Source organism: Malus sylvestris, chromosome 9 (genome assembly GCF_916048215.2).
Source record: "Malus sylvestris chromosome 9, drMalSylv7.2, whole genome shotgun sequence".
Taxonomy (NCBI): Eukaryota; Viridiplantae; Streptophyta; class Magnoliopsida; order Rosales; family Rosaceae; genus Malus; species Malus sylvestris.
Genome location: NC_062268.1, coordinates 27670872 through 27729975, shown reverse-complemented (window position 1 = coordinate 27729975; position 59104 = coordinate 27670872). Strand labels below are relative to the sequence as shown.

General features: G+C 37.3%; 3 protein-coding genes and 2 pseudogenes across 3 annotated transcripts; 2 read left to right on the top strand and 3 right to left on the bottom strand.

Moving 5' to 3' along the window:
- The first annotated feature begins 18848 nt into the window (after window positions 1–18848).
- On the top strand, window positions 18849–23079 carry LOC126583954 (chaperone protein dnaJ C76, chloroplastic-like; annotated as a pseudogene).
- Window positions 23080–23987: 908 nt separating this feature from the next.
- Window positions 23988–25098, bottom strand: LOC126583953 (uncharacterized). Its single transcript, XM_050248509.1, has one exon. The coding sequence runs from the start codon at window positions 24938–24940 to the stop codon at window positions 24170–24172; it is 771 nt and encodes a 256-aa protein (XP_050104466.1). The 5' UTR covers window positions 24941–25098; the 3' UTR covers window positions 23988–24169.
- Window positions 25099–27618: 2520 nt separating this feature from the next.
- Window positions 27619–36722, bottom strand: LOC126583092 (uncharacterized; annotated as a pseudogene).
- Window positions 36723–42382: 5660 nt separating this feature from the next.
- LOC126633695 (probable WRKY transcription factor 69) lies at window positions 42383–45513 on the top strand. The gene is made up of 3 exons (XM_050304268.1): window positions 42383–42637; window positions 42787–42930; window positions 44633–45513. The coding sequence occupies exons 1-3, from the start codon at window positions 42570–42572 to the stop codon at window positions 45171–45173; spliced, it is 753 nt and encodes a 250-aa protein (XP_050160225.1). The 5' UTR covers window positions 42383–42569; the 3' UTR covers window positions 45174–45513.
- A 5710-nt stretch (window positions 45514–51223) lies between these two features.
- Window positions 51224–56027, bottom strand: LOC126583789 (ras-related protein Rab11D). The gene is made up of 2 exons (XM_050248310.1): window positions 55657–56027; window positions 51224–51901 (listed from the first exon to the last, which is right to left on the bottom strand). Exons 1-2 carry the CDS (start codon window positions 55875–55877, stop codon window positions 51466–51468), a joined length of 657 nt encoding a protein of 218 aa, XP_050104267.1. The 5' UTR covers window positions 55878–56027; the 3' UTR covers window positions 51224–51465.
- Window positions 56028–59104: the final 3077 nt, after the last annotated feature.

Genomic DNA, 59104 nt, shown 5'->3' with positions numbered 1-59104 from the left:
AGAATGGAGGGCAGGGCACTTGTAAATTCACACCCACTGAGTTTAAAAAAAATTAATTAGGGTGTCAACAATTAAGTCCCAGGATTCTCCTTACAAAAGCAGTGATATTTGACCACACATGGCATATGCCAATCTCATCAACCATGAATTCCAAATCTGCCACCTCACAGACTGATAAATTATTTAATGGGTTCCTATATTTTTTTATTCGGTAATAGCAACAGCTGGCCATTTTGTGTGGCTAGGGGTGAACTCGATAAGTGTATATCAATTAAATAATGGTTTTACTATTGTTAGTAGGCAGGAGGAGTTGCCGCTCGACTTAAATATGTCTACAAATATTTGAAGTTTGTATTTCAAATAGGGAACATGTATGGCTTCATAGATATCAGTTGACTTGTTTAATTGCATCAAGCTATCAACTCAAAGACGAAAATATTTGGAGGGCACAGAGGTTACATTGAAGCCATTTCAGGAGGTATGTACTATTGTTCTCTTCTTACCAGATAATTAATTGAGGTGTTAAATGTAAATGCTTTTGTTTACTGCTGTTAATTGAACACACTTGTGTTCTATTTACATGAAAGGTAATTTCGAAGGTACTGTAGGTCAGCATCAATAACTCAGTTGCATCAATGTTGATTGACGAAGGCATCGAAACTGAACCACCAGCATTCAACCTGATGGAACACGACCACATACATCATTTCCCGATTCCAAATAATGTCTAAGGTATCATGGATGAACGTCCACGTATGACCTGTAGAGCACAGGCACCTAGGGTCATAAATAGGCCACATTGGGCACCCAATGATACGAAGGAGGTGATGAAATTTAATGAGAAAGGAAAGCCGGTAGAGCCTCCTCACACTGTTGCTAGATTTTCTAGGTTTTTAGGAATGCTATCTTAGGAAGCATCATATTTTCCGATTAACGTAGTTGATTGGAGGCATTTCTACAGGGGTTCAAACATGGATCGTGCTTGGCAGAGGATTAAGGTAAATCAACATAAGGATATTGCTTATATGGTTGGTTGGTTTTGCTGTATAGATAGATAGTTATGTCACTGTCAATTAGATTTAACCCTGGAATAAATAAAACCCACAAAATGCCATCACATGGCCTTTTGTTTGCTTACTCAACACGCATGTTGAAGCCATAAGTATGCCATCAATACATTACATTAACTGTTGTTATACATGCATAAGTATGTCATCAATACACAAGTTTAACTGTTGTTAGCCATAAGTATGCCATCAATACACAATATGCCTTCATTCCAAAACTAATTGACCTTAACAACTGTTATCCATACACCAGTTAATATTCTTCATTGGTTATGTCAAATATTCTGCAGGTGGTCAGTTAGAAAGTAGAACTAGAACAAATTATGCTTGAATGTGATATATTTGAAATAAGACGCACCAATTACGTCGTAATAGGCACCATATACGGTTACAATAGGGTCCACTGCACATAATGCAGCACTAAAAGGCAGCATCCTTGTAGATTGGTGATGTGTAATGAGCCTTCTTTTAACTATGTCATGTAAGGCTAAAATGTACGATTATAAAAAAAAATTTGAAACCTACTGCAGGGGTATTACAAAGTAAATGTTTTGTTTCATATTTCATATATTAAGTAATGGTGCATAATTAACAACATATATATCTAAATGGGCAGGGGACTCTTGACTGGACAGATGAAATCACATTAGAATTGGAGCCAAAAATTCGGCGGGTTTGTGAGATAAAGATGAATGATAGATGGAAGGATTACAAGGCAAACCTCAAGAAGGCATACTATACTTCATGCCTGCACTCACCATCAGCGGAGATGTTCCATTGTCAAGATGGTCGGGTCAACCAAGGGCAATGGAAATTGTTAGTACAACTATGGGACACCGGAGATGCTCAGGTACCACACATAGTGATCAAATGTTCTTGCTTGTTTATACACCATATATGCTTGATTTAGTTGCGAAATTATGTGAATGATAAATGTATGGATTGTATGTATTGGAAATTACGATGAATTTTGTTTTCACATAGCCCCACTAATGCATGATACAATTGATATATGTAGAAGCATGCTATGACATCTAGAAAGAACAGGAAGGCACTACAAATATATCACACGACTGGAACCAAGTCTTTTGCGCAAATCAGACACGAATATGTAAGGATTTTCCTTCAGTTTTGTGTTATGGTAACTTAAGTACAGTTTAGTGCACATGGAATGAAGGTGTTGGATGAAAACAATCTCATGAAATTTTTGGTCTATTGGTTGTTTGACATTTTATGTTAACAGGAACAAGTGAATGGAAGCAAACTGGACTGCATTACATTCTTTACACTAACACATACTTGGAAAAATGGGGAACCAATGGATGCTCGGTCAGCTGCAATAATTGTAAGTATGCCATCAATTAGCAGCTGATACAATTTTGATATTCGATGTAGGTGATATATATGTTTCCGGTTTGTAAGTATGCCATCAAAAATTGTTAGTATGCCATGGTGTCCTATAGGAGGCGATATATATAAAAGGTTTGTGGAATGTGAACAATCAGGTGGTTTGTAATATTTGATACACAAACTCAGTGAGACAAAGAACATAAGGCAGCAACCGCTTGCATTAGTGAATACAGTGAAGTAATGAAAGAGATAAGGGTGCATATGAGTTTATTGGTATAGTGTTTGTTTGAACAACAGAACAATCACTAATAGAACTAGTATTGTTGAGAAACATGGTTGGAATATATTTGATTTAGAAGGCTATGAAATCGATATAGAGTTCATATGTATATGTGATTAATCTTCCCAACTACTTGCAGGATGAATTCAATACAAAGTTGAAATTGTACGCAGATAGGAATGAGATCATAACTGAACAGGTTTGCCATAATGTGTACGCTGATGTATTGGGGCCTGAGAGATACAATCGTGTAAGAGGATTTGGGACAGGAGTGGTCTGACGTGCCAGACATTAGAACTGATAAAAGAGGGATTTGTAGAGAAGTTGAAGCAATTACAGCAATATATGAGGAACAAGTAAAAGCTGCTAATATTGAAATTGAGATACTTAAGATGGAGGCAAGTGAGAGAGAGGAAAGGCAAAGGATTGAGCAGGCAAATGTGGTTGCACAATTGAGGAAAGAGCAAACTGATTCAATGGTGGTACATAACAGACGGATGCAGTTGGAAGTTGAGAACATGAAGCGTGAACTGAGGGCTGCAATGATGCTCGCGCCGATGAGGGCTGCTGATGCAGGCATTGTGGAACCAAAACGAGTTGATGTGAGTCAAGCTTGTGTGACTAGAACTGAACAAGGGACTAGTTTGGAGATCCAAGCAAGTGGAGAAGTTGAAGATGACGGTTTTGTTGTGCTGCATAATAACAGTACAGCGGATGAGATGGTCTATCGTCCATGCATGGTGAATGTCACTGGGTTCAGTAAGTGATAAGCTAATTGTGATCATTCCTGTGATTTTTTCTTGATGTAAATAGTACAAATGCCGTAGGGAAGGCATAGATCCAATTGGGTGGATTTTGTTAGTTCAGTTGCTATTGGTGGATGTGCATATGTACTGTTGGTTTTATAAAATGTAATCTCCTCACCCTTGGGTAGTTGGATGTGTTGGATAACAAACTTGAATGTAATATGCTTCCTTGAAAAGGGACAAACCTTGTTATTGATTCCGTATGGGATATAAAGTGTGGTTGGTTGGTTGTCAATGTGATGCCTTTTGCAAATTTAATATAGTTGTGAAGTTTATATTAAGAATATGAGTTTTAATGTAGTACAGAGCTATGATTTAACAGCCATGTAATACAATTCGAACATAAAGGTCATTTGGAATGCTATAGATTCACACCATTGTTGGTGCCTATACTTTAAAAGCCACTCATCCTAATAGAGACACATAGGATTGGTGGGTGTATGAATATGAAAGCCACCAATGTTAATCTCAAATCTAGCCACCAATAAGAGAGACAATGACATATTTTGAATTTTACAATTAATTATAAAATATAAAAATGGTGTACTATTCACATACCCACCAATGCAATATTGGTGGCCATTGTTACAATGGAGTCCTCTACATAGGCCACACTTCTAGTTTAGTGGGTGATTGGTGGCCATAGAGGTTTGCCACCAATGTGAGTGGCAACACTTGACAATAGCCACCAAATGAAAGGGTGGCTTATAGCCATAATTCTAGTAGTGAAACATCAGATAGGCCAATCAATTTAAATATCATATTTCAATTTTGTATTATGTTTCTCAATATCATATTTTAATCATCGTTATTGGTACTAAATGTGATAATGAAGCTTTATAATCAGTGCAATGTACGATCTAATATCATGTTGATTTTGTCATCTGAGTTTCTTAGAAAGCTTGCAGCTCGGTTACTTTTCTGGCTAGGATTTTGACTTTTTATTTGTATTTTTTAGGAAATTGCAGAAACCTTGCATTGAGATTTGGTTCTTTCAGCAGTAAGACCTCAGGATTAAAGACCGAATTATTGTAAGTTTGTTTTCTTTTTCTTTTGTTTTTGCACAGAACAAGCTTCACTCTCAACCTGGTTAGGCTTCAATCTACCAATTAATTTAATGTCATGTCTTCTAATTTGTATTAGTTTAGGCTTTCAAAATTAATGTTTGATTTCTACCATTTCTTATATTGTTCTATTGTTTTAGGCTCCATGTGATGCGTTTAAGTGTTATACATGTGAGGTAGAATGAAGAAGTGAATTAGGCTCTCTTGAGAATCCAGTGGATAAATCCATGGGTGTTGTCACATCCCGGCCCAGGCCCCTACCACATCTCGGGCTCGACTCTACCGTAACACGATATTGTACGTTTTAGGCCCCAACCACATCCTCACGGTTTTGTTTCGAGGAACTCACACGAGAATTTCCTAGTGGATCACCCATCATGGGATTGCTCTCACACGAACTCGCTTAACTTCAGAGTTCTGATGGAACCCGAAGCCAGTGTGCTCCCAAAATGCCTCGTGCTAGGTAGATATAGGAATATACTTATAAGGCTTACATGATCCACTCCCTTAGGCAATGTGGGATGTTACAATCCACCCTCCCTTAAGGGCTCGACGTTCTCGTTGGCACACATCCGACCAGGGATTGGCTCTGATACCAAATTGTCACATCTCAGCCCAGGCCCCAACCACATCCCGGGCGCCTTCACGGTTTTGTTTCTGGGAACTCACACGAGAACTTCCCAGCGGATCACCCATCATAGGATTGCTCTCGCACAAACTCGCTTAGCTTTGGAGTTCTGATGGAACCCAAAGCCAGTGAGCTCCCAAAAGGCCTCGTGCTAGGTAGAAATGGGAAAATACATATAAGGCTTACAGGATCCACTCCCCTGGGCAATGTAGGATGTTACAGGTGTTAACTTGGTTTTTAGATTGTTTGTTCAGTAATAACATAGATCTCAATATTCACACCTCCAAAATATTTAACATCATCTACTAACTAAATATTAGATTGCACTGATCTAAATAAGAGCCTATTAAATCACTGAAAAAAAAGTTCTCTCCAACTGGTATAAACCAGATTCCTTTCCACAAAAAAATATAAATGACTAGTTGATCATACTTTATTCTTATTTTCTTTATAGTATAAATATGTTGGTGTATAAAATAATTGCATGTAATTTCATTTTATTTCTTTGCCTAGGCTGCTTTCTTGACAATCAAGAGTATTGGAGGGAAACTTTTGGTGCTCCAGTGAACAATTTCGGTCATATTTTCTCAAGGTAAATGAAACAACATTCCCTAATATTTTTTGCATGTAAATAACCCAATGTTTCGTAATCCTTTGTATATAAGTTCTACTATCGATTGAAAATCAATGGAAAGTCTAGATCTTTTTTTTTTTTATGTAGATAGCTAAGAGTTCTACAATTTTTTGTATGTGGACTGTATCAATTAAATCTTTTGTATGAAAAAATCTTCCCAATGATTTCAATGTAAATAATGTTAATCTTCTATGATTCAATTTTTTAGATTTTTCAAACATAATCTCTTACAATTTTTAATCTCGCAGCATCGCGCAAGCAGAAATATCTAGTTGTTCACCTCTTTGATAACTCATGTAATTTTTGTTAACAGATGGTCCTTTTTCAGTGGCCCCTTTTAAAAGAATAATAGAAGTCCACATCTAACAAACGGATGCAAGACAAATGAAAAGCCCAAGCACACATCCATGGCATGATTTGAGGAAAAACTCACGCCTGACATCACATTTAACACGTGATACCGAGCAGTAGTAGACCGAGACCTAGCTCAGCCACCACCTTTAAACATCTACTGACCACTACCCCCATGACATATGATAGAAGAATCTAGTAGGTCCAGGTGTTAGAAGAAAGAAGAGCAAGAAACTATTGGAAAATGAAGTATTTAGAAGAAAAGGAATGTAAATATTTTGTAATTACTAAGTCTTTGTTTAGGAAAGGTTTTATGTCCTTTATTTTTGTTTCCTTTTGTAACAAGGATTGTATGTACCTTTTTATTCAGAATTATGGAATACAGAAAATTATCCCGTATAATTCTATTTGGCACCATAGCCAACTGTAACCCTAATCCCTAATCCCACCACCGTGCTGCTTGTGTCGTGAGGAAGAAAGGTGCTTTGTTTTTTTTTCTACTGCATCCTTGCCGCAGAAAAGTAAGTGCAGTACAGGGGGTCGTGTATTGCTACGGCGTGTGTGTGTGTTTTTGTGGTTTCACGTGATCAATGGCAGGAGAAAAGGGCGTCAGGGCTGAAGTTGGAGGGTGGGGCATATGGCTCTACCCACAGCTCAGCTGTTAATCCGGTTGTTATCCAAAGTGATGTTTCGGCTATACCAAGTACTGTAAAGTTGAATGGGACAAACTATCATCTGTGGTCCAAGGTATTGAAGATGCATATCGCTGGACGTGGTAAGAAAGGGTTCGTGACAGGAAGCGTCAAGGAGCCCAAGGAGAATAGTGCTGAGTATGAAGCTTGGGAGACGGGGAACGCTATTGTGAAATGGTGGCTGATTAACTCCATGAATCCTACCATCATGGGTTTTTTCATTCATCTTCGTACAGCTAAAGAAGTATGGGACGAGGTTGCTCGAACGTATTATGATGGGTCTGATATTTCTCAAATTTATGAGTTGAAGGTGAAGTCATTCCGACTTCGCCAGGAAGGGAGACTTATTAGGCTATACTATGCCGATCTCAAAGCAGTTTGGCAAGAGTTGGATCAAAGGAGACCAATCAAGATGGCGTGTGCTGTTGACTTGAAGACACTCCGAGAAGAAATTTAACTAGATCGTGTGTATGCCTTCCTAGCAGGGCTTGATGATATTTTCGACAAAGTTCGTAGTGATATTTTGAGAACTCAACCTTTACCATATGTGGAGGAGGTGTTCTCCGTTGTTAGGCGAGAAGCACAACGCCATGCAACTATGATGGGAGTAGTGATGTGGGGAACCAAGGAGGAGCTCCACATGTAGCTATGGTATCACGGCCACCTTCGGGTAGCCGGTTTTTTAGTCCATCTCCAACGACCAATTCTCGACCATTCACTCGGGAAAATAAAGATGATCTGAAGTGCACTTTTTGTGGTCAAACTCGTCATACAGAGGATACATGTTTTCATAAACATGGAGTACCCGAATGGTTCCCCGAATTGAAGAAGAAATTATGTGCCAATGAACGAGCCACTAATGGAGCTAGTGAAAGCCGAGCATCCATTGCCACTACCACCAAGGATGTCGTGCCCTCCTCAAGTGATCCAAGTCAAAGCTTGTTAACTAGGACCACTCATAGTGAAACCTCGACCACTCCAGGTATTATGGGGCGTGTTCTTTTAGCCTCTGATATGGAACATCATACAGGTTGGATTCTAGACTCGGGTGCAACTAATCATATGACTTTTGATAAGAATTTATTTTCTAGTATGACAACAAGTCCACAGAAATATATAGCAACTGCTAATAGGACAACAACACCGGTTTTGAGGGCTGGCACAGTGCACCTCACGCCGACCCTTCCTCTTCATCACTGCTTGCTTGTTCCTTCATTATCTCATAATTTGTTATCTATTCCTCAAGTTACTGAGCAATTAGATTATGTTGTACTTATGTATCCAATGTTTTGTTTACTTCAGATATTCAGACCAAGGAGATAATTGGGCGTGGCACTAAGAGAGAGGGGTTATATTATGTGGATGACATCGTTCCTGGCAGAGCCAATGCGGTTCGAGCATCCCGTACTAATAATTTACAAGAAGTGTGGTTATTGCATCGTCGGTTAAGACATGCTTCCTTTGGTTATTTAAGGCGTATGTTGCCTAGTTTATTTCGTGAAATAAAAGAATCAGACTTGCATTGTGAAGTATGTATTCTCGCAAAAAGTCATCGCGCTTCGTTTCCTCCTAGGTTGAATAAAAGATTGTTTCCTTTTGATCTTGTGCATTCAGATGTTTGGGGTCTCTCTCATGTTAGTACTACGTCTGGCGTTAAATGTTTTATTACTTTTGTTAATGATTGCACTCATATGACGTGGATTTATGTGATAAAAATTAAAAGTGATGTGAGTATGGTGTTTCGGTCTTTTTCTCAAATGGTAGCAACACAAAATTCTTCGGTTATTAAAGTTCTCCGTTCTGATAATGGAGGAGAGTATATTGGTTCCAATTTGTCTGGCTTTCTTTGGGATCAAGGAATTCTACATAAGACTACGTGTCCTCATACCCCACAACAAAATGGGGTTGCTGAGAGAAAGAACCGTCATGTTCTGAAGACTGCCCGTGCTTTGCTCATTGGTGCATTTATACCTAAACGGTTCTAGCCTGAAGCTGTCACCTATGCATTGTATGTTATTAATCGTATGCCCTCCCAAGTTTTGGACTTTAGAACACCTCTTCAAGTATTGACCGATTTTGTACCCATCGTATCAAGTCATCATCTTCCTCCTCGTGTATTTGGGTGTGTAGCTTATGTTCATATCCACAAGATTCATCGGAGTAAGTTAGATCCGTGTGCTCATCGGTGTGTTTTTCTAGGATTTGTTCCTCAACAAAAAGGGTATAAGTGTTACCATCCTGAAACTCGCCATATGTATGTGACTATGGATGTTACTTTTTCTGAATCCGAGGTCTTCTATGCTTCAGTTCCACCACTTTCCGATCACCAGGGGGAGACTACTAGTGGTGATCTCAGGTGGTTGGAAATAAGTGGTTTAGAGGGAGCATTTAGTGATAAACATAGTAACGGAGTCTCTCAGCCAAGTGCCGAGAGTGTGGATGGTTCTCGGCCATAGGCCGAGTGTGATGTGGGAAAGGGTGCTGCCGAGTGTGATGAAAGGGTTTCCCAAGAAATTACCGAGTATGATGCAGGGACTCAACAGGACAATACCGATCTAGGTATGCCGCTCCAACAACAAGTAGTTGCCGAACCCACAACCCCATTTCTCTCAAGCTCGATAGTGCCACCCCATATGTCTTATCTGAATAATATTCCTAAGGTAAGTACTACTAATGCTCATGTAACTAATCAAGATAACATTATGAGTACATATCAGTTGCCGCCAAGGAAAAATCGTGGTGTTCCTCCTTACAGGTTTTCTCCTGAAGGGAAAGTGAACTACCCAATAGCTAACTATGTGTCATGCTCGAACCTTGCACCGGAACGTCAAGCCTGGGTGAACAATGTGGAAGCAATCCAAGTACCAACCCGAGTTGAGGAGGCATTGAAGGATCCTAAATGGGCCACTGCAATGGATGAGGAAATGATGGCACTACATAAAAATGGTACATGGGAGATAATGGAGCTACCCAAAGGAAAGAAGCCAGTTGGGTGTAGATGGGTTTTTACAGTTAAATACAAGGAGGATGGATTGGTAGACATATATAAAGCAAGGTTAGTAGCAAAGGGTTATACTCAAACTTATGGTATTGATTATCAGGAGACTTTTTCCCTAGTAGCAAAAATTAAAACAGTTTGATGTGAAAAATGCCTTTCTTCATGGGTACTTGGAAGAAGAGGTATATATGGATTTTCCTCCAAGGTACAATGCCAGAGTGAAGACCGAAATGTGTGGATTGCGAAAGTCATTCTATGGACTTAAGCAATCACCTCGTGCATGGTTTGGTAGATTTACTTAGGTTATGAGGAGGATTGGGTATTATCAAAGCCATTCGGATCATACATTATTTGTGAAACGGGAAAGTGGTAAAGTGACTGCTTTAATCATTTATGTTGATGACATGATAATAACTGGTGATGATTCGGAAGAGATGGTGAAGCTTGAACAGAACCTAGCTGCAGAATTTGAGATGAAGAGTTTGGGAGACTTAAAGTATTTTCTTGGCGTAGAAATCGCTCGATCATCTAGAGGTATTTTCTTGTCTCAACGTAAATATGTTCTTGATTTATTAAAGGAAACAGGCATGCTGGGGTGTAAACCTGTGGACACTCCTATTGTAGAGAAACATTATTTAGTTATTTATCCAGATCAGGAATCGGTTGATAAAGGTAGATATCAAAGATTGGTGGGGAGATTGATTTATCTATCTCACACTCGTCCAGATATTGTGTATGCGGTAAGTGTGGTCAGTCAATTTATGCACTCACCAAGTATGGATCATATGGGGGCAGTAATGAGAATCTTGGCATACTTGAAGTCTACTCCGGGTAAAGGAATTTTGTATGAATGTCATGGACATATGAGGATCGAGGGATTTATAGACGCTGATTGGGCAGGTGATGTGACTAATAGAAGATCTACATCTGGGTATTTTACATTCGTTGGAGGTAATTTGGTTACGTGGTGAAGTAAGAAGCAAAATGTGGTATCAAGATCTTCCGCTAAAGCCGAATATAGGGGAATGGCACATGGTGTGTGCGAGATGTTGTGGTTACGAACATTACTTTGGAGTCTTGGTTTCAAACAGAAGGAGGCCATGAAGTTGTATTGTGATAATAAGTCCGCTAGAGAGATAGCCGAGAATCCGGTACAACATGACAGGACTAAGCATGTTGAAGTTGATAGACATTTTATTAAAGAAAAGCTGGAGAAGAAGATTGTGTCAATACCATTTGTGAATTCAGATGAACAGCTTGCAGATGTTCTTACCCACGCCGTATGTAGTAGAAGGTTTGGTGATTCGCTTATCAAGTTGGACATGAGTGATATTTATGCTCCAACTTGAGGGAGAGTATTGGAAAACGAAGTATTTAGAAGAAAAGGAATGTAAATATTTTGTAATTACTAAGTCTTTATTTAGGAAAGGTTTTATGTCCTTTATTTTTGTTTCCTTTTGTAACAAGGATTGTATGTACCTTTTTATTCAGAATTATGGAATACAGAAAATTATCCCATATAATTCTATTATATGAAGTGCGAGTAAAGGTAGATGATGATGTTGCAACCTAATGGAAGGGCATTCGTCAGCATACTTGTTGGCCTTTATATAATAGGAGAAAGGAAACTTGAAGGGGGATAGCTCATCAAATAATCTGGAAATAGAGGAGAGCTACTGCAAACCTCGAAACACCCCGATGGAAATATCAATCAAGTGAAGCCTATACCACACTTTCCCTAGCTGGATCTCTCTTATGTGTACTAAGCTCAAGATTTTCTCTTCCATTTCAAATAATATTTGTAACCTCATGCAAAAAACACCTTTGTTAACCTTACTAGATTTTAGCGTTAACAGACTGGCATTGTCTGTGAGAACTACTGTTAAAACGTCGCATTCTCATTACTCCACTAAGCCGAGCACTCGGGTTAGTGTAGTAAAAAAATTGTCCCTGCATAGTTATGATAAACAAAAGCTTAAAAGGGATGGTGTTCCCCTTCAGGCCACAGAAAGTTAGTACTAGGAGAAAAAAAGAAAGAGAGGTCCCGGTTAGGAAGCCTAGAGAAGAAAATGGAGGTCTTCCTTGTTGGAGTAGAAGAGATGTAAGGACTGGGAAACTTGCTATATGGTCACAACACTACGTTGTAAGAAAAACACGATAACCTCCTGGAACAAGTTTCTAGAGACCAAGAAGAGGGTGGAAGAATGAGCTCTAAGGCTAGAACATGTGGTGAATTGCTTGTTCAGTGAAAATCGATGTCCTCTTACATCGATCCAAGCCACTATCAAGCATCTTCCAGGTTTGGAAACAGGAAGAGTAGAAGTTAAGGGGGAAATTGGTCACAAATATCAAAGGCTTGACAGAATAGCACTAGAGGTGTTGGAAACAGGAAAACAACTTGAACTAAAAAAGATACATAAATAAATATTTATTTCAAAGAATAATGAGCTTAGTTTTAAAACAAAATGTACCTAACTTGAAAGAAAAGCCTTTTTTTTTTCAATTAAACCACCTCGATTCCTTCTCCACAGCTTTCTCCAAGGTTAGTCCCGATTCCCAATCGTCCATCAATTGGTTAGTGGAATAGTTGCTCTAGCTTTTATGCCTTTCTTTTCCTCCTTTTTCTTTCGACTCTCTTTCTTTCTTTTCTCTGCAACAGATCCCCTTTTCTTTACAGCAAAAACCCATCATCTTCTCAATCTATTTAAGGCGTCGTGAATTATCATTTTCTTCTTCAATTTTTTTCTTAATATTAGTGGGTTTATCGATTGATGTTGTGTGCAGGAGAACAAGTTTGAGGTTTGGGTTGTGGGTGGTAGATCGTACGGATGTGAGGCGAGATTTGCAGCGAGATTGGGAGTTGCATTGTCTGCCGTCTAGATCGCCTTGAGCGCCTAAGTGGCTGCCTAAATCCTCCCCGCCTTACCTGAACGACTTAGCCTAAATGGGGTCGGAGCTCTACCACCAAGCACCTAAGCATTTTTAAAATATTGCTTATCCGAATATATTATCTTAGAAGTCCGATCATGGACTTACCAACTCCGAGTGGAGCTGGCTAGACAGAGAAGTAGTGCCAACATCACCCTCTTCCAGGGCAATATGCGAAGTTTAAACAACTCCGCTAAAAGACCATGCTTGTTCCGCAAGACACGCTATCAGGTCCAGACATTGGCACAATTAGATCCTCATAAGTCTTGGAGTTCCTACAATCTAGGAATTGGCATGCACAACAAGTAATAGAACTCCTAAGAGGGTGCAATATCTACTTCTAGATCAATTTCATTACTAATTCTGAGAAATGCTAAAGGGACTCTCTCAAAAGTGGGAAAAATTATATGTAGTACTAGGTCAACCATGATACTTCCCTTGAAATTTTGTCATCTGTTATTATTTTTGTACAATTGGAATTTAATATCATTTTTACTCTTTAAATAAATTTAAAAAATGAAAGCGTGAGGCACCATCTATGCAATTTTCGCAAGCACCCCATCAGGCAACCCAATCAATGCTGAAAAAATACAGTCATAGTTAGCAACCATCTGAAACCTGTGATACCATGGATTACTCAGAATCTGTATCCAGTTAATGGACTTGATTTATTTTATTTTTATTGTTTCTATCTATTAAGCTAAGGCTTTCCACAAAATGAAGGGTGGTGGAAACCGAATTTCATTTGAAGGTTAGACAATTAGGGTGTAGGGTTTGCTGAGCTTTGCCGTGGAAGGAGAGGCAGAAAAAAAAGGATGGTGCGGTGGTGGATGAAGCCGATGATGAAGTGTTGGGCAGATGGTCATAGGTGAGGCTTTCAGTGAAGGTTAGGATGGGGATGAGGAGAGGTTTATGGAGGGGGCAAGTTAGAGTTGTAAACTACAGCCAGGGAAGATGAACCTTCCACCCAATTTCAGAATTTGGCCTCTTTTTGTTGTGAAGTACCCCATTTTCACTAATTTATTATAATTAATTAAAAACGCTCCCTTTATTTTAAATAGAAATTGAGGTTGAATTCCAGCTGTATAATAATTGTAACTGTAGAAATGCAACAACAGTTGCACACCGAAAAGAATGCAGAATAATAGAAAGTGAGATATTGGTGGAAGTGATAATTTCATTCCTTCAACTGTGGTTTAAATACACAATTGCGTACCAGCTATACAAAGAGTCCTAAAGGGATTATAGATCTCCCAATTTTATACAGATAATTGAAACAAAATTGGGTTACAACCTAAGACTAGGTTGCTTAAGACTCTATTCTAACACCCCCCCCCCACAATCCGTAAATTGTACATCAAATAATGAACAAGTTTAGACTAAAGCAAGGAATGGCGCGCCTTGAGCTACCCTTTGGTCAACAAGTCAGCTGTTTCATCAACGAAGAGGAGGAATTGGACCTTATGGCTGCCTAAATCCACCCGTTCTCGTACAAAGTGATAGTCCAGTTCGATGTGACATGTTTGAGCATGAAAAAGGGATTTGTTGCCATGTAAGTAGCACTAAGGTTGTCACAAAAAAGATAAGCTGGAAATTGAGTTCTAACCCTAAGCTCATAAAACAAATAAGTTAACCAGGATGTTTAGCCAGAGGCATGAGACAAAGCTCGGTACTCGGATTCAGTGCTCGACCTAGAAATGGTGGGCTACTTCTTTGAGCACCAAGAAACTAAATTAGTGCCATAATAAATCAAGTAGCCTATGGTGGAACAGCCTGTGTCAACGTGCCCAGCCTAATATGAGTCTGAATAGACGAAGATGCGAAAAGAAGTGGGTTGTGGACGGAGATGTAAGCCTTGATCAATAATGCCTTTAATGTAGTGTAATATACGTTTGACAGTCAACATGTGAGACGAGCAAGGGCTGCTCATGTACTATGCAACGTTGTTCACGGCAAAGAAGATATTAATGCATGTCAACGTCAAATATTGTGAACAACCAACAAGCATGTGATACTCAATTGGAAATGACAAGAGAGCACCGTTATGAGCATATAGCACGACTTTGGCAGCCAACGGGGTAGAACTTGGCTTGCATTCCAACATGTTTGCTCGTTTTAACAAATCATGGGCATATTTAACTTGAGAAAGATGCATGCGTATAACATTAGTTTTGTACCTGAAGCCCCAAAAAGTGATTAAATCATTTAAGTCGAACTTCTTGCCCAAAGCTGTAATAAAGTACAGTAAGATGGAAGGATTACTACCTGTCAAAAAAATATTGTTGAGATATAATAACAACCACATACAATAGGGACCTTGGTGAAAAATGAATAGTGAACCGTCTGCTTTGCTTTGTAGAAACCCGTAGTGCAGGAGATATGAACTAAAGCGGTGAAACCATGCTTGGGGGGCCTATTTAAGACCATATGGTGCCTTTGTGAGACAACAAACATGATTTCGCCATTATGGATCAGTGAAACGAAGGGGCTAAGACATATACACACCTCTTCCTTCAAGTGACTATGTAAGAATGTATTTTTCACAACAAGTTGGCGAACAGACCAACCATTAAAAACATCAAGGCTAAGAATGGTGCGTATAGTGGCAGGTTTGACAAAGAGGCTGAAATCCATTTGCAACCAATTTTGTTTTGGTATGGTTATGGAGGAACACGAACCCAAATTTGATTTTTGAGAAGAACATTAATCTTTTCGATCATGGCAACCTGTTATTCGGGGTTTCGATTAGCCAATGTAAAACAAGTCAATTCGTCAGCAGAAATGGAAACTGAAAGAGCATGAGGAAGAGGATACCGAATAGATCCATCATTTAAAGACATTGGTTTGCGAGTTCCGTCCGCTTGGGATGAGAAGGGACGGAGGGGGTTGCTGGCCGTGAAAAGTTAGCAAGTGGTTGCGGTAATAAAGTAGTGTTGTGCTGCAAAGGAGAATCTTGAGGATCAGCGTTGTATTGTAAATGATGAGTAGCAAGTGGAGGTACTATTATGGGGTTCAGCAGTAGTAAGCCTGACGCATGTCTAGCAGGCTGAGGAGAGACCACGAGTTTAGTAAGGACATGAGCTGGTTGCGGGCATGTAGACTGTGCAATGGGATGGATGTCTAGTTATACAAATTGGGCTGGTTTCTAGCCGTAAGGGGTGGCATATGGAAATTCAGCTTCGTTAAACACCACGTGTCGAGAAATATAAACATGACCGATGCTAGGATCAATATCCTTTGTGAGAAACACTATAACCCACAAAAACACACTCAAGAGAATGGTTCATTAGTTTATTAGTAACATAATTCCCACGATACGAAAAACACATACATCCAAAGGTACGTAATTGAGAATAATTAGGTGACCGACCAAATAAAATAGTGTAGGGAGTAGATCACTAAAGTGTAGATGCAGGAAGAAGAATAATAAGGTGGACGGAAGTAAATGTAGCTTCCACCCATAAAGTGAAGGGGCATGAGCTGTGGCAAGCAAGGTAAGAGTCATATCGGCGATATGATGATGCTTGCACTCATCAAGTCCATTATGTTGAGGTGTGTGGGGACATGAAAGACAATGTTGGATCCCTGACTAACGGCAAAATTCAGAGAATTAGTGGTTTATATACTCAGTGCCTCCATCACTTTGAAAACATTTAATGGATACGTTAAACAAATTTTTAGCCATGGCAACAAATGTTTGAAAATGTATAAAAATTTAAAATTTATTTTTCATAGGATGAATCCATGAATAACAAGAATAATCATATGTGAAAAGTACATAATAACGAAAACCTGAAATGGAACCAATAGTTGACATCCAAACAATGGAATGCATTATAAAAAATGGAATAGTAACCTTGCATTATTTAATTGAAAAGGAAGTTGTTCTAGTGGATGTAATATTAAGAGAATCATCATTACCAATTGAACCGAATTGTTGCCATGATAGGGTTGTGGGTGTTTGAATGCACTAGGATCGCATGTCATATGATGAGTTGCGCTAGTGTAGGGGAACCAAGTATTAAGATCTTGATACTATACCACCTGAACCCGCAAACTGTGGAAATGAATTTGGCCTTCCATAGCGATGTGGGCAATTGGCAACACTATGTTGTCGTGTTGAGCATGTGGGGCACCAGGGACCTGGGCCAAGTAGTCCTGAAGTGGGGTAGCGAAGTTGGGTGGGCTTGGCCAAAGAGAAGGGGTAAGAGGCCCATTCCAATGATGATGAGGTGGAAAGTTATGAGCAGCCCAATTATGTGAGAAAAAGTCATGAGCTCAGTTGTTGTTGTTATGACCAGAGGGGCGCCAATTTCCCCCATGATTATTAGAACCTCCATTGTAGCGATTGGAGTAAGGACCATTCCAATTGCCATTATGATTTCCGAAGGAAACTTGAGAATTGCCATGTGGGATTTGAGTGGTAATAAGAGCAGTTTGGGATGCTGCATGAGTAGTGAGTGAGTGTGGGTTTTGAAGATCAAAAGCATCAATCTTAAAGTGCAATTCCTCAAAGAAGAAACATGTTAATAATGGTAGTAGTAAGCACCATATATTCTGGGCCAAGGTCCCGGAGCACAACAGTGATGAAGTCTTCATGATCAACAGAACAACCGATATTGGCAAGCTTGTCAACAAGGGATTTAGCATGTTGAAGATAATCAGCAACAAGGAGAGAACCTTCTGACAAATCGAGTAGTTGATACTGTAGAGTGGCAGAATTTGTTACAAAACAGTGAGCAAGGCGACGTTGGAAGCAGTCCCATATGGCTTGAGTAGAGTCATGGCCGACAGTGAGAGCGAGAACGAACTTTGTCAACGGTATAGGTAATATAACTAACAACTAATTGATCTTGTTGATACCACTGTATGAAGTCGGGTTTGGGAATTATGGATAAAGTGATGATGGCAGTAGTAACAATTGAAGTGCTATCGGAGACAGTGGTGGCTGGAAGAGGAGTTGCGGTGATGGTGATGGTACCGCCGATGGTGGGTTTAAGTCGTCAACAAATTTTCCATAAATCATGGCCAATGAGAAATGGCTTAATCTGAAGAAGCCATGTGAGGTAGTTTGAGTCTGTGAGTTTCAGGAACTGTGCCACATTAGGTCTAGGAAGCGAAGATGGTGAAGACATATCAAAAAGCAGGATCAAAGTAGGGTGTTAAGCGTAGGAGAATGATCATACCATGTAGAAATGCAATAGCAGTTGCACACCGAAGAGAAAGCAGAATACTAGAAAGTGAGATATTTGTGGAAGTGATAATTTCATTCCTTCAATTATGGTTTAAATACATAATTGTGCACCAGCTATACAAAGAGTCCTAAAGGATTATAGATCTCCCAATACAAATAATGCAACACAGATAATTGAAACAAAAATCGTGTAACAACCTAAGACTAAGTTGCTTAGGCCATCTCTAATTGACTCAGCCAAAGAGCCATAGGGCTAAAAATAGCTCGGAATGACACGAAAACTATCTCCAACCGAGGGGTAGGCCAAAAGGCTTGTGGGCCCCACCAAGCCAAAACACCTAAATCAGGCTAGCGGGCTGGCCGTCTAGCCCAACCCATTTGCCCTACAACAGCTACTTGGTGTGGAATTTGATTTTTTTTTGGACGAATTTTTCCCCCTATAAATACCTAAGTCATTCCTACATAATTTCTCACTTACTTTTTACCATTCCATACTATCCGAAAAATTATTGAGATTATATAAAGATAAGAAATCTAGAGGCTTATTCATTTAGTAACAAGTGACACTCAAAATATGTCCGAAAACCTTATTTTAATGTGGTAGTTTAATTTAATTAAAATAATAAATTATTGAATGAGTTATGTTTGACCTATGATCCTTTGGCCCCTTCGGTTGGAGATGGTTTGTTGTCAAATGGCTATGTTTGGCCTATGACACTTTGGCCTCTTCGGTTGGACATGGTATAAAATAGTTTAGCACTGTTCTTTAAAATATAATTTCTTGCAGGGTTATAACTTATAAGGCTAAACATGGGTCTTTGACCTTCCTTCAGTTAGAGATGCCTTAGGACTAGTAGTAACAATTGGCAAAATTTAAATGGAAGTATTATAGATGGCGTGATACTGTTGTACTATATTATTCAATTTAGCCCTACGCAAAAGCTGGTGTTGCAATTCGCATGGTCGTCAATGGCTCAATTACTGTCCCCCTCCCCTGTGTTCACTGAAGCTCTCAAGTTCCAAAACCCATTACCAAATGGGTGCTCTAGAACTCCATGGCGCATGTTAGCCAAGCCCAGCAGTAGCCTGACTTCGATAGGTGGTTATGGCGGCGGCGGCAGGAGGCGAAGAGGCTTGGGCAGGCTCGGAGTGGCAACCGACGGCTCACCTTCAACAGACGCCGTCGCTGATGACTACTACTCCGTCTTGGGATTGGTATGGCTAATATTATTGCTTTTTTGTTAATTTCATCTGCGTTTTGTTTAAATTTGCAAAATTTTATGCTTCCGGGTAAATTACAGCCTAGTTATAATCGAAGACTCGAAGTAAAGGGTGGTCACCTACTGTTGGATCTTTAATCCAACGGCAGATGGTCATTTTACTTTTGTTGTTGTACCTTCTCCTCCGCCAGCACAAATTAAAAAGGCGTATTATAATTGTATGAAAGCTTGCCATCCGGACTTGAGTGGTGATAATCCAGACACCACCAATTTCTGCATCTTCATCAATGAGGTCTATGAGGTGCTCAGTGACCCGGTGCAACGCATGGTTTACGATGAAATTCACGGCTATGCTTTGACACCAATCAATCCCTTCCTGGACGACTCTGCATCAAGGGATCATGCATTTGTCGATGAGTTTAGCTGCATAGGCTGCAAAAACTGTGCCAGTGTTGCTCCTCCGGATGTCTTTGGTATCGAGGAAGACTTTGGAAGAGCCCGAGTGTACAGTCAGTTTGGGAACGTAGATTTAGTTCAACGGGCAATTGATAGTTGGTAGGTCCTCCTTCATCGGTTTTTCAATATGATAACATTTTGAGATGAAAACTGACTAGTCCTACTTCTACTTTTGTCTATTGTATTGTGTCATTTTGAGCTGTGAGTAGTTTCGAGCTTGCGAGGCACGTGTTCAACTAAGACAGATATGTGCATAACGAGGACACACCTAAGTGACATTCACCTCTCTCAGACCCTGCGTAAAGCGGAAGCCTTGTGCACTGGGTACGACCTTTACTTGTTACAAGGGTCTTCCTTAAGCTCTTGAGAGAGTTCTGGTTTTTTGACAATCAATCAAATCATTTTTCTACAAATTTCAAATCTTTCTGCAGCATCAGTTCGTAAGCTTTTGTTCATACTTATACTGCTTTCACAAATCCAAAGTTTGAAATTTTCATGTCACTGGATACTTGTCGATTGTACTATCAGACGTCTGGAAATTACTGGATGTCTCTTGCTTATTAGTTGATAGATTCTACTTTGTTTCAGCCCTGTTGATTGCATCCATTGGACTTCTGCTGCCCAACTATCATTGCTCGAAGATGAGATGCGCAGAGTAGAAAGAGTAAATGTATGGAAAGCAATCATTATAATGTTAAGATTGTCCAAGATTTATACTGTTATTCACCTTCTTTATCATATATCACCATTTTGAAATCCTTAGTTGTGAATAGTTTTATTATTCGTTTGTCACTTCAGTGGCTAAAAGTGTGCTGTGGATGGTCAGGTTGCACTGATGCTTGCAGGCATGGGCTAATCAGTTGATGTTTTCAGAATGGTATGTTACTTGTTCTTTGTAATATACATTGTTCTGCATGAATTTAGCAACTTTCAGTTGATTTCTTGATGATGTGAAGCCATTTTCGAATTATTTGTTTCACTTTTCTTTGCTTTTGTGCGATGAACTACAATGTGTTGGTATATTATCCGAATTCTGCTAAAGCGAAGTAGAACAAAGAAGTTTATTCTTTGTAGCTCTTGAAACATTTATAATCAAGTAGCAAATCAAAAGAAGAATGTATAAAGATTTATTATACCGGTTCTTATACCCATCTGCTTAGATGATCTTTCGGATGTAATTACTTCTAGCCTATCTTCATTGTCCCACAACTAGCTTAGCAATTTTCGTTAATCTGGCAGGCAAGTTCTCGGTGGCAAAAGAGGCAATCACAAGTCTTGGTAGGAACTCTCATTTTCTTCAACTAATCTTATGTTTTGTGATTTCTTTAGCTGCATACTACTTCTTTTATTTCTTTTCTAAATTTTTTCCTTTTCATAACCTACATTGTGGACACATGAAGTCATGAAATAGTAAATTCAAATTTCAACTAGAAAAGCAAAAATAAAAAATGTCAACATGAATAAATTTGTTGCTTCTGGGTTCTGCCCGAGACAAGTAAATATGGAGTTTGTTTGAATGTGAAAATCTAGTCATGTGTTTCATTTTTTGTGAGGTTACATAATTGTAATAAACTTATCCTCCTGAAGACTAAAATACGCCATTTTCATATTAAAATTATGTTCAATTTTCCCTGTAGATATTAAGAGAGGTTATCAATATGCCATGTTGGGTACAACAGATATGGAAATCATAACTAATGAAGTCATTATGACCTAAGCAACACTAAGTAATAATAATGCTGCTCCCAGAATACAAATATGAGAAGTTAAAAGTACAACATCGTCTGCAACAACGTGCAGACTATGTTGGGAGAAAAGGAAAGGGACTATAAAGTAAAATTGGTAATATTGGGTGTATCGGTCGTATGAACTATGAACCAAGGACGAATCCTTCGATACTGTGATCTAAAGAGCTGTCTTCATGAAATTCCAACTTCTTCTGCTAAAGAAGAAAACAAAAAACCTTGAGTTGCCAATTTTTATGGTGCTGTTCCCTCTTGGCAGAAAAAAATTGGATGGCTGCTTACAAGGTTTAAAAGTACTAAGTGCATTTATACTTTTCGGTATGACGTTTCACAAACCTGGGTTTTATTGCAGGAACAAGCTAAAATTAGGATGATGAAGAAGAGGGATACGGATAAAACTGAAGCATACTGGGACAACATTTGGGCTAAGCCCAAAGAGTACCATAATTCAGGTAATTGCAAACCCGTAGAAAGAATGATAGCTGATGTCTGAAATATCAATGTACAGAACGCAATAGAACTTACTCAACGTGAATGCCTTCCATCCTTTCTTAATGTCTCACCATTTTACCCTCAAGTATTTCCTGAGAATTAAATACAATCTGTAATAAAACCTTGTCTCTAAAGAGTCTTTGATTTATATTCTTTCTTGAGGTCTAGTGTCGTCTCTTCCTTTCCTTTGTCCAATGAGTTAAAATCAACTTGTTTGGATTGCCAACTGATAACAAAAGTATTACTTTCTTATGCGGCTGTGCTATGTCATATACTTGCATAGCTATGCAGAAAGCTTGCCCGTTGTCCTCAGTAAGGTTCCATGTTTGTTGTCCTTTATCTTACCATTCCGACTTGCTTGCTTCCACGAGCAAAAGTTCTAATCTCCCTTGGGTAATAGATTTGCATCTTCTGCGTTAGTGGTTCTTGCTGAGCTCATATAGGCTTTTCAGTATAAAATTGTTATCCTCATCTCATCAAAATATTGATATTACGTTGTCGTAATGATTGGGGGGCACTTTATCGTTAAAGCTCCATGAAAGATGTTTTCTACCTAAACTTGTTTAATGCTTCATATGTTATAGATGAATCAAAGTCTGAAGTTATTTTTCCAGAGGAGGAAGTAAAAGAAAGAGCAAGGAGAGCAGCAGCAGCTGCTCGAAGATGGAGGGAGTACTCAAGGAGGGGTGCTGATAAGCCTCCGAGCTATAAACTTCCGGAGGCCATCTCCAACAACGAAAACTGACCATATTCATCTGCAGAGGACGAACACCATTGAAAATATTAGCATCAAATGTAAGTATTAGCAAATTTATAGCTAATAGCTCGTGTAAATTTGTAATCTTGTAAAATTTAAGGAGACCTAAAATGTCTGCGTAATCAGTATAGCAGCTATCAGATTACCGTAAGATTGATCTATAAGTTAAATAAAGGAAAAACAGAGAGAAGATACACATACATAGAAGCATGCTGCATATATGCAAGTGAGGTTTTTGTTGCATCAAAGCGTCGAGGTTGACGTTATTTCTTCTTTCCCCAGGACTCCATCCAGAATCCGAACACGAAACAGCAAACTTTGTAAGCGCATGCGCTACCGGATTGAGCAAGATGTCTAATTTATTTCCTTTAAATTGTTGATTCCAAACGCAGTATATATAAAGAACTGATTTACACACTTTCTTTTCTCTTTTTACAGACTTAGTTTTATTTTTGTCTACGATTCTTCTAAAATTTGTGCAATCCCAAAGGCTAAAGATCAATAGTGATGTGTTAGCTTTTTCCGCATGTCCTTGTATCATTGGTATGGGACGCTATCTTGACGGTGTATATGTGTCATAGAAGTTGATTTTGTGTTTGAGAGGTTAAAAATGGTGTGAGAATCAACTTTCTTTTGATAATTTATTTTTGTAAAGTGAATATATCTTCTGCCTTTTAAGCACAATACTTGACCTTTTACATTCTAACGAAGTGACAACATTTTATGTTTATTCTCTTTATTATCATCTAAAGATTATTTCTAGAGAAATTGATTCAATTTCAAAACCGTTTAGCCATTCACATGTGTCGAACAAATCAAGGGTTATGGTAAAAAGCAACATCCTTATGATGAAGTCAATTTGTTTCAATCATACGGATGACTAAAGTAACGGCTTCCAAATCAAATTCATTTTTTTAGAGATGGTTTTAGAAGATGAAAAGAGAATGAATAGTTACGATTGTAATTTTTATGCGATAATATAATGTCGTGTTGTCATATAAGCATTGTCCATCTTGTAATGCAATATTGAGGTCGAGGGTACCTTAGTTTACCGAATTCATAACCCAAAATATTCATCCAAAATGGTTAAGAAAAAAAAATGATGTGGACATATTCCCTACTTTTGTCTCTTCGTTCCAAAAGAATCTCTCCAAATCCATCGGTGGTTGATGGGATATCATTATCAACTTATCACAGCCTATGAGAGGCAATATCCCCTTCATATAATTTACAACAAAATATCAAAGAACCAACAAATTTCACCTTGAAAAATTAGAAAAAGAATAAAAAAATCAGACCCAAGAAAAAATTAGCACAAAGAGGGGTACATAACTTACATTTACTAACTATAGAAGGGAAAACTTACATTTGTGAATATCATATGATCTAGTGAATGGTATTTTTTCGGCGCGACAACGGCGAAATATAGCCTAACTAATTAACAAGAAAATTAAGAAAAATAGAAGTTAATTAACAAGAAAACTAAGAAAAATAGTAGCTAGTGTTGTTATCTTACAGATGATGCAACTGAATGAGCCCAGAACCTGAGATGATGCTTCATGTCCTTACCTAAATTAGTAGCAGCAGGTATTCTCCACTTCATCAACATTTGGTTCTCTTTCTTTCTTTGATCCAAAACATCCCAAGCCTCGGACAGATAAGGCCGCCTTGAAACCACCCCATGATCCTCCTCCTCCTCCTCCTCCTTCTGATAATCTCTAATATCTTCTTCTTCACAACTCGCTAGTCTTTGCAAGCCGGGAATTATGGAAACCAGTCTTGAAGAGTCCTTGTCTTCCTCAGTGAAGACAAACCCCAAATCCATAAAACCTTTGAGCTCCTCAAACTCTAGCTCTGATAAGCTCTTACTTGGCCCTAGTACTCTTTTCCTTCTTTTTCTTTCACTACTCCTCCTCCTGCTGCTGCTGCTGCTGCCACTGCTGCTACTACTTCCCTGGCTGCTTTTTGTCGGATGAGCTGGCAGTTCATCGTTTTTGGAGAAGTTTGTGACTTGTTCACCGGAAAAAATTGTTTGCAGTTTCGGTGTGCCACTCGGAGAAAAGCTGGGCGTGTTTAAAAACTGGTCACTTAGAGACCTTAGGTTTAGGATTGGTAACTCTAGGGTTTCTTCTTGGGCTGATTCGTCCACTTGGAGAGTTGGGTTATTTGTTGCTTGTTGGGGTTGTGAAGGTGATTTCTGGCTCAAAATTTCATGCCCAAACCAGTATGAATCAAAGAGGTTGAGAAGTGCTTCTTCTTCTTTTTCTTCGGCAGCCATTTTGTTTTGGATTAGTTAGTGGATGTGGATGAAAAACAAGTAAGGTTTTGACAAGATGTGAGCTAGCTAGATAGGTCGAGACGGTTTCACGATTGAAGATAAGAATACCCATATATGTTTTTCATACATTGGCAACTTGGAATTTGTTATCTACAAGTTGCTCGATTCCTATTATTTATACTATAACGTGACAACTGGATGGCGAGATGGTGAGCTCCCAGTTTTGGCTTTTGCAGACGCCGAGTTTGATATTAATTTAGTGTGAGTTAGCTAAATCTCTCACCACTTAGTACAAATATATGAGAGATTATATTCACAAACCTCAATTACTTTTTCTACATTTTATTATTTTTTTAATATTTTTTGATATTCTACAATCCATTAATACTTAATAGAAAAATATTAAAAAATTAAAAGAGTGTTGAGTGAAGTAATTTGTGGTGTGTGAATATAATCTCTCCAAAAACATATTGTTGCATTTAAAAAAAAAAATTATAGTGTGACGTGTCATTAGCAATACTGTGGAGTAAAAAATAATCTGGAAAATTATGGAGCTGGCACGTGAAATTTTACTCACAAATGATGAGAATGCCTTTTTTAAATTGGTGAGTTCCACATTTGTTCCACGCGTAGTTTAACCCCCTTGAACAACTAAGTTGTTGACTATGACTTCTCCAAGCTTTGCCGCACATAGCAAAGAGAAAAGTCGAAGGTATTAAAGATATGATTAATAACCAAATCTTATCTTTAAAGCTTTCGTTATTGAAAACCAACTCAATCAAAGAAGGAATCACAATCAAATCCAATCAAGTATACTGTATATAATCCCAATATAACATATTCGTGATTATTATTTTCTCCGTCCAACAAATGACAGTCCTTGGCCAACTTGATGTTGACATGTGGCATGGAATATGTTGGAACCAAATTCACGTAGAGCTGTAAGCATGTGGAGGAAGTTCTCGAACTCGACTACCTGCAACACAATAAACAACCGTTAGCAGAATTTCTAATCTCCCTTGGGTGCCTATTAGATTTGCATCTTCTGTGCTAGTGGTTCTTGCTGAATCCTGCCTCAGCTCATATAATCTTTTCAGCATAAAATTATTATCCTCTCTAACTTCAACTATCTCATCAAAATATTGATATTACGTGGTTGTAATGATTGGGGGGCACTTTATCGTTAAAGCTTCCATAAAAGATGGTTTCTACTTAAAACATTTTTTTAATGCTTTAATGTCATCATATGTTATAGATGAATCAAAGTCTGAAGTTATGTTTTCAGAGGAGGAAGCGAAAGAAAGAGCAAGGAGAGCAGAAGCAGCAGCTCGAAGATGGAGGGAGTACTCAAGGACGGGTGCTGATAAGCCTCCGAGCTATAAACTTCCGGAAGGCATCTCCAACAACGAAAACTGACCATATTAATCTGTAGAGAACGAACACCATTGAAAATATTAGCATCAAATGTAAGTATTGACAAATTTATAGCTTATAGCTCCTGTAAATTTATAATCGTGTAAAATTGGAGATCGAAAAGTCTGCGTAATCAGTATAGTAGCTATCAGATTACCATAAGATGGATCTATAAGTTCAATCAAGGAAAAACAGAGAGAAGATATACGTATACAGAAGCATGCTGCATGTATGCAAGTGAGGTTTTTGTTGCATCAAAGCGTCGCGGTTGATGTTATTTCTTGTTTCTCCAAGACTCCATCCAGAATCCGAACACGAAATAGCAAACTTTGTAAGCGCAAGCGCTGCCGGATTGAGCAAGATTCCTAATTTGATCGATTATTATTTTACTGTTTTCCTTTAAATTGTTGATTACAAACGCGGTTTATATATATGAAGAAATGATTTATGCACACTTTCTTTTCTCTTTTTAAAGACTTAGTTTTGTTGTTTCTTTTTTTTTTTTTTTTTTTTTTTTGGTCTATGATTCTTCTAAAATTTGTGCAATCCCAAAGGCTAAAGATAAATCGTGACGTGTTAGCTTTTTTCACGTGTCCTTGTATAATTGGTACGGGACGCTACCTTGACAGTGTATTTGTGTCATAGAAGTTGATTTCATATTTAAGAAGCTAAAAATGGTGTGAGAATCAACTTTCTTTGATAATTCATGTTTGTAAAGTGAAAATATATCTTCTGTTTTTTAAGCACAATACTTTATTTTTTACTTTCTTATGAAATGACAATATTTTACAGTACAAATGTCATAATTAAGATTGTTTATTCTTTTTATTGTTATCTAAAGATCACTCTAGAAAAATTGATTCAATTTAAAAACTGTTTAGCCATCCACTTATGTCGAACAAATCATACGGATTAATCGAGCTAAAGTAACGGCTTCCAAATTGAATTTGTTTAGCAACATCCATATGATGAAGTCAGTTTGTTTCAATCATGTGGATGACTAAAGTAACGCATTCCAAATCGAATTATTTTTTTTAGAGATGGTTTTAGAAATGAAAAGAAAATGAATAATTACGATTATAATTTTAGTGCGATAAAATAATGTCGTGTCGTCATGTAAGTGTTGATCTTGTAATGCAATGTTGAGGTCGGGTACCTCGGTTTACCGAATTCATAACTTAAAAAATTCATCCAAAATGGTTAAGAAAAAAATGATGTGGACATATTCGCTACTTTTGTCTCTTCGTTCCAAAAGAATCTCCAAATGCATCAATGGTTGATGGGATAGCATTATCCCCTTCATATCATTTACAACAAAATATCAAAGAACCAACAAATTTCACCTTGAAAATTCGAAAATGAATAAAAATCAAACCTAAGAAAAAATTAGCAAAAAGAGGGGTACATAACTTACATTTACAAGAAAATTAAGAATAAAATCTACACCTGTGAATATCACAAAATATGATCTAGTGAATGGTAATTCTTCCGCGTGACAACAATGAAATATAGCCTAGCAAATTAACAAGAAAATTAAGAAAAATAGAAGTTAATTAACAATAAAATTAGGAAAAATAGAAGTTAGTGTTGTTATCTTACAGATGATGCAACTGAATGAGCCCAGAACCTGAGATGATGCTTCATGTCCTTACCTAAATTAGTAGCAGCAGGTATTCTCCACTTCATCAACATTTGGTTCTCTTTCTTTCTTTGATCCAAGATATCCCAAGCTTTGGACAGACAAGGCCGCCTTTAGGGTTGGTAATTCTAGGGTTTCTTCTTGGGCTGATTCGTCCACTTGGAGAGTTTGGTTATTTGTTGCTTGTTGGGGTTGAGAAGTGCTTCTTCTTCTTCTTCTTCTTCTTCTGCTGCCATTTTGTTTTGCATTAGTTGGTGGATGTGGATGAAAAACAAGCGGAGTAATTGAGAAGATGTGAGCTAGCTAGATAGGTCAAGACGGTTTGACAATTGTAGATAAGAACGAGCAAAAACGCCTGCCCGATGCCGCGGGTTTACAACAATGATTAGCAACTAAAATTGGTCCACGAATTAATCAAAAAAGAAAGACCAAGTGAAAATCTGAACACTATTAGCAAATACATGGCGGTTCCATAAATATTATCTTGGATGGGCAACGTGCAAAACTTGCCGACATATTTTGAAGAACATATACCCTAAAAGATTAGAACATACTACTATACTTCATAATTAACCAAATTTAAATAAATACCCTACGCGACAGGGCTTTTCGTTGGTGTGAACATTTAGATGAGCTTTTTTTTGGGTTTCGATTCGAATTGGAGTAAAGAGCAAGTGGTGCAGACTGCAGAGGAAGGAAGCGGTGGAGAAGAGAAATCTGGCAACAGGGCTTTTCGTCTTTTTATTGTAGCAGCATGAAATATAGGAAGGAAAAGATCAGGTGGAGAGGGGTATTTTCGTCTTTCCACTGTGCTTAGGAACAGTGAAGCTGATGAACTGGGTTTTAGTATATACTAGAACAACGCGCGGAATTGAAAACTATATGAAAGATTATGCAATTTTCAATCTTCATAAACAATGTTTGAGTCAAAAACTAAGTTACCAATGCCAATGCAAATTATACACAACCTCATCATGAATGAAACAAATTTAAACATCAAAAGAGAAACCTATTTCGTCTATTAAAAATCTTACGAAGTTCTTTAGATACTAAAAAAAACACAAAATGCTTGTTTACTGCAACACTAAAAGTTGTCCTCTGCTATGTTGGTGATTAAGGAAGCATCCCAGGCAAGGGAAAAAATAGTTGAAATAAATTTATAGACAGCAGAATTATATCATGAACAAAATAAGAATAAAGCGTGTTTACCTAGTTTTTTTGTGTTAAAAAAGAAGTTTGATTTTGCACGAAATGGAGATCACCTTCTTCGGCAATTCTATAGGACGCGATCAAACTTTTGTGCATTTTCAACTTGCCTTGCAACCAAGTTTCTACAAAAAAACAGATCGAATTCAAGAAAATAATTAGACCAAGGCATACGAGATTATAAGAAAAAGTATAGAAAATATAAACCACATATACCACTTATTATACTACTTTGTATTCCGAATACACCTAAAAATATATTGATTTCTAGTGAATAGTTCGGTTCCAATTAATTCCATTTTAGTTTCTTTCAAACCCTTCAACTTATCCTTGACTTTTTTTTTTAACGGCATCATAATTAAGAGTTAGCTTTAATCAAATCCTTCAACCAATCCCACCCATACCTGTCTAACCCTTCATAATACCAATTTTACTCTCTTAAACCCTCTAACCTAACCTTGACTTTGTTTTTCCAGCTCTTTCATTTAAAAGCTTATTTTCTCTACAAAATCATAATAGTTTCTGTCTTACATCACATTTTAAACTCTTGACAACATTAATTTCCATCTCAAATCAGAATGAACCTCCAACGTTAGAAATATGAGTAAAAAAATGTTTAGTAAAAGAATTTGCCAATTCTAATTAAGAACTGTAAAAGCAACATATGATTTTTCCAACTTCAAACATAGAACCAACAGCGAGAATCCAATTGGAAATGGAATAGACCAAACAGACCATGAAGATTACACAATCAAAAGATGATGATATATTTGAAGGAGAAGAGTTCATTACATAGTGTGATGACAGCCGATCAGCAGCAAAATCTGAGAAGAGCGAAGAACCTGGCCTCAGATTTTCTCCAGAATAATTGAAAAAATAAATAAACTTAACATGTAGGAATGATGCTGTTATTTTCTCCAGACAATAAACATCATCTCTTAAAATATTAAAAATCATGTATGTGCATTTCATTCATATTTCTATTAAAAACAACTCATGGAACAACTTTTCTTACTAAACCCTGAAACACATTAAATTTTTATTAAAATAGTTCTCATTTTTTGTTTCCTTTGCTAAATTCATTCATGCATTTCTTAAATTTAAATTCAGTTATAAATTTTCACATCAATCTTTAGAAAGTAATTTTTTATGTAATTATTTAAAATATGTTGTATAAAACATACTTATTGCTTCCACTTAAGAAAACTGATAACACAAAATGAATTAATCTGGTAGGTTAAAGTAAGTTCTCTTACCAAATAACTGAAGCCAAATTGACACAGAAGCATATCAACGTTGCATCGTCATAGGCACACAATTAGCAACGTTTCTTTACTGATTCAAACATAAACATGAATCAATTAAAAGCGTTAAACAATGAAATAGCACTTCAATTCTTTGCTAAATTCATTCATGCGTTGCTTAAATTTAATTCAGTTTATAAATTTTCACATCAATCTTTAGAAAGTAATTTTTTATGTAATATTTAAAATATGCCGTATAAAACATACTTATTGCTTCCACTTAAGAAATCTGATAACATAAAATGAATTAAACCTCAAAGTAGTTCTCCTAATGAATTTTCAAAACAACGATACAGTACAGAAGAGAAGATTGACAAAATGAAAGTACAAAACCGTATGTCTGCTGAACTGGTTCCTAAATTAATGCTTAGTTTTATGTTGCACGTAGAGTTCTCCTATTGTTCTTTGTACATTGGGATATACATATGTACATAATAATTATACGTACACACACACACACACACACACACACATGTATATACTTATAGCAGGGAAGAAACTAACACAATAATATAGCAATTGCTAGGAAAATGAGAGATGTACGTATTTTACTGAGAGAATATGATGAAAGAGGATTCTTTTATCGATTAGTGACATTCTGCTGATTCCGTAGAATTAGAACGTCGGAAATGAATCCGAGTAAGGAAATATAGTAGTGGCGAATCCAAGATCAGCGGCCTCGGAGAGTTAGTTCGAGCATGGGACCAAAACTAAAACCAGAAAATCCAGAACAATCAAAACAAAAACCCTCGAGAAAAACCCACACAAAAATGAAGAAAGTCAGAGAACCCAGAGCAAGACTAGAATTTGGAAGAAACCCCATTTGAGAAAAACTCACAAAGATGAAGAAAAGTAGCATCAAGATTAAAAGCAGAGCAATCAGAACAAAACCCATATGAGAAATAGCCACAAAGATGAAGAAAAAAAGAATCTTGGGGTTTGGGATATACCTGAATGAAGCAGTCATGGAAGAAGAGGCGCAGCAGCTGAGCAGAGACATTCTTCTGGTGGGAGTAAATTTGCGCCATCGTCGACCTCACAATGGTCTCAGTTTCTGGGCAAGTCTCGCGATAGAAATCGTATTCAAGATCCGATTGACCTCAATCATTCATCTCCTCCATGACGAAATCTTGGGCGCCATCGGAAGAAGCCAGAGAAACCAGATTGACCAGTGGTTCTTGGGCAAAGGAGGAGGCGGAGAGAAGCAGGGAAACACGAAGGATTGACGCAGGGAGAAATGCACAGAAACAGAGAAGAAGAGAAAGGAAAAGCGACGGAAGAAAATGGAAGAGCCTTCGCACACCTTCCCACAAAACTGTAGTTGAATATTTGAGCTACATCGTGAATAACTTATTATAACTTATTCTCAACTAACATGCTTCCCTAATGCTAACAGGCTAAAACTCAAACTAAACATATAAAAAAACCCAAACAATATAATACCTAAAATACTAATATATTTCAACACCCCCGTCAAACTCATGGTGGTATACAACATGGGTTTGCAAACAAGCAGATGCGGATTGGCTCTATTAGGCGGACTGGCAGGCATGCAAACTTGACTTGACTTGACTGGCGAACTGGCGAACTGGTTCTTGATTACTTGACTTGACTTGACTTGACTTGCTTCTTGCTTCTTGCAAACTGATTTTGGTTCAAACTGGCTAGTGTTGAGAGTATGGAAAGAACCCGTCACTAAATAGATGAGATTTTCATATCTCAATTCTAGAAACAACGAACAAACACAACTATCACTCAAGTAGTCACTTGTCCAAGTACTCAAATGATCACATAACAATCCCAAAGAGACGAACAACTAGTGGTCCTTGCACTTTAAACCAAAAAAACCAAACAACCTATTTTTTCTTATGCCCGTGTGGGCCTCAAAACCTCCAAACCATAAAATGGGTGGCAAACAGCCAACAAACCATTTTTCCTCTCTGCCCATGTGGGCCAAAACCTCAAACAGCCAAAAAAAAAAAAATTCTTTTTTTCTTATTTTTGTTTCTGGACTGGCGGATACAAACTCACAGATTGCAGCTAGATCTAGTACAAGTTCATGGGATCTGGGCTTGCGAAGATGGTACGACAAGGGTGCATTGGTGGTTTTGACAGGTTACAACAGGGAAATCATGGATGCAAAGCAACAATAGTAGGTCAGGTACTGGTACGGGTCGAGTGCGGGTTGATTAAGCGGCATGGTAGTGATGCAAAGATGCGAATTGTTGCAGCATCGGTGGATCACGCAGGTGATGGTGGGTGCGGCAGGTGAGTGGTGCAACGATGGCCTATTGCGGAATGGTTCACATACGGATAACGGGGCAGACCTGGTACGAAGGCTGGTGGTTGGTGGTGGGTTCGGTACGGCAATGGATGCTGGTTGAGAATACAGGCAACAGCATACACGGGAACAATAGTAGATGATGGATCAACTGGATCTAGCGTTGGCGCGAGTCCAAACTTCAATTCCAGAAACTTCTTTCTTTTTTTTCTCTTTTCCGACTATGAATGACAACCAAAAAACTAACCAGAAAATGAAAATATTCCACGATCGAAACTGAAAAAATAAACAACGAAAAAAGACAAACGCCGATAACGAACAGAAGCGAATTAAATCCCAAAGAATCAAACCTGCTCTGATACCAAGTTGAATATCAGAGTGCTCAACGAACAAAACTAACAAAATAATAGGAATATTATTAAACAAACTAGAATGCCGGAACGGCTACAAAACCCTAAGAGACTACATTGACTACATTGTAAATAACTTATTCTCAACTGACTAACAAGCATGCTATTTATAATAAACTAACCCTAACCCTAACCCTAATGCTAACAGGCTAAGCCCAAACTAAACTTATAAAAAAACCCAAACAATATAATACCTAAAATACTAATATATTCCAACAATTGTTACTCATTTGACAGCAAAGCAATAGGGCAAAGTTGAAATATCAAAAAAGAATCAGGGTGAAAATGGAAGAACGTACAAAATATCAAACCATGACAAAGATTTAAAATTTATTCCTAACCCATCAAAGTTTTGAAATTTTTACAAACTGGGTTTAATTTACCGCACAAAAAATTCAACAATACAAAAAAATCCATACTTTTAACGCCAAGAAAACCTTAACTATATGATATATGAGAGGTCAAGTCAATCTGCAACACAATAAATTGATCACATCAAACGTAAGTAGATATAATCAAATCAAATTAGAATATTGATGAAGAAGAAATGAAAAGAAGAGGGTTACTCTGCTATGCATTAAGGATCTTCCTGGAATCAAAACCCTAAAAGACTAAAATGAAATTTGCATTGAAAACCCATTCGGAATCCAAATTTACATCCCTGAATTAGTTGGAGAAATTCAATTGATAAACACACAGAACATAGTAAACCAAAAATGAAATATACAAACACAGAAAAATAAAAACGATCTTAAAAAAATTCAATTAAAAGAAATGATTTGAGATATGAGAGACATACATACCTTGCAGGTAGGTAGCAGTGGCTGATGGGTAGAGGCTGGCTGTGTTGATTCTTTCTGGGAGAAAACGAGAAGAAGGATATGTAAGAGAGTGGAGATTATGTTGTATTTATACGTGGTAATTGGTAAAGGCAAGAGGGATCTGAGGAAAAATAGAGATGAAAAAAAATACCCAGGAGAAGGAGCGGAGAAGAAGTTGGCCAACGGAGGAGGACGACTGATATGTTCCAAATCTCTAACCCCTTAATCAACCTGTAAGTCACAGAGGATAGAGAGGGAGAAGGAAGGAAGAGAGAGAGAGAGAGCAAAGCTCTTGAATTGTTTTTTTGGTTTTGTATTTCTGTTTGTAAATTCTGATCTGCCATAACTGAGGGAGTTCAGCTCCTTTTATAGACTTTTACACCTTTAGTGCCAGCTAGCATTTCTAACAGACTTCACTAATTAACAGGAATAAGCCTAAGAATCCAATATTAAACCCCTAATAGTGATGAAGCCAATCACTAAATCCTAAGTTCATAGCATTGCCCTTCCCTTGAAAAACAACCTTGTCCTCAAGGTTAAGGAGTCTTGCAAATGAAGCGTGAATTTGTCGTTCTTGGAAGGAAGGTGAGAAATCAGTTCAGCCAATACTGCTTGTGGGGAAGGTTTTTGCACTAGACCTTCCTCTGTTCTCAGTAACAAGGTGGTTGAAGGTTCAACAATGGGAGCTAAGGAAGAAGCATAAGACCACTAATTATGAAGCATAAGAACTTGCAGCGCCACACTTGTGAAAATGCATGTTTTCAATTCAATTGCAACCACTGCCCGCTAGTCAACATCAAAACATTTCAATGGTAGTTCCCTTCAGAAAAATAGATTCTCAAAAACACTCATCGCTTGCCTTCCTTGTACTGAAAATAGAGTATTAGCTTGACAGCTTTAGCCAATGCATCACCCGCAAGCTTGTCAATTCCACCTTGTAGTGCATGTTGAAAATACTAATCAAAAGTAATTTCTTTTGTAGATGACTTCATAACAGAACAAAACCTTGATTGCTTGTAATTCACCCTACTGTTTTGTTAATGTTTCACTCCCCTTTGCAAAACTCTCCATCACCCATGCTTTACTCTCTATGGCACTAGCAGTAGCACTATGCTTCAGGATCAGCTGCTCCAGATAGAAAATTGTGGGGTGAGGAGAAGCATGCTGGTGAAATTGCACAGATACAACCCACTGTACAGGGATGGTCTGAACCCGTGCATATGATTCACACCTATGTTTTTTATTCGCACCTATGATAGCTCCATGAAAGACACCCAACTGAACTTCCCATGTAACCTGGACTCTCTTAGAGTGAGGTTCAGTCCTAAGAATTAATGTTGAGTATGTAGGAGTGAAGGTTGAAGGATACCCACCAGCGCATAAAATAAATTTTGGTTGTTTCACACAACTTGAAAGCATTAAGGAGGTCTCAATTGTAGAATAGAAAGATGTTCCCAAAATGAGGGAATTTAATAAGGTGCAAGTATAAGTAAAGCCTGGAATAGTCATGACATTATTAATGTTGCAGGACCTTGACAAGTTTAGGCTTAACAAAGCATAAAGCAAGGTCTTCAAGTGTACCCAGGCATGGGAAAATAGCAATGACAAACACACCGCAAGATTGGTTGAAGAAAAATAACTCTTGACAGTACGTGGTGGAGTACCAAAATCGATCCAATGCTTTATTGCTATCTTTATGGCATTATAAGATATCCCAGTAATGATATTGTTTTCACTCTTTGCATAAAGATCCAGTTGTGCATTCGTAACCTGCAAGTTCTCCGTTAATCCCATCTTCAACATATACTCATGGATCCTCCTACCCACATTCAGCCAGCAAGCACCACTCATGACAAGAAACTCCATAAATTTTTCATTTGCAGGAAGACATGTGGGTTGCACAAGATATACATCACACCCTCTTACACTCTCATGCAACTGAACATATATCTCTTCATTAGCAAAGCCTTTAATCATAATCCAGCCAAGTTCCAGACCCATGTAGTAAGTAATTTCCTGAGATAACACTGGGTTTGTAGGATAGGAAAAATTCTTGTGTCTGACATCATTTTTGCCAATTTCATTCATCAAATATGCTTCAGTGACTGAAGAAATTGGCACCAAATCATAAAGACGTCTCGCAGTCATTTCTTCAAACAAGAGAATTAAGATTGAAGCAGTTGGTAGTGATATCCATTTGACACCCCTATTCTCAATTTCCTTCGCAACATCATCGAACTCCACATTTTTAAATTGGGAAAGCTCATTCCAAATTGGTGGTCCACTTGTAGCATATTGGTGAAAATTAGCAAAAATTCCTTGAAATTTACTTACTAAAAGCTCAGCAATAATTGTGCAGCCATAAGGATTCCATATATAAGTAGTGATCTCGAAACTGTAGAGGTCTCTCCAATGAGATATATCTATTTTGTCGTCACTACCTTTCTTAGACATTTTCTCAAACAGTTCCAAGGCATAAAAATCTTTCTTCACAAATTTTCCCACAAGATACCAATTAACCCATCCACATTTTGTAGTCAAGAAGTCTTCATGCAATATCACAATAACACCAATATAATATGCCAGAATAAACAGCAAAATCCAATACCATTTGTCCTTCCGATTTGTAAAAGTGGAAAGCAAGGATGTCAATACCTCATGTCGACGCTTCGTGATGTTCGTATGCGTTGAGGGCAACATACAGAGGCATATAATCTGTGAGTTGAAGCTCTAGTAATCTCCATACTCCTCAAGGTTGATGGAATCACGAACGGACTGGTCTGCAAGTGGAAAGGGGATTGCAATTTTGGTGGTTCCTAGACCCTGTCCACTTGTTGGAGCTTTTTTGTTGCTCAAAAATGGTTTGCTATTGTTGGTGTGGACTGCCATTGAAGCGTTCGATTTCGACTGTGGCTTGATGGACGGAGATGCGATTTCCCGCAACAATGGTGATGATGAAAACAACGGTAGAACGGAATGGACTTTGATTGGCGATGGAATTCTTGGTTGTTTGCCATCTCCTTGAAGTCTGGGATAACCGAGATCGTGCGATTCAGTGTCATAGGAAATCGCCGGGGTTGGATCAGAAACTCCCCCATCGTTGATAGCGAACATAGGGGTTGGAGTGGAGTCTCCCTCAGCGCTGAGAGTCAACTCACGGGCACAACGGATCCTAGCAAGGTAGGGTGCAAATAGAGCATCCAGGGTCTCGCGAAGCGAATCCTCGTTTGCAGCAACCATGGCAGAAAACGTAGGTGGGTGGGTGTGCACAGGAGGGAAACCAGGATTCGAGAAGGATGATACCATTGATATGTTCCAAATCTCTAACCCCTTAATCAACCTGCAAGTCACAGAGGATAGAGAGGGAGAGGGAAGGAAGAGAGAGAGAAAGAGCAGAGCTCTTGAATTGTTTTTTTGGTTTTGTATTTCTGTCTGTAAATTCTGATATGCCACAACTGAGGGAGTTCAGCTCCTTTTATAGACTTTTACACCTTTAGAGCCAGCTAGCATTTCTAACAGACTTCACTAATTAACAGGAATAAGCATAAGAATTCAATATTAAACCCCTAATAGTGATTAAGCCAATCACTAAATCCTAAGTTCATAACAACGACGGAGTGAGGAGCCTAGAGGGGAGATGTTGTCCGAATGAGGAAGAGGGATGAGATGCTGTCGAACGAAGGAGGATGATGTGGTTCGCGGTTTTGAGAGAGAAATGAGAGATTCTTTTGGAAACCAATGGAAAAGCCGAGAGCTTTTCCTTTCCCAACGATGACCAACAATGTACATCACGCATAGAAAATGACTGAAGGTGGGTAGCATGGGCAAAACCGAGAATTCATTGTACTAAGAAACCAAACGGAACGGTAAAGCAAGAAGAAGCAGAGGGTATTTCCGACATTTTACTGTTCACAAACAGTGAAAAACATAGCCAAGGAAACCGAGTTTAGTATATAGATAATATAATTTTGTTATCTACCAGTTGCTCGATTCCTATTGATTATATTAGCAATGGGCACACATGCTCCATGTGTGTAATTAAATTTGTTTTTTTTATTATTTTACTATGACTTATTATTAATGAACACGGATAACAATTCAAAATAGAAAAGACAGATAAAAAAAGGGAAGAGAAAAGGTAGGAGAATGTGGGAGTGTAAAGAGAGGAAGAGGAGGAGAAAAGTGAGGTTTATTTATTTACTTTTTATTTTTAAATAGGATATGCTATATTTATATGGCTGTGATGTTAGTATAAAAAACAGTAAAATTTGTGTTTGGCGTAATTACTAAATTGTCGATGTTTTTTGTTTTTATTCAATTCTGGTGAGAGAGTTGCTATAATTTTGGTTGACAAACAGAGTTTTATTAATATATAGTTTATATTATAATGTGACATACTGACAAGTGGATGTCGAGTGTGAGCTCTTAGCTTTGGCTTTTGAAGACGGTGAGTTCGATATTAAGTTAATATGACAGCCAAATTTCCCGTCACTTAGTATAAGTAGATAGTCATACTAAATTTCCCGCCACTTAGTATAAGTATATAATGTTGCATTCAAAAAATTATAGCGTAATGTATCATTAACAATACCATGGAACCAAAAATAATTCGAAATTTTTTAGAGTTGACACATAGAATTTTACCCACCAGTGATGACAATACCCTGATTAAATTGGCGAGGTACACATTTGTTCCACGCGCAGTTCAACCTTCTTGAAGACCTGAGCTGCTGACTACAACTTCTCCAAGCTTCGTTGTCCATGGCAAAGAAAAACGTTAAAGATATTAAAGATAAGATTAATAGCCAAACCACATCTTTAACACTATGTTTGGATGAGGAAAATAAACTTGAAATTTTGACAAGAGTCTGAATTCATAAATTGACATGTACAAATTTTCTTGTTTGGATTCATAAACATAGAAATTTAAAATTTTCACGTGGAAAAAAAAAACATGAAATCTGAGACGTCCAATTTCGTAGTTTAAATTCCATGTAAATAGGTGTCATTTCCAATTTCTATGAGTGAGTATTTAAAAATAACAAATTTTGTGGTCAAATGCCATAGGCAAATTCCATTGTTCTTTTAGGTTAACCAAACCGGGAAATTAACAAATTCTAGAAAATAAAATTCAGTCATTTTTAAATTTCTTAGTAATCTTAAATCTCCTCATCCAAACAGAGTGTAAAGCTTTCTTATTGAAGATCAACTCAATCAAGTAAGGAATCATAATGAAATCCAATCAAGTATACCTAGTGTTTTTTCTTCGAGATACTTCGGGATAATCCATCTAACAAATGGCACACCTTAGCCAACTGGATGTTGACTCATGGTACGGAAAACCCTACACATATGACCGGCCCTAACTCTATAAGTACCCTATTCTCCACTAATTTTGGTAAGCTTTTGCTACATAATTAAGCCCTAGAGCTCTCTTTTCATAGAAACTGACTTAAGCATCGGAGATCCATTGGCCAAATCCCCAACTCCGTAGGCATGTGGCTTCAGTCATTGATCAAAGGTGTTTAAATGTTTTGATTGTACAAATTCGTCAAGACTGAAGACGATGGATTTTTACCACCACAAATTGGTGTTTTTATTGAGAACTTGATTTAATTCTCAAAGAAGCTTTCACGATCATTTTCGAAATTTCCACCTCTTTGAATATTTTTATAGTTCACAATCTCCGAATTTTTAATTCCTTGATTCGTGTTCCCTAGAAAAAGGGAAAAAAATTGTTCGAAGTTCTAAAACCACAAGGAATGGCACTCGACATGTCTGGGTTTGCACCCACTGACGAAAGTCATGCTGCTCTTTGCGACTAAACACGGAGAATACCTAGTTCAATGAACTAATCTCCCTCTTACGTGTTTCAGATCAAAATACTTCCTAATGAAAGTTGTTCGTTTGCACAACATCTATAACATTGCCAAATGTTCATGAGATTTGGAATTCTGACCCAATGTGCATTTCCGCAGAAATACAGACAGCCGTGTTATGGGTGCCAAAACCCCATTTTCGTAGCTCGGATCGAAACGGTCTTTTCATGAAAGATGAATACATCATATACGTGGGAGTGGATGTGAATGTTTCAGGGGACTGGTGCTTGCTGTATAGAACTCATGCTGCTGGTGTGTGACTGAAATTTAGTTTCAGAAGAAGATTACATCTATAAAACGGTTGATATCATTCATCAACATAAAGATGCAGACACCACTGGTTTCCAAACAATTGTCTTGCACAAATTTCTTTCAGACCTTATATTGAATCTCAATTTAGTTTTGCCATATTCGTGGAACCAACTAGACATTCAGTGCAAACCTACACGTGTGGCAACTCTTAACACGCCTCCGCACGTGTGACGGATTTTCAAGCCTACGTGGATAACAACTAGGTGACGTGGAGCGCGTGTGGCTATTGGACTTCACACGTGGACAACCTTGCTCTGATACCATGATGAAATTGAGTTTCCATCATAAAGCCAATTGATTTTACGGTGGAACCTCAAATTCATCATGGACATTCAATGCAAACCGACAAGCTCAACAATCTCTTCGTATCCATCAGGCACAGCCGCACAAAGGACTCCACCATTAGGGGCTTGTCCGTCACCTTATCTTGGCCAGGCGCACTTAATCCCAACAACGGTTACCATACATGCAATATCCCATCAGCATAAGTTTGCTTTGATCTGTGTATTGTCATTCAGAATGTTGCGCATCTCTCCCAAAGTTGAGTCTTTCACATGTATCATGTCATAATACATCAAACCAACAAATGTTTATATTCTTTTATCTACTTTTCATTCATTTTCCAACGACCAATATGGATCATAGTTTTCCCTCAAGCACCCAGATCAAAATAGTTACATTCAGCTCAATCAACTAGACATTTGACCACCCCTTCCAAAAAACACTAGAAAAAGATAAAAGATTAAGTACTGGTTTGGTACTGAGGTGTTTTTATAAAAAGTGGGTATAAAAAAAAGATGAGCTAAAAAAGATGTTTGGTAAACACTTAAAAACAACTTATTTTCACAGTTTTGGATAAAAAAAAAAACTGAAAACATGAAGCAGCAAAAATAAACTTTGAAAAAAAGCTGAAAACTTGAAGCAGCATAAATGTTGGATTATATGTTGAATGTTGGATTATGATTTCTTGTTAAACGTTGGATCATGATTTCTTGTTAAACGTTGAATTATATGTTTAAGATAAAATTTATAAATATTTTTCTTTTAAAAATAAAGTATATTTAGTAATTCACCTTTATTTGTTAAGAAAATTAAATTAATGGCACATCTAGTATTATACCATTTTTTGTCATTTCACATGGTCACAGCTGTTTTATATAAAAGTTTATCAAACACTATAATACTGATTTTTTTTTTCCAAAAGCACTTTTACAAAAAAGTTTACCAAACATTCTACTGCTTTATTTCACAGCTGCTATTTTCACAGCACAGCAAAAGCAGTTATTTTTTTTTCAAAGCATATCAATACCAAACCAGCCATATGTATATGCCGCATTGGGCAAGACTGCTAAAGAAGCTTATAATTTCAAAGGTAATCCCCGTCAGTAGATTACCAAGCCGGTTATTTCAGTTCAGATTCCAAAGTAGTAGAAAGAATAAAGCAAAGTAGTAGAAGAAATTAAATTGCCTTTTGATTAAGCAGAAACCATAGAAGATAATAAAAGCTAGTTTGGTATTATTATGCTTTTAAATAAACTTCTTCTATTGTGCGGTGAAAATAATGATCTGTGAAATACAATATTAGAGTATTTGGTAAACTATGTTGGTAAAAAGGCTTTGAGTAGAAAAGGAATATCAAAATGTTTGGTAAACTTTTATACAAAATTGTTGTGATTATGTATAAAAACCAATTCTGGCCATCAACTCTTCCATCACAGCCAACATCCCACCTCGCCACAACAGCTCCAAATATTAAACCACAATCATAGCTCCTCCATCAAAATCCTTCAATTTTAAGAACAGTCACAGCTCCAAATATTAATTTGATGAGTTTAAGGACTAAAATTTAAGAAAAAAAATTAGAAACTCAATTTTCACTTAGAAGTAATCCCGGGACTATATCAACAATTTACTCTAATTTGTTGTCCAATCCAGTCGGATAATCCAATCATTTCTCAACTCCACAGCTACTAATGGTGAACTCAGTCCTACGATATCGTAACACACACTACAGTCCATAGTTTTAAATTTAATATACAAACATTAATTATTATATTATACTAATTAATATTATTAAATAAATTATTATATATATATATATACGGATGTTTTTTAATGCTTATTTGCTAGCACGTCCCTAATAAACTAGTAAGCTGCCCATCTGTCAACATGACGATATTAATTAAACACCCACCCTCCGTCCCAACTCCATTTCTCCCTCACTCTCTCCTCCCTTCCCAAAAACTTTCTCACCAGCCAAACACTTGTTATTCTCATTTTCCGGGAAAAAACACCTCCCATCTTATGTTCCAGTCCCATCTCAATAACATATATAACCAACAAATTAAAGTGATAAGTTAATTCATGGAGGACTCACCCTCCTCAGCCTCAGAGGACGACACACAGGTGGCCACTCCCCTGCCCAAGAAAAGGTCTCTTTTTCTGCTTTTTTTTTTCCTTCTTTTTTGGTGTTGATTTTTTATTTTTCTGGGTAAAAAGATAAAAAGGAGAAATTATTGATAATTTTGGAAATTAAATGGATCGACCGTTATGGGGTTGGGTTGGTTTGTTTCTAATTTAGGAGGGGAGTGCAGAAGAGGGTGGTGTCAGTACCGATCGGTGACGTGGAGGGATCCAAGAGCAAAGGGGAGGGGCATCCACCGTCGGATTCTTGGGCCTGGAGAAAGTACGGCCAAAAGCCCATCAAAGGCTCTCCATATCCCAGGTATTAATTCAATTCTTCTATTTATATTTTTCTGCAGATATCAAATTACAAAAATTATTATCCAAATTAAACAGTTAATTTCACAACAGAAATTACTGAAGGAAATGAAGAAAAATAAAATAATTAATGTTTTTTTAGATGAAAATTATTAAGTGATATTGCATTTGAGTTTGATAAGTGTGGTGCAATTTTCTTGTATTTGTCGCCGGCGATGTATTCTTTGGTGTCTTCATTTGTGACACTGCGGCGTATTTTAGTGTAGAGGCGGCTCTACTAAAATGCGCCTGTTGTTGTATCACGCTCTTACCAAATGCATGTCGTGAAACTCACGCACTAAATTCCAGCTCGAAAATGACATATTCTCCACCCCTTTTTAAAATAAATTAAATAATAATTGGTCTAAATAAATTTCAATCATTTTCATTTTTTATAGTTGCTTACGTAAATTTGGAAGCTCCTTATATGAATTAAAAGAACGAAAATGATTTTCACTCTTTTTTTCCTTTGACGCTCTCTATTTTTATCTATTGGCCATGTTTTAATTTATTCAATCTAGAGACATGTAAGTAGAGAAAATTGTGTATGAAAATCAAGGTTTTAAAAGACGTCTGACGCTAGTCGGACGACAGATTGGAGCCTAGTGTGTAGGTAGCTAGGTGGATTTAAGTAAATTTATGATATCTTATATATAAAAAAAGTGCCCATTTATAGTTAAAAAAGTACATAATTGTATTGGAACACATAAATTGACAAATAAAATGATACATAGATCATAAAGTATTAGACCATGTTGAAAATATAGGGAACAATCATATAATGAGTGTTCATTCAAGTATTCAACAAGTCTCTTACATTTATTGACAAAATAAAATACAAATTGAAAGTTATCGATTTTTTGTTTAAGTGAGAGTCGGAATCTAAGCAAGTTTAGGCGGGGCTAGGGGGCTTAAACAGCACTAGGCGAGAATTTTTAGAACAGTGATGAAAATTGCTTCCCTGGAAGAATGATGCTATATGAATGAGTTGTACAATTATATGAACAGATAACTTTCACATACGTTCGAACCAAAAGTAAATAAATTTCACATGGGTTGTACAATATCGTAGATCTCAAGTATATGCACTGAGAGGAAAAAAGGGAGTTTAAGAAAGGTCAATTGGTTTCTAAAAATTTACTAAATCTAGTATATTCTGGTGCTATATGTAGTAAGTAGAATGCATCTTCCCTATAGCTTCTGCATATGATTCTTTGATTTGGATTTTGGATAGAAAAGTGCTATTAACACACCAATTTTTACCTCCCACACACCCTTGTTAAACTTTGGCGATTGATCGTCTTCAATACATTCGGTCCGACGGCTGAAAATTGAAAGGAATGTGTGAGAAGTAAAAAAGAGTGTATGGACCCTTATGGATATAGATCTTGTGTAAGGTTTACGAGAAATGAACTGGATTTCGAATTTTGACCTAAGTACAAGATCATCATTAAAAACCGGAATATGTTAAACAAAATTAAAAAGTAAATCTTTTTGAAATGCCATATAAACTTATTTGTAGTTGGCACAAAATATGCTTGCAAATCAACTACAAATTAACATCTTTTATATGGATGGCTTTTGTTTTAATTGCTTGTTGTATTGCTTGTTGTTTACCACTAATTTAATTGAATCCACACTTGGCTGGTATCTTTTGAAATTTGTAGGGGATATTATCGATGTAGTAGTTCCAAAGGATGCCCTGCAAGAAAACAAGTGGAGAGAAGCCGTCTGAACCCCACAATGCTCATAGTCACCTATGTTTGTGACCACAACCACCCCATGCCCACCACCAAAGCCAACCAATCCTCCTCTGTAACCCCCACCACCATCACCGCTACCGCTACATCACCCACCACCGAATCCGAACTTCCGGCCAAAACCGAGGAGCTCACAATCTTCACAAGCCAAGTCGACCTTGATCTCAGCGACGACTCGCCCACATTACTTAGCGACTTTGGTTGGTTTAATGATGCGGCATCAACAGTTGTACTGGAAAGTCCAATTTGCTTAGGAAATAGTAGTTGCATGAATAATGATGTGGCGACGAGGTTGAAAGACGAGGACGAGTATTTGTTCGCTGATCTCGGCGAGTTACCCGAGGGTTCAGTGATTTTCCGGCATAGGAATAGGATGGTGGAATCAGACGACCAAAATCGGAGATGTAGTTTAAGTGCGGTGGTTCCCTATTGTAGTAATACAGGATAAGACTGTAGGACTAGTTGGTAGCTTCGTTACGACAGTGAAATCCTTCTGGAGTAATGTTAAAGCCAGGAACCACATTTTCTAACCACAGTTGGCCATATGAAATGGTTATTACATCCATTATGATGACTGAGGTTAGTTACACATATTAACCGTGGCTTAAAAAATGTGATCTCTTTGTATTACTCGAGATCGAGGGTGAATATAACTTTTTCTAATACTAATTAGCCAAGAACAGTCATTTTTAAAGGGAGGTGATTTTCACACTCCTTATTTACATCTCCTTTTTAATAATTTTTTAGTGTGTGTGAAAGGTACAAGGATAAATTAGATTCTCATTCCTTATTTTCATCTCTCATTATTTTTTTTTGTCAAACGATAGATTTTGTTAGATTATATATTAGTTTAGTCACCGACTGAGTTTGAACCCACGTCATCATACAATGACTCAATTCCTTTTCATCACTATGGTAAATAACCACTTGCTCATTTCTTATTAATTGAGATCTAATTTCTTTTTTGTTTTTATCAAAGTCCTTTGACTTTTGTCCATGTCATTATTTGATTAATAAATAATTTACATGTATTCATATGTTGTTTATCATTTGTAATTATATATTTTTAGTATTTTGTTTTATATATTTTTATTTTTAATTTGTACCAACTCTATAAGTTTGTACCAATATTCTTTTTATTTTTAATTTGTACCAACTCTATAAGTTTATTTTTAATACGTACCCATAGTTTTCAATTTAATTTGTAATCATATTTTGTTGGTGTACTCATGTTAATTACATGTATTCCTCTTCATTTGTAAGCGAGAGGTCTTAGGTTCGATTCTCACCAAATACAAAGTTGAACCATATTATTATGGCAAGCTCATTGTAAAGCTTAGTCTATTCCACCACCCCATTAGTGCAACACGAATGATAAAATGGTTTGGGATCTGTCTCATAATGATGAGTTTTATGTTAAGAGCGTACGTGGATTGAAAACAATAATGTACACAATCAGGTCTGGCAAAAGGTCCTGAATAAGATGTGGAAGTTATATATTCCTTCTAAAGTCAAGATGTTTGACTGGCTGCTTATTCATGGTAGGCATAATACTAGGAAGCGGATGAACAAATTCGTTAAGGATATCCCTATTGATTGTCTTATATGCAAATCCACTGCTGAGGATCAAACTCATCTATTTCTTTTGTGGAACCATGCGCATTTAGTTTGGAATTATTAACGAAAATATTAGATCAAATGCGGGAATAGGTTTCAACGAGTGGTTAGACAACCTATCCTCCTCAGACATGAATGAGTTAAGCGATTTAAGTAAAGTTCTTACCATCTGTTGGCAGATATGGAATGATCGCAACAATGTAATTTTTCGTCAGGAGACTCCTAGTCCTACAAGGACACATATCATTGCTTTGAGCGTTGGTCAAGAGTTTTTCAAAGCTAACTTTTGGGTGTTTTCTACTAGGAACCTTGATAATTTCCCCATTATTAAGTGACATCCTCCGAACAAAGGCTTTGTAAAGCTTAACTTTGATGGTTCTGTCAGCAATGCCAAGGCTGGAGCCGGTTTTGTGGTTCGAAATGAAGATGGCCTTGTTATTGGAGCAGGGCCTTCAATTTGAATGGTGCAATCATCAATGAAGCAGAGGCTAGAGCTTTAAAGAAGGGTCTCGCATATATCAAGAGGAAAGGCTTCAACAAGGTTCTTTAAAGGAGGGTCTTGCATATATCAAGAGGAAAGGCTACAACAAAGTTGTTATTGAAGGAGATTCCAAGCTCATCATTGGGGTGCTTTAAGGGACGGTCGAACCTCTATGGAATATTCGCACTTGCCTGGATGACATTAAATGACACACCCCGACCCGGAATGTCCACAAGAACTTCGAATCGAGTTGTGCTGGGCGACACCTGAAAGGTGACGAAGCCATAAAGTGTGAAGATGTGGAAAAATATGAATAAATTTGAACCTAAGAGTGCCTAAATATCAGAGTGCGCTGGTGAGAGGGAATGAACCCACTTCACACGTGACGTTAGAGCATAAGTAAGTACAGTATAACGGATAAGGATTATACCCTCAGAAGTAGCCTTATATCCTGAGATTGCCAAGAATCCTCGTCGATACGAACATTCAGCAATTAAAACCTAGAGGGGTGCAAAACAGAAGATGTGAGTGGGTAAAAACAAAACATTTGAAACCATAATTATCTTTGTAATAACCCCTCTTTGTAAAACCGTATAATTTTTTAGAATTCACCATGTATAAGTATGATATCAAATGTACGCTAACTTTAAATCCAGAAGTATACCACAACATAGCAGCTCAACAGCAATATAAATAATCATGTGCTTAATAATCCATACTAGTACATAAGTCGGAATTACCTATAGTGACCTGTACGACTACAACCATATCTCATCAATCAATGCTAGCTCATAAGTCGGAGTCACCTATAGTGACATGTACGACTTATCCATATCTCATCCCATATGCTAGCTCATAAGTCGGAGTCACCTCTTGTGACCTGTACAACTTATCCATATCTCATCAAGTCGGAATCACCTATGGTGACCTGTACGACTACAACCATATCTCATCAATCAATGCTAGCTCATAAGTCAGAGTCACCTATAGTGACCTGTACGACTTATCCATATCTCATCACATATGCTAGCTCATAAGTCGGAGTCACCTCTTTTGACCTGTACGACTTATCCATATCTCAATAAGTATACATGCACACGAGTCGGAACCACCTAAAGTGGTTTGTACGACAAAACTGGGTGTAAATAAATACGCTCAAGTGCTACGATCACATGAAGACTGTGCGAATAATCGCGGGTCACCTACAAGTCGGAACCACCTAAAGTGGTATGTACGACATGACTGTGCACCTACCTTAGATCCAAGGTGAGCGTAAGGTGCAGGAGGTAAACATCACGTGAATGATTGTGCCCTGGCCGCAATCGGGAGCACTAACATCGGGGTGCAGGTTTATGAGCTCTCAATGCATCTCAACATAACATGTACGATTCATGGGCAACCCGTACGATAGTGTTGGAGTTGCTTAAAATATTATATAGTCATGCCATAACTCCAACATTTCAACTACCATAAACTCACCTGAACTTACTTGGGTGTCCTGTGTTCACCTTTGCACTTCAAGCGTTCACAATAATTATGTGCAGGTAATATACATATAGATAAACCATGATGCAATCTAATACTCAACCATGTTATAGCATTTTCAATCATATACATACATATATATACATACATATATATAATGGCATAAAAATGCATAAGCTGTAATGCCTTACTCCTGACCTATTTATTTTCGGGAATAATTATCGGTGATAAGCCCAACTAGACACTAGTTTAATTAAATATCATTAATTACGTTTCCGTACTTCAAATTCTTGATTCTTTACACATTGATTTATGACTAACATTTAACCACTAATTCATAAGGTTAAATCTCACATTTTCCACCAATGTCCCTCACATTACTCAATCCACTAAACAAGGCTATTGTCTCAATTATTTAGTCTCATTTATTGTATGGTTGCATCTAACGTCTCGTTCGACTGCCTACGTACCCTAAATAAGGATCAAGCCATTCGTATTTCACAATAATTACTTCAAAACATTCATAGTAATCGTAAGCAATAATCAATTTATAAACGTTTATGGAATTATCAATTATATATATATATATATATATATATATATATAATCTACGATAGAAAGGAAAAGTCTCACTCACTTGGAGTTTATGCTACAACTTCCTAGCACACACATAGAGGCGTCACGAATGATCGGCGCATGTGACCAAGGCCAATATGGCCGAGAAACACCTCAATTTTACATAAATCAGTCGGAAACCCTAAAGAGGGTGTGTTTCGATTCGACCTCCATGCTCACTCTGACGCCTCCACAAGTGTTTGGGCTTTGTTCCTGAGGTTGAGGGGAGTCTATGGGTGGTGGTAATTGGTTGGGTTAGCTTCAATTTTTACGGATTGTTGTCATACACCCACACGGCCCACCGTCGGTTTTTCCTTCAAAATACCACCAAATTCTTCTAATTTTGGGATGAAAATGGAAGGGAGAGGGTTAGGGTGGTACTTCCAGTAGTGATTCAACACAATTCACAGGGAATTGGCCGGAAAATGCACGGATTTGGCCTTGATACTTGGCCGGGTCGCACAGGTCAAGGAGAAGACCCGATTTCTCTCTCCTTCTCACCTTCCCTCCTTTCCCTCCTTTCTCTTCTCTCTGGTTGGTCAATCTCCTTTCTTCCTCTCCTCTGATTGGGCAGCAGCCCTTCTTTCTGCTCTCTCCCGTTCCCCCCTTCTTCTTTCTCTTCTTTTTTTTTTCCTCAATTCTTACCAAAGTTACTCTTAAAATGATGTAATGGTACTTAAAAAAATATAAAATAATAAATGGTAATATCAATACCCCAATCTGCTTCTACTTGCGTCTACGCGGCCGTATTGTCGAGTACTACAGAAATACGCTAAAGGAATATTTCATACATCTCACTATACGTTTGTCAACGTAAGTCAATACCCTCGCCTCTAAGGGCATTTTCGTAACACCATTAAAATTTATAAAATTCTAGAATTAGGGACGGGTTGTCACATTAAATGGTTCACTTCAGCTTGTTCGTTAGTGATTTGAAAGCATACCTTTAGGGAAGCAAATTTTCTAGAGGATGCCTTTGCTAAGTAGGGGCTTATTAGTAGCAATAGTCATTACTGGGAGTATTGTATTCCTAATTTTGCTCATTCTGCCTTCTTATTCAACTCTTTAGGCAGTGATTGTAAGCATGATTTCTCGTTTTAAGGCATATTTTTCCGATAAAAAAAAATTAATTTCTTAAAATATATTAATAATCACGTGAGTACATTTTTTTTTTTGGCTAGAACTATGTGAACAATATTACTTTATAATTAATTTTTAGGTAATTACTATAAAAAAATTATTGGAATTTGTTTAAATTTCATCATTATGGGATATTGAATGCATAAATGCAGGAGTTAAATCCCTTAAATGATTCTAGTGACCTCAATCAAACTATTTAAACAGACAAGGTTTTATTCTAACATTTAAGTTGACTAAGGACTGGATTCAACATGATGTGTGAATTTTAAAAAAGGAAAACTAATAAAAAGGGCTTGAAAACTTTGAGTTTTAACGATAATGACAAAATAAAAGGTAAAGTGAATAGTACCAGGATTGACCTTTTAGTGTAAAAATGTGATTTTTTGTTAAAGTGAATAGTATCATGGCTTTTCGTTAAAGTTCTGTTTTAAAAATCACCACCTTTTTTTTTTTTTTTAAATCTACACTAAGGGAGTGAGAAGTGGGCTAAATCTCACAATGAGTTAGTAATAATGTGGTTCAAATTCATCTTTGGCGAGAATCGAACATAAAACCCCCTACTTATAAGTGAAGAGAAATACCACTAAATCGTAGCACTAATTGGTAATATTACTCTTGAATTCTTGTTTCTACACAAGCGGCATTGGATAAGAAGGGAATTACATACAACAATTAAGGTCCAAAATAAATGTTCTTAGCCACTTGATTGAGATAAAAGCCCTTTTTATTTTATTTTATTTTATTTATGTATTGCTTTGTTTTGTTATCATTCAAGTCTAAAATGACAAACACAAGGACTTCCCTAAACAAGAAGAAAAATTGGAACATCATTTTCCGCCTGTGATTTTTATTGTTATCAATACTTGTCCTTGTACATTTGTGTACTAGATTTTTATACGATTGCCGACCGGATCCAAAGGATAACACTCTTATAATCTAAATAACATCATCCATGAGATCATGCATCATATGCGCATACGCAACTGACCATGGCACAACACTAAACCCCGTAAATTCATAATTTTGCTCGAAAGGTCTTCTAGCCCAGGCCTTTGGGGCCTAGTCTGGTTTATTACGGGGTTTTTTTCTTCGTTTTTCGCTCTTTTCCTCCTGAGAGAACCAAGTTTCATGGTTTTTGCAAGTACACAAATGGTCATAAGTTCTGGCAAATATGATCCGGAGGCCACAAGTTCTGGTATAAAAAGAAACGAAACCACCTAACGTTCAATATACAGACCCTGACCTGGCCTATTAGGCAAATCTAGCTAACAATATATCTGAAAATAACTAGTTTCTTAGTCTAACGACAGATTACCAGTGATCATATACAATGTGCAGGATGAAAGGAAAACCCGAAAAAGAAAAAAAATTGTGAAAAGCACCAGCAGGAAAATTACCAATTCTAGCTTGAGCAGCATCCAATTCTCTTGAAAACAGAACCATCATCTTTGACATTTATGGTCTGTCCTTTAGATGGAACAGCAGAAGCGCTTCCATTGTTGCCTGCCTCGACTGCCCTCTTGCTTACCACCCGGTATATTTGAGTCAAGACTTCGGTAAATGCACTGTCTACGTTGGTTGCTTCCAACGCAGAAGTTTCCATGAAGTAGAGGGACTCTCTTTCGGCAAAAGATTTACCATCCTCTGTTGAGACAGCCACCAGATGGCGAAGATCTGATTTGTTGCCAATGAGCATCACTACAATGTTGGGGTCCGTATGGTCCCTCAGTTCCTTCAACCACCTTGCTACATTCTCAAATGTGGCATGCCGAGTGACATCATACACTAACAAAGCACCAATAGCCCCTCGGTAGTATGCGCTTGTAATGGCACGGTACCTATAACAATGTGGAATTTAGTGGAAACTACGTAATTTAGAACTAAACAGCAATTTTACAACTTCAAATGTAGCTAAGGGACCATTTGACCCCGCAATGGATGTAATTTCCGCTTGAACATGACGCCCAATGTGAGGGAGATTCAGACCAAGGCAATATATATGCAATTACCACTTTTACCCCAAATATAACTCCAAATATTACAGCTCTTTTTTTGGTCAAGAACTATTTACAGCTATGCAAGCAGAACGAGAATTGGGATGAAAAATCAGGTTTTTTATAGATACCATACCAAAACAAGATCATGAAATGGTGAAAATAAAATGCCCTGATGACAGTTAGCTTCCTGAACAGGGAAACAACAATGCACATAGTATTAGAGACCTCTATGGTCTAGCAACCACTACAGTAACTCGCAGTAATCAGTGTAGCATATACCGAACGACGGAATACACAAAACACTCCAATCCTGAGCAGTATCAATATTTAGATTAGCCAGCTGATTTATCTTTCCCTCATTGGACCTTGTGAGCCATAATGTGTATACATATGACATGAAACTAATCGGTAACTTTCGCATTTTCAGCAAAACTTTATGAAAGTCAAAAGCAGTTGCAAACGATACTTGGGCAAACACTTCTTGTACCACGACAATTAACTCATAGGTCAGAAGTCTGGTCATAACAAAAGCCAGAAACACAGTGAGCTCAAAACCAATCAGTTTTCGCAAAGCAAACATGTCATAAGCCAAAGCTTGTTTCCATGAAATTAGGCAAAAATAATTACCTATCAAGGCACTGCAGAGTTGCATTACAATTCAACAAAACTCAAAACTGAAAATTTTCAAATTCCTTTTATTTTCCTCTGAGGATTGGTTTGTAGGCAATATTCTATCCAAATATAGTTCAAGCATGCCTCTTCTGTGGTGAGGCGATGGAAGATATTGACCATTTTTCAAATAGTATCTTTTCGTGAGAGGTCTCAGGATGTGTTGACATGGCCTGCCCAAACACCCTAAACACAAACTTACCTTTTTCTTGATTGGGTTCTACATAGAAAGAACAAGCAACAAGAAGCAGGAAATGACTATTAATTTGTCGGAAAAACTGTTGGTGTGTAAGCAGCTATGGGAAATATGCAATGATACTGTTGCTAATAATTGTCTTGCAACTTCACCATAAGATACAACACCACACAATACAGAAAAACCAAACACATCTCCTCCCCAAGGCCGGCCCAGAGTTTTTTGGTGCCTGGGGTGAACGCTAAAAATGTGCCTTTTTCAATACGAAAACATATATTTAAAAATATTCAATGAGGTTTGGAACCCAGTCGAAGCTAAGTGGGCTAGGCCCTCAAGCCCATGAGGGTGTTTTGCTCTACATCACCAACATTTTCCTTTACATCAATATGGTCATCACTAACATCTTAATTCTTCACCAACATCACTTTCTATAAAATTTTCAACAGACTCATTCTTTTTAGAAAAAAATTTAGGCCTAATCGGATAAATGGTCCCCGTGGTGATAAGGTATTCGGATGATAGTCCCTGTGGTAAAAAAATTCGGATTTAAACCCCTGTGGTATAAGTTTATTAGTATAGGATGCAGCTATGGGTCTAAAGAATGCACGCTTGTCTCATTTTTTAGTATAGGATGCAGCTCTTTATTATTCATCTAGTAACCAATTGCATAGTATTTACTTCACATCCTAATATATCTTACTACTAAACATGCTGCCAGCTGCTTTTCGGTGCCTTACACCTATAACATGTCCACTAAGACATATTATAGTGCTTTGCATAGGACTCATAGTAATTTGCCTAACAAACACTTATCAGGGTGCACATGGCATGGAAATTTACTATCTAATACATTTTCAAAGAGTAAGATAACATCACCAGAAATCTCAGTTTCTCTCCAGTTAATAGCCTTGGAAGGATTAAAGAACACAATCTAATATCCTAAGAAATCTCAGTTTCTCTCCAGTTCATAGCCTTCGAAGGATTAAAGAACACAATCTAACATCCTAAGTTGCTGCTGCTGTCTTCTTCTTCAATGTACAGAAGAGACAGCATTGACATATCAAGGACGGATGGGGAGGATGCGGACTTGTGTTCTAGAAACTTAAGAATATTGAAAGCACAGTAAACAATAAGTTAGATGTCATCCTAATTCCTAATCAGTTGCATGGTAAAGATTTACTGATCTATCCTATAATCAGAAAACCAATTGCTTGAACCATTACGCAACTTAATGCCATATAAATTGTCCAAATATTATGACGCATATTGGAAGAGACTCTAAGAAAAGACTTAGAGTACTTGGATCTAACGGAGGACATGACACAAAACCGAGCGCAATGGCGTTCTAGGATTCATATAGCCGACCCCACTTAGTGGGAAAAGGCTTTGTTGTTGTTGTTGTTGTTGTATATTGCTTTAATATTAACAGAAGAAGAAACTATATAAACCAGTTCTGAATGATTGCAACTGTTTGCCAGGCTTCACGAAATTGGCCATAAATTACACCGGAATTTCAACACATTTACGCATGACTAAGTGAAATATAATCATTAATTGTATTTGTATGTTAAAGTATCTATAAGAAATGTAAAGTGCAACATGAAGATACGAAATTCAAAACTCCTAGATAGTAGATACTAAAACCCCAGGCAGAAACAAAACTAAAGGCAGTAGGAGATGTAGCTAACCGTATAGGAGGCTATTCGCAACTATATGATTAGAGCAAGCACCATTTCAAATCATAAGCACGTTTAGTATCAAGTTCTTCACTTTCATATAACAGAATATCTTCCTCAAACAATTATATATACAAGTATCAAACTATCCTTTCCCCAAGAACAATAGGACTGCAATAATCCGCGTATGCAAAACTCCACGAAACTACAGGTAAAAAGAGTAAATTGTAGCTATGGTCCCTTAACTTTAACTCAATTGGAGCAATGGTCCCTTAACTAAAAATCTATTACCATTGGTCCCTCAACTCATCAAAATGTGCAGCTATGGTCCCTCAACTAAAAATCATTTATCATTGGTCCCTCAACTTTAATTCAACTAGAGAAATGGTCCCTTAACTTTAACCCAATTGTAGCATTGGTCCTTCCAACATAACTCGTTTTGACAAAAATTTTGACATAGTTGATGAAAATGACCATAATTACACTTTGATGAGTTGAGGGACCCTAATTATATAAATGGTTATTCCAACATAACTTATTTTGACAAAATTGATGAAAATGACTATAGCTACACATTTTGATAAGTTGAGGGACCAATGATAATGGATTTTTAGTTGAGGGACCATTACTCCAATTTCATTAAAATTGAGGGAGCATCGCTACAATTTACTCAGGTAAAAATTCAAAATAAATGTCTAATACTTAGGGAGACAGAGAAAAACACCATAACCCCATGAAATTTCTGAAAAAAAAAAAAAGAAAACTCTTTTGACAAAACCGAGTTTCGGGTTTCTCTTGTTCACCTCAGATATCAATACCCTCATACAAAATAATCTGTCAAGTCTTCACAAATAAATAATCCGAAGAAACTGAAAGAGTAACCCAACCAACTACTGAGCATGCAATACGATCAAACTCGAACCAAGATATTATATATCAAAATTTTCCCAAGTATATATAATCAGCAAAAAGTATCAAAACCCAAATCACAAAAACAAACAATATAGAGAATACTGAGAGGAAAAAAGGAAAAAAGAAAGAGGAGAAACAGTCACCTTTCTTGGCCAGCAGTGTCCCAAATCTGAGCTTTGATGAGCTTTGCATCAACAGTCAAAGTTTTAGTGGCAAATTCGACCCCGATAGTAGACTTGGACTCCAAATTAAACTCGTTCCTGGTGAACCTAGAAAGCAGGTTCGATTTTCCCACCCCAGAATCCCCAATCAATACCAGCTTGAACAAGTAATCATACTCGTCGTCACCTTTGTATCCCGCCATCTAATGATTCAATATCAAATATTCAAATCAATACATAATATATATATATACATATGTATGTATACTTCTTCTTGCCTCTTGAGAGAGAGAAGAGACAGCTTTTTTCTTGGTTTGGTCTAACAAGCGTTGAAGATTGGCATCATCGGGGATATGGTGGTCTTTAAATAATTTTTTTATTTTTAAGAAAGACAAAGATTTGGGTTTATAACTCTCAAGAGTTTTCACTTTACTGGCAGCCTAAGAAATTTAAAGGTAAATGCATATCAAATTTTTTAAATCAAATGATATGTCACTAATAAGAAGTAATCATGTTAATTCATATTTAATTAATAATTTAATCATCTACAATCACATTATTTAATTTTCAAATTTGGTTAAAAAAAATTAGATAAATTACATTTTACCCTCTCAAGTTTGAGTACAATTGCAATACCTTACAACATCTTTAAAATATTTCAATTTCATACATTTACTTATAATTTTATTTCAATTTCATACATCTATTAGAAAATTAGTTAAGTAAACCTTTAAGTGATGATGTGGCAAATATGGGATCCACATTTGTGCTAATATGGTTGCCAACTTTGTGGATTTAAAATATAATAATTTACCCTATTATTAAAAAAAAAACAAAACAAAACCAAACCCCATCTTCCTTCCCGACCCCTTCCCCCTCCCCACAACCCAAACCCCCCATCCCACTCCACCCCACCCTCCCTCACAACCCCCCACCCCACCCCATCCTCCCCCGCAACCCCCCACCCCAAATTGACAAGGGGATCTGGGCAATCACCCTCGTCCTCCTCTCCCTTTACCTCACCTCCCACCACCACTCCCGGGCCTAGAAGGCCCAGCTCAAGCCCGCCGTTGCCGTCCAGATGGTTCCCCAAGGTCCAATTTATCCCCAAGTTCTCCGAACCACATCCACCACTTTGACGGTTTTCAAGTGGAACAAGTCGCCATGGCCTGTAGTAATCTTTCCTTTCTCACCTTCATTCTTCACATTCTCGGTGACTAAGTTCATCGCCGGAGTCACGGTATCACAATCCACGAATCTCTGGATATGATTAGGGTTTGAGCCTCGATGGAGTTTCCATGGGCCGAGTCATTCAATGAGCTGGATTTTAGGAAGAAGGTGGAGGTGAAGAGAGTGAAAAAGAGGGAGAAGGTGGAGAAGGTGGAGAAGGTGGGTCGGGGAGGTGAAGAGGGAGGAGTGGGTTTTGGGGGAGAGAGAAGGAAGGGGTCGAGTAAGGAAGATGGGTTTTTTTTTTTTGTAAATTTATTATTTTTTTTATTTAACAATAGGGTAAATTATTATATTTTAAATGCATAAAAAATTATTTTTTTGCCATGTGGCACAAAGTTGGTAGCCACATCAGCACAAATATGGATCCCATATTTACCATGTCATCATTTAACGGTTTACTTAATGGATTTTCTAATGGATGTATGAAATTGAAATGTTTTAAAGTTGTTGTAAGGTATTGCAATTGCACTCAAACTTGAGGGGGTAAAATGTAATTTACCCAAAAAAATTTGATCTCCATAGCATTACTCAAAAAAAAAATTTGAACAAATGATATTAACTATACTAAGTGGAGGGGGTGGCTTAACCTCACAATGAGCTTGCAATAATTGGTTCAAATTTGCATTTGGCGATAATTAAACCTAACATATCTAATTTACAAATGAAAGAAATAATTCTATATCATAATACTAAACAGCAGCATTATCCAAATTTAAATTCAAAGGCAAAAGTAAAGTAAAAGGTTTTTGGACAGTTTTGAAATGGAAAAGAAAAGAAGATAGGGTTCCCCGAAATGTAGGAAGTGAATAAAAGGCCAAAGATATATGACAGGCTCAAATTGGCCGATGTCAAAATCAAAGTGTCGCAGGCAGTCCATAGTTGAGTTCAATTTTTCTACGTCTTCCCCTCTTTCTCATGATTGACCTCGTGATTAGCAACTTGATTATTTTTTATTAGTGGCACATAAAATTTAAATTTTGTTTTAAAAGTTTGGTGTTCTTAATATTATTTTCTATTCTATTTTTTTGTTAACACCAAGTCCAAGGTGAAAAATTAAAGGACAATTTTTTCTGTCATAACACTAACAATGAACATCATTTTCAAATTCTCCGCTATGAACGACCTCAACAATCACCAACTCCACTAAAACTTGCAGTTTCGACCTCAGCAATCATCAATAATGAAATATCCATCATTATGATTTCCAATAGAATAAAGCTTTTCTAGATAAGATCATTCCGGCGCAAAAATTTAAGTGGATTCAAACATCATTTTTTAAGAAGAATGTAATTAACGACGTATTTTGTGCTTATGATTTCCAACAAGATAGGTTTTGTTTTCAGATTTGAACACCTAGATACTTACATTCGAGCATCATTTCTTATATAGAATGGGCAATTTGAACTTGAGACTGGTGTTGATATTCAGAATAAAAATGTATCATTAGACTAAGAGCTAATTATTAATATGGACTAGAATACAAGGGTTGAGCAACTCTAAAAACGTATACGATTATAAGGTTTATATTCGGGCGCACTGCACCAACATCACTACTTTTAACTCCCTATGGATGCAGTTGAAGTACCAATGGGATGTACATGTTTCGCCTTGAGTTGTATATCATACATTCATTTGGTGGGTTGGATGAGATTGGATCTTAAGTATATGATTGGATTGGTAAGGACTTATAAACAGTACTTGTAAACCATGTATAAAGATATGTTAGATAACCTACTATATTGTGGATTCACAACCTATCATGTCCAATCATGTCCATCTCACATTTTGACACAACAAATAACTAACTAGACTCAAGTCCATTTTAATTTTTTAATTTTTTTTAAAAGGGGGACAGCTGGTAGCAAGCCACGGTTATCCACCCCTTCCGGGGGCTGGAAAAACTCACAGAAGCATTTCAGCCTCTCTCTGGCCATAAGTTTGGCTTCCACACCAGCAGTGTGTTTTGAACCCGAGATCTCTAGTTTTTAATTTGAAGAAAGCCTCGCAATCCGTCATTTACCATTGGGCCACCAATCCATTTTAATTGGTCACAACTTATCTCATCCAGCCCACCAAATATGACATACTGTCTTGTGGTTTAACACATATAACATTGTTATACTAGTATAATATTAAGGTAAAAGACTGTTTACTACCCTCAAGTTTCGTGGTTTTCAACATTTAGTTTTCATCCCAAAGT

What these genes read in the sequence shown, in the direction of transcription:
- LOC126583953 (XM_050248509.1), bottom strand. Translation starts at nt 24,940, where the DNA reads ATGGCTGCCGAAGAAAAAGAAGAAGAAGCACTTCTCAACCTCTTTGAT.
- LOC126633695 (XM_050304268.1), top strand. Translation starts at nt 42,570, where the DNA reads ATGGAGGACTCACCCTCCTCAGCCTCAGAGGACGACACACAGGTGGCC. An exon ending in ACTCCCCTGCCCAAGAAAAG is followed by an intron (nt 42,638 to 42,786) that starts GTCTCTTTTTCT and finishes TTTCTAATTTAG; the next exon opens with GAGGGGAGTGCAGAAGAGGG. An exon ending in AAAGGCTCTCCATATCCCAG is followed by an intron (nt 42,931 to 44,632) that starts GTATTAATTCAA and finishes TGAAATTTGTAG; the next exon opens with GGGATATTATCGATGTAGTA.
- LOC126583789 (XM_050248310.1), bottom strand. Translation starts at nt 55,877, where the DNA reads ATGGCGGGATACAAAGGTGACGACGAGTATGATTACTTGTTCAAGCTG. An exon ending in GACACTGCTGGCCAAGAAAG is followed by an intron (nt 51,902 to 55,656) that starts GTGACTGTTTCT and finishes ACATTGTTATAG; the next exon opens with GTACCGTGCCATTACAAGCG.